The 64,277-nt window shown below is 51.9% G+C and overlaps 16 protein-coding genes; 7 read left to right on the plus strand and 9 right to left on the minus strand.

The window, feature by feature from the left end:
* Nucleotides 1–5,758: 5,758 nt before the first annotated feature.
* Nucleotides 5,759–6,679, minus strand: CHC_T00003349001 (hypothetical protein). Its single transcript, XM_005714407.1, has one exon. It carries the CDS (start codon nt 6,677–6,679, stop codon nt 5,759–5,761), a length of 921 nt encoding a protein of 306 aa, XP_005714464.1.
* Nucleotides 6,680–16,299: 9,620 nt separating this feature from the next.
* On the minus strand, nt 16,300–26,683 carry CHC_T00003350001 (hypothetical protein). XM_005714408.1 is given in 4 exon segments: nt 16,300–16,757; nt 16,758–16,817; nt 17,027–26,486; nt 26,634–26,683. 3 exon segments carry the CDS (start codon nt 26,681–26,683, stop codon nt 16,758–16,760), a joined length of 9,570 nt encoding a protein of 3,189 aa, XP_005714465.1. The 3' UTR covers nt 16,300–16,757.
* A 1,000-nt stretch (nt 26,684–27,683) lies between these two features.
* Nucleotides 27,684–28,232, plus strand: CHC_T00003351001 (hypothetical protein). Its single transcript, XM_005714409.1, has one exon. It carries the CDS (start codon nt 27,684–27,686, stop codon nt 28,230–28,232), a length of 549 nt encoding a protein of 182 aa, XP_005714466.1.
* A 10-nt stretch (nt 28,233–28,242) lies between these two features.
* On the minus strand, nt 28,243–28,935 carry CHC_T00003352001 (hypothetical protein). The gene has a single exon (XM_005714410.1). It carries the CDS (start codon nt 28,933–28,935, stop codon nt 28,243–28,245), a length of 693 nt encoding a protein of 230 aa, XP_005714467.1.
* A 774-nt stretch (nt 28,936–29,709) lies between these two features.
* On the plus strand, nt 29,710–30,726 carry CHC_T00003353001 (hypothetical protein). The gene has a single exon (XM_005714411.1). It carries the CDS (start codon nt 29,710–29,712, stop codon nt 30,724–30,726), a length of 1,017 nt encoding a protein of 338 aa, XP_005714468.1.
* A 26-nt stretch (nt 30,727–30,752) lies between these two features.
* CHC_T00003354001 (hypothetical protein) lies at nt 30,753–31,178 on the minus strand. The gene has a single exon (XM_005714412.1). It carries the CDS (start codon nt 31,176–31,178, stop codon nt 30,753–30,755), a length of 426 nt encoding a protein of 141 aa, XP_005714469.1.
* Nucleotides 31,179–31,218: 40 nt separating this feature from the next.
* CHC_T00003355001 (hypothetical protein) lies at nt 31,219–31,779 on the minus strand. The gene has a single exon (XM_005714413.1). The coding sequence runs from the start codon at nt 31,777–31,779 to the stop codon at nt 31,219–31,221; it is 561 nt and encodes a 186-aa protein (XP_005714470.1).
* Nucleotides 31,780–31,819: 40 nt separating this feature from the next.
* On the minus strand, nt 31,820–32,523 carry CHC_T00003356001 (hypothetical protein). XM_005714414.1 is given in 4 exon segments: nt 31,820–31,831; nt 31,832–31,887; nt 32,000–32,426; nt 32,427–32,523. The coding sequence occupies 2 exon segments, from the start codon at nt 32,424–32,426 to the stop codon at nt 31,832–31,834; spliced, it is 483 nt and encodes a 160-aa protein (XP_005714471.1). The 5' UTR covers nt 32,427–32,523; the 3' UTR covers nt 31,820–31,831.
* Nucleotides 32,524–34,421: 1,898 nt separating this feature from the next.
* On the minus strand, nt 34,422–36,856 carry CHC_T00008305001 (signal recognition particle recognition component SRP54). XM_005714415.1 is given in 2 exon segments: nt 34,422–35,377; nt 35,378–36,856. 1 exon segment carries the CDS (start codon nt 36,854–36,856, stop codon nt 35,378–35,380), a length of 1,479 nt encoding a protein of 492 aa, XP_005714472.1. The 3' UTR covers nt 34,422–35,377.
* Nucleotides 36,857–37,606: 750 nt separating this feature from the next.
* CHC_T00003357001 (hypothetical protein) lies at nt 37,607–39,679 on the plus strand. XM_005714416.1 is given in 2 exon segments: nt 37,607–38,638; nt 38,639–39,679. The coding sequence occupies 1 exon segment, from the start codon at nt 37,607–37,609 to the stop codon at nt 38,636–38,638; it is 1,032 nt and encodes a 343-aa protein (XP_005714473.1). The 3' UTR covers nt 38,639–39,679.
* An 11-nt stretch (nt 39,680–39,690) lies between these two features.
* CHC_T00003358001 (hypothetical protein) lies at nt 39,691–39,825 on the plus strand. The gene has a single exon (XM_005714417.1). The coding sequence runs from the start codon at nt 39,691–39,693 to the stop codon at nt 39,823–39,825; it is 135 nt and encodes a 44-aa protein (XP_005714474.1).
* Nucleotides 39,826–39,906: 81 nt separating this feature from the next.
* CHC_T00003359001 (hypothetical protein) lies at nt 39,907–41,241 on the minus strand. The gene has a single exon (XM_005714418.1). The coding sequence runs from the start codon at nt 41,239–41,241 to the stop codon at nt 39,907–39,909; it is 1,335 nt and encodes a 444-aa protein (XP_005714475.1).
* Nucleotides 41,242–45,391: 4,150 nt separating this feature from the next.
* Nucleotides 45,392–46,348, plus strand: CHC_T00003360001 (hypothetical protein). XM_005714419.1 is given in 2 exon segments: nt 45,392–46,018; nt 46,019–46,348. 1 exon segment carries the CDS (start codon nt 45,392–45,394, stop codon nt 46,016–46,018), a length of 627 nt encoding a protein of 208 aa, XP_005714476.1. The 3' UTR covers nt 46,019–46,348.
* Nucleotides 46,349–47,323: 975 nt separating this feature from the next.
* Nucleotides 47,324–48,532, plus strand: CHC_T00008491001 (delta-aminolevulinic acid dehydratase (porphobilinogen synthase)). Its single transcript, XM_005714420.1, has one exon. The coding sequence runs from the start codon at nt 47,324–47,326 to the stop codon at nt 48,530–48,532; it is 1,209 nt and encodes a 402-aa protein (XP_005714477.1).
* A 3-nt stretch (nt 48,533–48,535) lies between these two features.
* Nucleotides 48,536–49,703, minus strand: CHC_T00003361001 (hypothetical protein). XM_005714421.1 is given in 2 exon segments: nt 48,536–48,965; nt 48,966–49,703. 1 exon segment carries the CDS (start codon nt 49,701–49,703, stop codon nt 48,966–48,968), a length of 738 nt encoding a protein of 245 aa, XP_005714478.1. The 3' UTR covers nt 48,536–48,965.
* A 3,573-nt stretch (nt 49,704–53,276) lies between these two features.
* Nucleotides 53,277–53,514, plus strand: CHC_T00003362001 (hypothetical protein). XM_005714422.1 is given in 2 exon segments: nt 53,277–53,414; nt 53,415–53,514. 1 exon segment carries the CDS (start codon nt 53,277–53,279, stop codon nt 53,412–53,414), a length of 138 nt encoding a protein of 45 aa, XP_005714479.1. The 3' UTR covers nt 53,415–53,514.
* The last annotated feature ends 10,763 nt before the right edge of the window (nt 53,515–64,277 follow it).

Consider the following 64,277-nt stretch of genomic DNA (forward strand, 5'->3'; position numbering starts at 1 on the left):
TCTAGGTGGTAGCTTGAAACAAACCGCTTTCGGGGCCTGGAATGCCATGGTAGTTGAAGCCCGAACCTGATCTGCCGCAGTACCCAAGGGCTCGCACCTATCGCTTCCCACTCCTTGTGGGATGCGCCAACTCGGGCGAAGGGTGGAGTCATTCCTGGGTTGTTTGCCTCCTGGAAAAACTAGCGGTTCCGTTCGGTGGACCACTTCCTCCACTCTTGCCCCCTCCTCGGCCGCCTCCAGGGCGCTATCGAGGCTTCGCCGTACTACGCCCAGTTCCTTCTGCAACCGACTTCCTTCCGGCAAGCTGCGCTGCAGACTTAACTGCTTGTTTCTGTTGCCTCCGGAAAGCTTGTCTCCCGGCCGAGCTATAAGCAGCAGGGGAGTCGATGTAGGCGGACGATAGGTCAGGGTCCGCCGACACCCGAAGCCCCTTGGCGACCACAGAGAACTTCGTATCTGGAAGCTGTGAGTTTGTAGGTTCCGAACGTGGCGACCTGAGCGTCTGATATTTTGAGGAGAGCTTCTGCGACCTGCTCACTGACGTCGTCCGATAAGGACGAGAATATGTCGAGGCCGAAAATGGTTTTGAGAGATTCAACAAGGGTGTTGTTGATTGACGTCGCGTACGCGGCGGTGACGTAGAGATGATTTGCTTCACCCTGTCTTCCGATGGAGGTGTTGCCGGAGCAAAAGGTCTGATAATGTTCAACGGATTCGGCTTTGAAGCCAACGTGGAGGAGGGGGTCAAATCTCGACGGAACTTCGAAGCGGGGAGCGATTGTCTCCCAACGGTTGGCGAGATGCCAATCCTCGGTGAATGCTTCGGCTTCCTTGTCTCCGGCGAGGGCCTCACGTTGGCGCTCGGTGAGGGCTTCACCTTCGGATGATGAAGATATGGACTCAGCGTCACCAGAGTCGGATCCAGCCTGGATTTACTTCTTGTTACCGGCTCGGCTGCCTTTGTCTTGACTTCCGGCCGGCGTGGGATGAAGAGGAGCGCTTATGGGCTCGACGGCGGTGATTTAGGGTGACGCGCCAGAGTCTTCAGCTGGCGATGCGTCTTTTGGTGTAGCGGCGCCTTGTCCGAAGGCATATTTTGCAATAGCGTCCGAAATATTGGTGCTAATGAGCGCCTGTAGTGCTGCGACCTGCTCTTCGGAGAAGGAAACGGGGTTCTCAGCTGGCGCGATGTTGTCAGCCATTCTTGAGGGCGTTACCCGGCAGGAAAAAGTGTCAGCCTCCGTGTGTTCGTCCACGGGGAGTTCGCCTTCGAGACTCAGAAGAGTTACTGAGAAGCGAATGCCTGCCCGTCAACCGTGGTGGCACGCCATAGGATTGCTGTATATGTAACTTTTAGGGTAAACGTCTGTATTTCTGATTTTCTAAAATTTCCTATGCAGAGACCATGCAAGCCCATGCTCACAATTGGAGCGGTTATCATAACTTTTGCATGGGGATTTGCTTAGGCCTGGTCCTATGCAATACCAAACATGTTCCATGGAACCGTCCATGCACCAGTCTATGTCTGCATGGGGCAATGGTGGCCAAACCAATTCAGATATGTTCAATGCGAGCTCATGTAGGCATTGGTGTGCATGGGTGTTCATGGGCTCCGCATGGCGGATTCAATCCAAGTTTTAGTTTTGCCAAACATGTTCCATAGAACCGTCCATGCAACAGTCTATGTCTGCATGGGGTAATGATGGCCAAACCAATTCAGATATGTTCAATGCGAGCTCATGCAGGCATTGGTGTACATGGGTGTTCATGGGCTACGCATGGCGGATTCAATCCAAGTTTTAGTTTTGGCCCGAAAGTGCGATACAATCCGTTTTATCGATATCTGATCTGATGCTGCGCCGCAACCCTCAGTGCAGTCAGTATCTACAACCGCTATCCCAGCACCCTTGCCCTACATGGAGGACTCGTCGGTCCCCCGTTGACAGTTCTTCAGAAGTCCCGTCGAAGAGTCATCATGACATGAAATTACTCAACATGATGTTGAGTAATTTCTGAGGACTACAGTAGTAAATGGTAATTTTGTTTAAACGCAGGCGCGTTTTGAGAGTGTTTGGAGTTCGTGCGGGATGAACCAACCCAGAATTTCCGTTTTGTAGTGAAAAGGGGGTAGTATACAGTACAAAGGAAGTCTCAGCTTGCGCACCGTTTCGAGAAGACTTGGTTGACGCACCTTTCGCAGCCCCATTGTCCGCAGACTTGTAAAATCGATCGTTGGGTCTTGAGCTGCTCCGCTCACTGCCAAGTCCGTTTTCTTGATCCGTGTACTGCCCGAAGAACGTCTCAACGTTCGAATCTTCATGAGATTTAGCAGCGGGACACTGCCAAAAATTAAAATTGTGTAAACCTACAAATTATGTATTAATCTAAACATTATTTAAAATTCAACAAATTATTTATTTATTATCAGTATTCATGCAGAATTGAACTCGCGACCAAAAGAAAAGGGTAGCAGGGGAGTGGTACCGAAGCACACCACCCCTGCTGAAACCCCTTCTCCATCGCCCCGCCTTTGCGTGCGCACGACTACCGACCTTTCTGGCGGTGCCAGAAGTAAATTTCCAACCAATTTATATCCGACGATTTCGTGCTACAGTATCGGCCCCCCTGTGCATCGGCCCCCCCTTGATTAGTGAAAATAAAGACAGAGTATAATGTTAGAGAAATAAATGAACTTTTCTGTATCGGCCCACCGCCCACCCTTGCAATTCAATAAAATTCCTCCCCTGCGCAATTTTACACGTGGCTGCAGTCGAGGCATTGCCCGCCCCAGCATTTAATATCCGACGCTCCTCTGCCAACAGGGGGCGCTGCAACTCCTGCAGCCCAGCCTCCCCCCTCTTCGTAACCTCCTGTTCCGCTTTCCACCACTTCCGGACGTCAGCTCGCGCTGCAGAAGCGTCTCCACCCGCACGGCGACAGCTGCGCCCAAGACTCCGTCGTCCGCGCAGACGTGCCACACGCCCGCGGTGCGCCTGCCCCACACGCGCGCCGCTGCCGTCGCGCCGGCAAAGTTGATCGCGGAGAAGAGGCTGGCTCGTGCACAAAGTGCAGGGGGAGCTGATAGGACAGCCGATCTGCACCGCCAGATCGCGCGCTCATCCCTCACGTCGTCATCGAGACGCACGCCGAGTTGGTGGCGCGCAACGCCGTCGACCTCTTGTCTCCGCCGACCCTTCCGCGCTCCATGAGCCCTTCGTACAGCTGCCTCTCGTCCAGCTCGCCCTCCATCCCGTCCCTGCTCTTCGCCGACACGTTCTCCCTCCGCAAGTACCTCCCGATCCAGCGCATTAGCTCCCCAGCGTCATACAGGTTGATCACCTCGTCGTACCGCCGATAAATCCCCCGCATCCTCTCAGTGTCACTCTGCCCTGTTCCCGTCGTAAAACTGGTGCAGGTTGCACCTGAGCAACTTTCCCACGAACGTCCGATAGCTCTACCGATAATTCACCCCGAAATGCTTCCCCTTCAACATCCGATTGAAAAGAAACATGCTTCCCCACCGCATCGCGTAGCCCACCTCGCCAGTTGCGTAACAGCGATTTTAACATTGCCACCCCCACAATATTATCAACCTTATCCTCGAAAACAGGCATCCGTCAGTAGTGAGACTCAAAATCTTATTCCAGCAGCTCAGTCAAAGTGCTGGTAACCGTAAAAGCAACGGCGTCAACTCTGGGACGCATGAGATTTCGGACATCGGTCTCGTCCAAGTCGAGCACGTCGTGAATAATCTGAGACTCGTATTTCTCCATACCGCCTGAGCCACTAGCGCCGGCAACAACGCAGAGCCACTCCGTTGTTCCGTCTTTTTCAATCGCCATGGTATACAGCCATGCCGCCTGCCCTATGTTACGGCCCACCCCGTCCGCCCCGTGCTGCATCAGCGTGCCAAGATGCATCATACCGTCTTCCTCAATCGCATCCTCAAGCAGCTTCGCAGCCCGCGCAGCGTTCTGCAACCCCATCTCCTCCATCCGTCAGGAGGAGAGCCAGATTCAACTTAGTGTTACCGCTGCGCACGCTCGTACAGCTCCAGAGCGCGGACCTCGTCCATTTCCACTCCTTCCGTGCCGTGGTGTAGCAGCAGACCAAGATTGTCCAATGCATGCACATCGTCCCTCCTGTCAATCGCAAACTCGTACAGCTCTGAGGCGCGAACCCCGTTCTTCACGACCCCCCGCGCCGTCCTGCAGTAGGAGGCCGAGATGCACCATCTCCCATTCGTACAGCGTTAACCGCGTTCGTCTCGACTCCCTCAGTGCCCTTGTGAAGGAAGAGACCGAGATTGACCATCGAAGCGACATCATTACCCTTCTCGATCGCACGCTCGAACTTGTCTATGCCGTGTTTCTCTCGAATCCCTCCACATCATATACCAGCAGCGTGCCGAAATTGAATATAGAATGGACATGATCTTGTTCCTCAATCGCCCTCCTCTATAGTTTGACAGCCCGCGCTCCATCCTTCCCAACTCCGTCGTTCCCATCCCTCATTACGTTGCCAAGCTTGTATATCGCGTCGACACACAGGTCTACTTCGATCGCACGTTCGTACAACTACACGGCGCAAGCCGCGTTCCTATCGACCCCCTCTGCGCTCTTCTACAACAGCAAGCCGAGAGCGACCATCGCGCTGACGTCATTCTTGTCGATCGCGTTTTCGTACAGCTATGCAGCACGGACTGCATTCATGTCGACCCCGTCTGCCCCCTTCTCCAGTGGTGTGCCGAGGCTCACCATCGCGGCGATATGACCGTGATCCCCAATCGCACGTAGGTCCTCAGTTCGATCCCTCTCTCCATCTACTTTTTGATGCGTACTTATCTCTCTGCTTAACCGCAGTGTTGGAACACCTCCCGTCGACTTCCCCAATGAAATTGAACTCAAGAACCTCCTGAAGTTGGCTTGACCATTTTCTTCCGACTGCTGTGAAGTTCGATAAGAAGATCTTCTCTGTAGCTCGTGCCACGTTTGATCATCTTAACGTAGTATTTCATTCGTTCACGGAACTGAACGTTTTCATCGTGCTTCTTCTTTGGTCAACGTAGTCAAGTTCTATGGCTGTACGACGATGAGCTGCCAGAAAAGGCTCGAATCGATCATTCTTGGGAGTACCTTGACACTTGTGTGTGCTGAGTAGCTGTGGCAATGGAAGGCGTGTCGGCATTAGGGAACATCGGAGCGTCGAGCATGGTGATATATGAGCAGTGGCGAGCTCGGGTGTGGGAAACGAAAGAGGTGTCCGACCCCGACTACCTGCCAACCGAAAAGGCCAACCTGTTTTTCGATATATGTTACAAACAATTACGACATGCTGGATTTTTTGAAATCATCCGCCTGCACTGTTGCACAATAGTGACTGTAGCCGCTAGCATTCCCACGCACAGAGAGCGACCTTCAACAATACTTTGAGCTTCGGTGGCGATTTTTTTACGATTCGCGATGTGGGCAAGCTGGGCACCATGCTCATCTGCTTCGTCCAGGTCATGCTGTGCGGCTTCGACGTCATCTAAGGTATGAGAAGACACCGTCACTGCCCCCGTCTGCTGGTCGTTCTTAGAGTGCGGGATGTGGGGCGCGGCGCAATTTACGTTGAACATGCTAGCGCAAGAAATGTTTGGTTGTTCGGGGGAGGCACAGACGGACGGATCGCCGGGAATTCATTGTTGTGTACTATTCGAACCTTTTTGGTATAGCACTAGTATTTACGTTCTATTACAAGCCTCCAGGTTTGAGTACTACCCCTCGCCGTCGAAACTTATCGGATCAAACTGGGAAGACGTGAGCTCGCTAACGCCCACAAAGCCATCGCACACATCTCCGATCCAATCGCAGACATATTTCTTGAATGCTGAAGGTCTGAGAACGATGCGGTCGCAGTCCTTGCCCTCCTTTATCGAATACGGGCAGACGTACGAAAAGGTTATCTCCCTCGTATCGTTTTCATGCTCAAAAGTCTCCCCGCTGGCATCAGAGATCAGAGTCTTCTCCAGCTCTTCTAGAGCAACCCTCTCAACTATTTCGCGCAACGTTTCGTGAATACCCAGCGTTGCTTTCGGTAACAAATGTGAAAGCACGTCAGTGAACATGGCGTGCGAAACTCCACCTTTGCTCAGAACCTTCAGCAACGCAGAGTGTATATCGCTCTCCTCTGCACCATCGTCGGATAATTTTGTCGCAATGCCCAGCGCTGTCCTCGCCAGTGCCACCTGCATTACGCAGCGCGTCGCGATCCAGCCATCGAGGCGGGCGAGCGTCAAAATTGATGCTACACCAGCCCTGAGGCGCTCTTTTCCCAATCGTAGTCCAGCCCACTCCTTGTAAATATCCCGAGCGGTGTCAAAAACGAACAAGATGTCAACGCCACTCTCTCCAATATTATCGCTCTCTGAATGCCCAGGCGGCACCACTGTACGCCAGTGGTCTAGGCTACCAGAGGTAATACAGTCAATACATGCTCGCATAATTTTGTCGATCCCGCCGCTGTCGTCATCTGCAAACGCAATTCCCATCATTTTCACGTCTTCGCCAGCAGCATTGTCCAGAGCATGAATGATGTAGTCGACTGAGGCACTCTTCAGCTTGTTTTGAACCGGAATATAACTGACGTCCCACACCTTGGCCACCCTGGTCCAAACCGTTCGCTTGAGGCTGGACATATATGACGACGCCTTGTCAGCCACCTCCGCAGAGAGCTTAGATGCCCCTTGAATGCCATTGAAGATGCATGCGCCCGAAATCTCCTCCTTGGATGCTGCTCTCAGAGCACTGGTAAGCGATCCGCTTTCGAGAGCCATCTTGTATGCAGTGCGAGCCAGAATGGTAGGAGACAATTGCGGCGGTAGAAGTGCGCCGTTTGTAATGCCTAGCTTCGCCACATCGAGTGGTGGTACCGCCGCTCGAGTGCCGCCTCCCAGCGGTCCGATCCCATCGCCTTCAGCGATCTTCAGAGGCGAGGGAACCCACCGATAGTCTGCAATTCCTGGCGACTGCTCCATCGGAGTAAAGTTGCGCATGCAACGGCACGCAATGTCATCAGAGGCATATTTCATAACCACGACAAGGTCGCGTTGAAGCGGGGTGATTGTGTCAAGGAATGCCTCGTCCTTTTGATGCTTCTTCTTGGTCGCAATGACTGCGCGCTTGGCAGCGGCGGCAGCCTGGCGTCCTCCACGAGATGAACCTGCAACCAGGACCTCCAGCGCAGCCTTGGCATGCGAGAGCTCCATCACCTGCGCATTCAGCCGAGCAACCTCGATCATTAACGAATTGATCTTATCACCTTGTAGCTTTTTCACTTCTTGCATTGTCTGCATATAAATGTGTTGCTCATCAGCCCTCGCTCTCTCACGGTTGAGCAGTGATGCGATCTGCCGCTGCAGTACAGCTGCGTCGACACCCGCGGCCGTGTCGCCAGTCGACGCTCCGGCAACAACAGCGGGGGGCGAAGAACTTCGGTCCGGGGGAAGGACATCTGTAGCGCGACTGAGGTTGGGGACCGTAGAATGCGAGTGTAATGCCACGTTGGTGGCCAGAGGCCCGATTTCACTGTCTAGCCGCGTCGGGATCGCCGCGCTCAAGTCGAGAGCGCTACCATCTCCCTCCCTGCTCTCGGGCTCATGGCTTGAGATTCCGTGGCTTCCGCGGTTGGCTCTTTTCCTTTTACGAGCCACTGAGGGAAGTCCGCAATCAGCCACGGTTCTGGTCTCGGAAGCGAGGCCACGCCGCAATCGCTTGCTTCTCCGGACCGGTGACTCCGGTTCCTCATCCAGCCTCCCCCACCGGTGGCCCACAGTCATCAGGCAGGCCGAAACAGTGGTGCGCCGACGGACCTGAGGTTCAGACCTCAGGAGGATTGGCGAAGCTGCGTACGTACTCGTCCTCGCCAGACTACTCCACCGCAGAAAATTGCGCCTGCCTGAGGCACTAACTCAAGCTTTACGCCGGCAGTAAATTTTTGCTGGAGTAAATTGCTCATGACCGTTACAGAATTATGTAGCGATAGTTTAATTGCGAAACATTATAGTCAAATTTACGCTAGTAAAGTTGAAAGTTTTATTTGAAGCCCTTCTGTAGTCGACGACCATTGCCGCACGCGACGAGCGCGTCGGCACGTCAGAGGAAGGCGAGACAAGCCTACAAAGAGCTGCGCGACGGCGCTGAGTGAATGCGATCCAAGTTCGCCCGGTTCACATGCGGGATAGAGACAACAACTTTTTCAGCCCTTCCAATTTTTCCTGCGAGTCTATCGGGTGGCGTCCAGGCGCGACGTGTGGGTCGAGAAAGACGGGAGAAATACATGCGGCGCTGATGTAGAGGAATTGAGGGCGTGTGTATACTGGTAGCATTTCGCATCTGGCACCAGTGATAGTACTGTACCAAGCAACAGTAGGATGAGTGTGGAACGGGGGGGTTTCGGGGTTTGTCGCTGCGATTGAGGAGACCAGACATGGTGCGTTTCAGGAGGGGGAGAGAGAGGAGGGGTGCGCGGGGGCCATGGTTTGCTGGCGCTGAGTAAGACCAAAGAAGGAGGGAGGCGATGCGGGAATCGGGAATGGTTTGTTGAGGCTTCTGTGGATGTGCCGCGGAGCGATGTTGACCGAGCTTCTACTAGTGGTACAGTTGTTATTGCGTAGAACGTCACAGCGAGAAAGGCAATGCGATAGGGAATGGGATTGTGTGTGCAGCTTGAGGACAGTTGGGCAAATGTTTATGGCTGCTCACGTGTACGCAGGTGCATGTGTGTATGATTTTTGCAACTGCCAGGCATTTTGCTTTCTGAAGAATCTTGCATCCTGATTACATCAGCTCTCTTGAGCGGGGAGGCATGAAAACACTTTATCACGATCGACATTGTGGGACGCTCTTTGTCTCGATTGACTCAGTCAGTGTCTTTTCAAGATTTTGACGAGCGGTCCGTATTCTCAGAGTTGTCCCAGCGGTTCCGATTGCAGTGCTAAGGCTGCGATTAAGTAGAAGAAGCATTACGGGTCGTGAGGTCTGTGATCATGCTGGTCTGCAGTGGAGTACCTCATCTTACGCATTGGCTGCTTAAATCGGTTGATGTAGAATCGATGCGTCTCCCATCCACTGCGGATGAGGGATGGTTGCGACCTCGTGCCTCTCAACTCATCATCGCAACGAACGACGTGAAGCAAGCCGCGGATTGAGCCGACATATTGCACATCAATGTAAGCGAGATTTGTCATTTCCGTAGACGTTTCAGCTTCGCACGCAGGTGCTCCTGGAGAAACAGTTTCATCTTCTCCCCTCACAGCCCAACGAAGTTTCACGCAGTTCAAGGCGCGGTCAACGGCATCGATTTCGTCCCCGTGAACACGATCGTAGTACCGAATGAAACAAATCTCGATGTCATCTCTCTTCACAGATGCCTCAGCCAGGAGGTGACCCCGTCGCGGGATTTTGATAGCGATAAAAGCCAGTACTTTCGCAATGTAGACCTTTCGAGGCACAATTCCGCCAGTGCCTCCCGGCGGATCGTCGCCACTCTCCTCAATCATGACATTATCCTGTCTCGCTACTTTGCTGCTGTAGTAGCTGTGTGACGAGACGGCACGCTGCATGTCTCTGTCTCCATTGTCCATAGTTAAAATCTCAAAGTCGCCAGCGCCGCTCTCAGGCGCCTCACAGCCCTTTAACGTTGGGCACAGGAGGCCAGCAACAGATGCAGTAGCGGGTCTTCGCACAACAGAGCCAGCCAATGGCTTGTGCTGCTCTTGGATTGAATCAATATACCACTGAAAACGTCCGGGACCTCCGACATCTTCGCAAAGTTCTTGCACGGCAATGTTGGGTCCTAGCTCGCCTGAGTGCTGGAGAAGGCTGCCGCATGAACCTGCATGTGCATGAATCTCTGCCCACATCATTATGTCGCCCCCACCAGACAAGCCTGCAGCGTCCTCACGCACCATCTCCTGTTTGATCTTTGTGAGTGATTCCGTCCTTCTGCGCTTACCCATTAGCTTGGCGATGACGTCCTCCCTGAGCGGAAGCATCCGGGTGCTCATCGACCTCGCACTGGCCTCTTGAGCTCCTTGAGCAAGCACCAAGCGCCGCATTGCCTCTTCCTGCCTGGTGTCTTTGCGTTTCGAAGTCTTGTCATATGCTGTCTTAAACAGTTTGTGGCTTGCCTCGTACGAGTCCGCGCTGTAGTTTGATAAGCTCCCACACATCTTAATGTCTGAGACAAGGTGTCGAAGAGCATGGAATTTCGGAAATGCCATACCACTTGCCTGGTACTTGCCAAACACCTCGATTGCTTTGTCCTGGAAATTTGAGATCTGGTCGGCGAGCGCGTCGAGCTCAACTGCGGTGAAGCCAGGCTCCGAGAAGCGGGAGGTAGCTGTAGCCACCAGTTCTTGATAAAGGACGCAAACAGTCGTCAAAGGAGACTTATTAATAGTGCCACAAAGCCTGTCCAACAGAGCAAAGACGAATGGCATGACTTGATCAATGCCGGCGAGGTCTTTGGCCTCAAGCATGGCAACTATCCCTGTTGATGTGAAGAACCCAGAGAGCTCATCGTTTGTCCCGGACTTCGTGAAATCAAACCTAAGCCCCACGCAGGGCGATTCTGCCTGAATACGCTTTAGAAACGCGTTACATCTTTTCAATACGTCGACTATAGCCGACTTGAGCTTTCTTGGACCTCCTTTGGAATTCAGCAGCTCTGTCGTGCTTAGCAATGGATCTTTCAACATTTCGCTCTCACAGACCTTAAGAGTCCGCGATAAACTCAGGAAAAAATTATGCAATGTTTTAAAACGCAGCAGTCTCGGCAGTGCCAGTTCTTCGGTTAGATCCATGAACGGCCACTTCAAAAGGGCAGGGCGAACCGTCGTCACGCCCACCAGTCTCATGTTTTCTTGTAGAGACTTCTTTCTCGCCGTATCACAAGCCTGCTCAGCGACTTCGAATTTATTCAATCGCTGCACAGTGTCCAAGATATTACGTGGAATGCAAGGCTCTTCCGAGGCAAGATCGAGCTTCGCAGTGTACCCCCGAGGGCAGTGCCCGTGCACCGTGCCCCCCACGTCCGATGCTTCGGGCATATCCGCAACACATGAGGCTAGAACAGGGTGGCATTTTCGGACATTTCCCTCTCCATCTGCTACGACTATTCCAGTGCGCGATACATCCCAAAGCGGAAGCAAGGCCTCCTTGATTGATGCCTGAAATAAACGGCTCTTCGATAATCGCCGCTCTTGGACTGAAACTCTTTCTGGCATTACAAAAGTCTGTTCCTCTTCCTCGCGGCACCAATATTCCTCGTCATCGCCGGTAGAGTTGGCAACATTAATTGCAGCCCGCACGAATTCAACTGGAAAGTACGCAACGATAGTGTCGCCGTTGGAGATGAGCTCCTGTCGGATCGTCTGAGTCATGTTCAGAGAGCAGATATGGAAAGGCAGGAAGGAGTGAGATCCGACTTTCAAAGTCTGGCACGATTTGTCTGAGTAAGCTTGAATCGCTCCGACGAAGCTGTAATTATCAATCCAGAATCCACCGCCATCGCCACTGATGATGAAGTCCTTTATCAGAGGAACCACGTTTTCTATAAGAGCGCAGCCCATCGTGTGATTGAAAACTCTTACATTGGCGCGGTTCGTTTCTATGAATGGATCGAAGAAGAGCTGGTGTGACTGAGCTTTTGCAAATTGGCGCTTGAGAGAATCGACTGGCGAGCGGAACCAGCCAACTCCATACACGTTGCAGTTCTTGGGGTCGCAGATGGTCTGCTGCTTGAAGTTCAGATCTGCGAGCCAGCATTTAGCGTCCTCTTCTGCTTTCTGGCGCATTTCCTGAATAGATTCGAAGCCGATCCTGAGTAAGCTTGCATCAAATGACTGATGTTGGAGGAGATTGATGATTGTGTTCGCCTGTCGATCACCACCTTTGTCGCCGATCTCCAGCACCACATTTCGCAGTGCGTGAACCACCTCTTCCTTCGTCGCATCCTCAGCTTGCGACTCCTCTACACCTGACGTATCAGCTGCGGTTGCCTCTGCCTGTTGTTCATCCTGCCCTGTTGCATCCAGTGCGAAATGGGGCGAAAAAGTTTTGCTAAGGCCGGCGGCTGGCAGGATAACATTCGAATCTTGCGCTGCCAGTCGGATCCTATCCTCATACCGCTCTTGCAAGGCACGACCGGTGAGTTGGAAGCTCCCACGCAAACGACGAGACTTCACGGGTGGCGGTGAGTCAGAAGCGTCAGCCTCTTGTGCCTCAGCTTCATCTACTGCTGCCTGCTTGCATTTTTTCTTGTGGGCTCCTAGGTAGGCCTGCCTTGGGAAACTTTCTCTGCAGTACGGGCAACAAACAGAAACGTGGTGCATGGCGCAGGCACAAGCTTCGTGAAGAAGCTGGCCCTGCTGTTGATGCTCTTCCACATGGGCTTGCCGGTGAGTGGCAAAAAAACTGAGCAAGAGCATCATGATCTGCTTGAGGTCCACAACGTGGGAGGGGTGCCTTTTGATTGGCCCAGTAGTCTGCCGAAAATGATTTCATTCAAGGGTATTATTGAAATCGCCCGGCGGCTAGTCGCCATCCCACGCGAGCTTTGCGTTGCACGGCCGACAGCGCTAGTGCCAGCGCGATCGTTTTACGCTTTTGGCTTGTGAGGATGACGCATGGGCCCCTGAAGCGACTTCGCCAAGCATACAGAGACGAACAGGTACTCGGACGTCAGTGTTCGTACGATACGAACAAACCGTCCGTGAGGCACTACCAAGCCCAATAAGGCTGCATGGGATGCAGTCTCTTTCGCGACTCTACGCTACACGCTTAGCTGTGTAATAGACAGCCGTGTACGTGACGTAGAGGCGCACAACAAAACATATCAAGTTAGTATGTATCAGGCTGTGCAATCCTGCGACGCTCCGTCGACTGGCCACTGCAAGTGGAATCAGCTATCCAGCGCCCCCGGACGTTGAGGCATTTGATTATGCTATGGACTTGGAGTTAGAGTATCTACACATGGTTCGAGCTGCTACAATCTAGATGACTCGAAGCGGACTCTCCCGTACTCTCGCAGCATTCATTTCAAAATTGCTTTAGCGATCAAGTGCTTTCATTATGCTGAATACATATGTTTCCTTGCTAACGGTCAATGCTAAAGTGTGAGACTCTCGAAGTTTGGTGTTTCGTTCTCAGAATGCATAGCCAGTTGTTACAACTCACGGTACGTACAAATCGATCTTTCCACTACGAGAGAGTCTTTGTTCAACTTACGGCGTCGGCCCAGGTCCTTGCTGACAGACTGCCAGTGTGTGAACACAATCTCATTTAGTCATGCACTGCTTGCAACCGTCACGGTGAGGAAGACACGATTGTGTGTCTGCTGGACTGCGTACTGGATGAAAGGTAAGTGAGGTCTCCATCTGGCGGACTCTTTGCACGTCTCACAAGTGTACCCTACTCTTTACTGACTCTTTTAGTACGCCTATCGACAACCACAAGGAAGTTCTATGTTCGTCGAAATTTTCGCGATTTGACGTTTGCTTTGCATTTCGCGTAGCCCCCTGCTGCTACAACTGTGCACAGTTGTCGGCCACGAAGACACTCCATGGAGTGTCTTCGTGGCCGACGCAGAGAGTCATGGAAGGCACGAACAAAGTTTCTCCGACTCAATAGTTCAATTCGACTTGACTTGACGCAACAAAGGCTTTGCTGGTGCGCCACTAGCATGTCAGCATTGGAACGATCTTGGGATGCGCCGTGCACCATTATAGTGCATGATGCCGCCCACAGCTGTCCGGCCCCGTTCCGGCCGGCCACTCTTAGCGCTTTGCGAGAGACCGCGAACGGCGCTCCATAGCCAGAAGCACACGACACCGCCTGTCAAAAAAGTGTACTAGCGGAGCGGGCGGCGGGCTCCACTCGCGACCGCCACCATCCCCAGCAGCTGCAAGCGCGAAAAGATTTGCCTCGACGTTCGGGTCTTGTATTGTAGTGTTGTAAACTATGCAAGTCTCCTCCTTTAGTTTATGCTCGTAGCATAAACTAAAGGAGGAAACCTGTACGGCTAGAGCGAAAGAAAACCGCCCAGTAGACCCATGCAAGCCTATGCAAAGGTCAATGCAAGCCCATGCAAATAGCCAAATCAAGTACATGCAGAAAGCCCATGCAAGGCCATGTATATGGCCAATGCAAGCCTATGCAGATGGCCACGCAAACCCGTGCAAAAATCTCTTCCAAGCCCATGCACATTCCCAATGCGATCCCATGCAAAATCCCATGCAAGCCCATACAGGTGTCCAATGCAAGGCCATGGAAAATCCCATGCAAGCCCATGCAGATTCCTAATGCAATCCCATGCACATGGCCAATGCAAACCCATGAAAGCCCATGCAAATTACCAATGCAAGCCCATGAACCAAGCCATGCACGTCCACGCAATCATGGCGCATTTCTCCGCATAGGAAACACTTGGGAAATTTCTGCTCGTGCAAGTATGGGTAAATCGCCATGCATGCATTGGTTTAGCATGGGCTTCGTATGGGAAAGTTTAGACTATCAGAAAAACAGACGAAGTTGCATGGAGCTGTGGGTGGACACAGTGAGCTCCGAGGTGGAAGCGAGGTCACGCCACCCCCAGCTCGGCGTGCCCCGAGTGGGCGCGTCAGGAATTACACCGTGATCCCAGGATACAGTCACGGAATTGCAAGCTATTTTTATGGGTGGCTCTGCGAGGACTCTGGAAGCGCGTTTGTTCACCAGAGAGTGTCAGAATATCTTTCCAAGATCGGCTCTTTAGTGCGTTCTGGACGCAACACTGGGTGGAAGAGGCACCGATAGTGTCGATGTGAGTTCTCGTGGATATTGGTTTGAATTTTTCTCGTTCTCAGCCACGGTTTTGTAGAGAGAATTCGCAAATGCGAAGACCAAAAAGAAACTGTTAAACAATGAAACTTATATTTCAACTTGAACTGCAGGAGTGTGCAGTGTGGCCTTGGCCAAACTGTAGCTTTGTTGTCATAGAGAGTAGTGAGAATTTTCGGTAGTCAAGCGGCGTCGGGGGATAGTGTTGCAATGAGTAGGGCGGAAGACATGCGGTATCTGGATCGCTTGACACAAACGTGCGAGTATGGGACGTGGAGAACGGGATCGCAGTTCATTTCGGGAAGGAGAACTGGCAAGACATGGTAAATCGATTTGTGCGAACAGAAGATATGAGTGCCGTTTCCTGCAACGGACCAAGCTGCATATTATTGCGAGTGGAGGGAAAATTGTGAACGAGGGAGAGAATGGCTCCCAGGCTATCTTGGTTCACTTAGAGGGTGGCAAAGACTCCTTGGGGTTGTACATCGACCACGATCATGGGGGCGTAGCTTCGTCTTCTGGTCGTCTGATGGCTACTATGAATGTGTTTGTCTGAACACGTAAAAGTGAGAGCAGTGCCTTTTAGATCTCGCTAGCTAGATGCGGTGTGCTCGAAAGTTCCATCAACGGGGAGAATGCATGGCTTCTAGAACTCGTTTTCGAGCAAGCTATCGCGCCGTGACCTTAGATAAGATGCTTCGGCAGGGGTATGTTCACGGATGCTGATGTTGACCCCCAAACATGAGAGGTTGGGCGTACCTTTCCGAAAGGCATCGTGTTGGGCGAGCAAAAATCGAAATGGAAGAGTTATAAGGCTGTTGAAACGTTGTAGGACAGTGACCTTCAAAGTGAGAGATGTCAGGCTTTGTTGCAGCATAAGTAGAAGCATATGCTGCTATTGATTCTCCTCTTGGATAGAACGGGTCGTGAGCTGGTTGTCCCAACATCTGCTAGAAAGTCTTGACAGTCTTCAACTACAACGCATACAGAAGGCAAGAAAGCAAACTCTCGAAAAGAGAAGACGAAGTATATGTGCAATTACCTAAGGTAACGGGGTTTTCTTTTGCATCTATTGTAGAGAACTGCTGGATTTGAAACATGGCATTCTCCGGTCACTATTATACCCTTCCATTCGACATTAAGCTGGTCAAGAAAGCATTCCTTCGGGAGGTCAGCAGGTGCGATAAACCGCTAATCAAAACGAGTTTTCTTTCTTTTGAAGCCTTGTTTGAGCACAGGAGGGTAGGTACCAGACCTGTTGGAAAGAGAAACTCAGTTGTTAAGGGGAGACAGTTGCAATGGAATTGACTTTTTGCGTATCTGTTGTTTGTACTACGGACAAAACCGAGTTATGTCACTTCCTGTCGTTGTCAAGTCCCATGAAACGCGACAAAACAGAACAAGACTGACCATCTCATCATGACACCCCTATCGCTTGTGAGGCGCCACCGCTGTGCACCACCGTTGAAGCATTTATTTGCACTGTTCGTGTACAGGTACTTTAATACCGTAGCACTAAACCACATGTTACCTACCTTCACACTAATGCATCTATCCCTGATGGCAAGAAGTACGCACTACTCACACCTGCTTCTCCCCGTTAACTTCAATACTGCACATCCGACAACTAGAATAATCGTGTAGATGGGATAAAGAACGTCTCCGATATCCCGCATGCCCCACACCACGGCATCAAACGCGAAATCCAAATAGTAACAAACGTAAAGGCCGGCAAGCAGCCATGACACCATCCTTGCAACAAATGGCAGTTGCCGTTCGCGCCTCTCCAGAGCCCGTCCAAAAGTTCTTTCACAAGCTATGTAAACACTCCCCACGAGGCCGACCACTGCGAAAGCAAGTCTCACTGTATCCGAGTATGCCGCCAACACCGCCCACTCACTCCTGTTTCGAGACATCTGTTCGAACATCTTCCCCCCGTCGTGCACGAGGACCCAGCTGATGACAAAAAAGTGATGGAGAAATGCACAAGTAAGCATTACGGAACACACGAGTGAGCCTCGTCTCGCTTTGTCGCAAAGAAGAAACGCTACGAAAGGGAATATAGCCAACCCGCCGGTGTGGCGAGCAGCAGCTGTCCCCATATTATGCTGGGTGCCTCTTTCAAAAGCCTCGCTCATTGGTACTGACAAGTGCAGCAAACTAACCTTGAGAACTTGGAAGAATATCATGCCGAAAAAGGAGGTCACAGTCGCCATCCACCGTCTCCACAATGCATTTCTTGGACGATCCGTTTTAAAGCCCTCACTCGGACGTGGGGTGGCCGCTGTCTCCACATCTGCCTGTCCATCTACATTGGCTACCTCAACTTCGTCTCCCCGTACAGCAGTGGACACATCGCGTGGTGAGTCTATGGCCGTCGCATCTTCTGTGTCGCGCAACGGACATTCTCCTGCATTTGCGCCGACAGCCTTGCTGCCCTCCACTTCTTCAGCTCTGGTCCTGCCCTCTATTGTGATTTCTTCAACTGCGGTTCGCTCATACACCTTTTCGTTCTCAGAACCACTTGTTCTTCCCATTCCAGAATCGGGGGCGGCGTCCCTCACGTACAACGCAGACACGCTATCCACAGGTACTTCTGCGGTTTCATCCGCTCCCACCATCGCATGTGGTGCATCCCCTTTTGCAGTCACCAATGCGGTGCCAAGGGTCTCGGCACCATGATAGTTACTCTCCTGGATCATGCCTAGGCTAACAACGTGATCCGTTGCATCCAGAGCCGACCCATCAGCCGCATCTCCATCACTCGCCTCCTCATCTCCGTCAATGCGGACATCGTCAGAGGTAGACACATGGTAGATATTCTCTAACGAAGAGGTTCCTTCTCTACTACTCTCTGCGTCGACTTTCCCCGTTGGGGGCAATGGGATCTCGGCTGTGGCTTCCTTGTTTTGCCCCGCGACATTCTCGCCATCTGGCGGAAGCTCGCCAATTTCTCCTCTTTCAACCAGTTCTGCTTGTTCTTCTGAAAGAGGAGGCTGTGCCTCCCTTCGTGCGCTTTGGTCAATACACGAAACGCTTTCTTCACTTCTCTGCTCGAAAGCACCGGTCTTTGCCGCTTGAAGGCTCGCTTCCGCCGCCTCCCCAGACAAAGGTGAAGTCAATTCGTTCATTTCCTCAGCCACATGCGATGCAGTGAATTCACCGGTCCCTTCACCCGCATCGTTCTCTGCAACATGAGTTGTATCCACGTCCTGCGCTTCAGCTGTAGAAAAGGCTTGCTCACCATGTGGTTCCTCCACACGCGACATAACCACCTCATCAGTACATTGCAGACTACTCTCACCAGCATCAAGGGTTGTGGGCGTGCCTTCGCCTACGGCATTCTCGCCATGCAATGAATCACCTTCTTGAAGAGGTATTGCCTCGGTTTCTGTCCACACCTCATTGCTCTCTGAACGACAAGCCACATGCACAGATGCAGAGCCTCCGCCCACAGCTCCTTCAATACGTGTTGCAATTTCCTCTTCATGTGGTTCAACAACTGCATCGCACTCGTTAGAAGGAACGTCGCGCGCAATGAGAATCTCATTCCTCATACTTCCTGCGTCTCGAACGACGACATCTTTAGCATGTTCTTCCCTTGGAAGCGCAGGCAAATCCGGGGACTCCTCAGCTATACTTGTTCCATCAAAAATAGCAGCGTCCCTCTCGTGCGCCTCAAGTTCAAGGTTTGCGGTGCATGCGACGTCAGTAGTCTCCAAAGCTCGAGTAGTTGGCCAGGCGTTGATATCGTCATTCACATCTTCTGTGTATGCGGACTCAGCATTCTCGTCGTTGACCCCAGGATCAGTTTCCTCTTCGACTTCAGGCCCCTCTACAATCGGTGCCGCAGGCACAGAGATAGCTGCATCAGTCACAGCTTCGTCTTCCTGAGACACAGCTTCCTTCTCACTCGGATGAACCTCAGTGTCCTCTGCTACTGCAATGCTTTCGAGAGTCTGCGGTGGTATCGTAGGCGGTGTCCCCTCGAACAAAGGTGCTCCAACCCTGGTTGAAAAGTTTTCTTCTGTCCCTTCAAACTTAATTTCCTGTGTCGCTTGAACAAACTCCTCTGCTGGTACTTGAGGCAGAGCACGCACTTCTTCGCTCATCGCTTCACCAGAACGTATCTCAGTATTCGCATCACTAAAATTTGTGCTCTTTGCCAATTGATTGTTCTCAATAGCATCTGCAGGGTTACAATCTGAACTGTGTCCTTCTGATTTGATGTTCTTCGCGTCGGTGTTTCTATCTTCCTGGACATCTTCATCTTCGTTTGACGCCACATTGCTGGTCTGTACGTCAAAAGGCAGCCCTTCATTTGTTGCTTCGTGCAACAGTCGGGGCTGGAGCCTCTCCACAGGCACGACAATTTCTTCTTGATCTTCAATCTTTTCCCGTAGTGCTTCCGTATCTTGGGCAGCAGAAGTTTGCATAACGTAGCTACCCTCGACAGTTGGCGCAGTTGGCGCAGGAGCATTCTCATTGATTTCGGCCCCAGGTGCCTCTTCCGTCGTCTCAGCTTCCGCTTCTGCAGGGGAAGCATTTTCCCTTGCAGTGCTATCAGTTGCTGTAGTTGTTTCCTCCGCCCCAACACCGGGTTCATGAACCACAGTCAACAAGGGCATTGCAGATGTATCGTTTTTGGAAATCATCTCATCTGCAGTAGACAAGTATGGCTCGTCTACAGCGGCCTCCGCGATGACCTCTCCTGGACTTCCCCGTTCTTCGTAGACTTCTACGGCTTGTGCCTCAGCTAGGACGTTGGCCTCTCCTGGTTGAGGTCTATTCACGATTTTGTCCGCATCGCTCAGGGCGTCCTCTTCCGGCGTCTCACTTTCGAGAGCAATGTGGCCCGGGCTTACTTCAAAAATCTCTCGTTGCGACTCTGCGATTTCATCGTGCTTGCCCGCAGCCGTGTCGGCAATGGTCTCATCCTCATTCGCGGGGAGGGCGTCTTCCTCCTCATTTTCTTCGGCTGAGTCACCAGTCAGTGCATCTGCGTGACGCCGCCCGAACATATGACCGGGGTCTCCTCCAGCTGCAGGGACAGCACTTTCGTTCTCGCCTTTCCCGGCACGACCCCTTTGCGTTGCTTCAAAATTGCCTATTCCTTCTGAAGATATTGCACCCGTCCACTCCTCTTCCTTAACGGAGTCAACACTCGGCTGGTATCCAGATTCCATTATAGGCTGTTGGCTGACTCTCTCTTCGGTCGTTGCTGCAGAGGCCGCCTTACTCACTTGTTCGGAAACAGGCGCAAAATGACTTTCTCCAGCGTCGTTTTCGACGACGAGTGCCTTTTCCCGGGTCAATACCCCACTCTCTGCTTCATCTGTAGGAACAGTCTCTTGGCCTGTGAAGCGTCTTTTCACATTTGAAGTCGATATATTGCTAATAGGAGACACCGCAAGTGCAACACGATCTGCAGACTCAGCACGCATAGCGAGACCAACATGACGTACTTCGAAATCTTCGATCTTGTCAACAAGCGCAAAAGTGCTCTCTGTTTTGATGCTCGTGTTTCGCTCGCTCAACGAATTCACAGCGCCTGAAGCTGTTTTCACGGAGTGACTCATCTCACTGTCCCCCGTAATTGTAGTCGAACCCCCTTTCGCAGCAGCACCGACGGCAAACGTTCTTTCCCAATTTTTCTCATCCAATGTCATCTCGGTCTTGCGTCTCTCCGCAGATGTAGGAACAGAAGCATTGGGCTTATCCGAAACAAGCAACGGGGCTTCTCCCGCAAAAATAGCATGCTGACCTGTTTCAACTTCGAAGCTTTCTTCAGGGTTTGGGGCTAAAGTCGAATGTACGACTTCATCTCGGCCGACTTTCGAAGCATTCCTTGGAGCGTCAATTTCGTTCTCACGTATGCATGTGGCATCACCTTCTTCTCTTAGCGAGCTGTTGCTTGCATACGGAATTGTTAAAGTCTCATCGCGTTCAACCCCTCCACTACTCTCAGCCATTCTTCCTGATTCTTCTCCTATTGCCGGAATGGGCTCCACAGAGGCCCCCGGGGTATCATGGGTCTCAGCATCCTGATGGTTATCCTCCAAGATATCGACCTGGTTGGCAACTCCACCGATAGCCATGCTTCCAGCCTGCTCAATTGCTCCTATGTCATCACCGATTGTTACGCCTTGCGCACCAGTCTCACTGATATTGATGGGTACGTTGTCTCGAATCATGCCGCTTCCATCCCCTTCACTCGTCACCATTCTTACATCAGCTGCGCTGTCTACATGTTCTGAAACGTTACTGCCTTGTTCAGATTCCTTCGCTGCCACTTCGTCATCCATTACGCTTTCAGTTTCCGCACCCGCGGCTTCGTGGGATCCCACCAGCTCGTCGCCATGAGGCATGTGTGCCTCAGCCTTATTTTCTAGGGAGCTTACCACAGTGGCGGAATCAACATTGTTGCTGAGGTCGGCCTCTGTTGTATGCAGAACTGACTCGGCAGCCGCATCGCCATCACTCGCCTCCTCGTCTCCGTCAATGCGGACATCGTCAGAGGTAGACACATGGTAGCTATTCTCTAGCGAAGAGGTTCCTTCTCTGCCACTCTCTGCGTCGACTTTTCCCGTTGGGGGCAATGGGATCTCGGCTGTGGCTTCCTTGTTTTGCCCCGCGACATTCTCGCCATCTGGCGGAAGCTCGTCAATTTCTCCTCTTTCAACCAGTTCTGCTTGTTCTTCTGAAAGAGGAGGCTGTGCCTCCCTTCGTGCGCTATGGTCAATACACGAAACGCTTTCTTCACTTCTCTGCTCGGGCGCACCGTTCTCCTCAAGCGGTTGTGACTCTACCCATGCAACTAATTTATGGCTTTCCGCAAAAGCGGCTGAAGGCGTGGCTGAGGCCTCTTCGCTCGTATCTCCTTCACCCAGCGAGTCAGGGTTCTCGTTATGGGCTTCAGTTTTTAGTGCCCCTACCACTTGACCGCGTTCTTTACCAGAATCTGCAGGCGTTCCAGAAGCCTCCGGAATTGCAAATTCTGCATCATGTAGTGCAGCAGTCCTCTCAAGTAGTTCCGCTCCGGTTTCTGTTGTTGCTATAGCTTTTTCCTCGGCTAGAACTGCAGGCGTGTCTGGAGCTTCTTCAATCATAGCTTCGTCAGCAGAAGATGCATTGTTGCCCTCAAGTGGCTTGGTCCGTGTTTCTTCTCCGTCTTGACCGGTTTGCGTATCTGCACGTGCAGCTCGAGTCCAAGCCTGCTTTCTCAAGTCTTCGTCATCACGTGATGCAACATCCCTTGCAAGCAGTGCGGTTCCTTCCACTATTTGGTAGTTCTCTGTAGATGAGACCGTCGCTGCACTGGGAGTCTCCACCCCCACATCTTCCTCATTAACTGAAGAAAGATGCCCCACTTGCGGATCGGTCACAGCTTCCGCTACTACCTCATCACCCTTCGTGGGTGCATGTGTACCTGTAGCTAGTACATCCCCGCACACACTTTCTTCTCCACGCAACGTATCTTCCTTATGTCGCATTTCTGGTTCCGTTTCCGCTTCAACTTTCAAGTTCTCTTCTTGCGGATCTGGACACGTGGCCGGAGCCTCCTCACGTGCAGTCCTCTCAGCGTTCTCCTCATCTAGTGCTGTGGTCGCACTTTCTTCTGCTACTTCACCGACCTCCGTCGGTAGAAAAATAGGAGAAGCCGGCCCTTCCTCAGTTTGTAATTCTTCAAGTGGAGATGCGCTCTCCGCTTCTTGTGACTCGTTCTCGGTCTTCTGTGGAACATCATGATTCTTGGTACCAGGAATCAAAGAATTGCCCCAAGCCCCCTCGGCCAGACCCTTTTCGACGTGTGACACACCACTTTCCTCGAAAGATTCCGTCTCGGTTTCTTTTGCGGCTTCCACCTGGGGCTCCACAATTGCTATTGGATATGCAGCCGAAGCCTCCTGACTCCTTCCTTCTTCACCATGGGATGCAGATTCTTCGCTATACACCTCAGGCTGTGTTTTCGTTGCTTCTATATCGCTCTGCGTAGTTAGAACTGTTGGTGAAGTGGTGGCCGAAGCAACAAAGCGGTCTTCACTATGTGACGTTAAGGTCTCCTCAAGTGGTGCAGTCACAACGTCTTCCGTCACTTCATCGGCCTGTAATCCTGAAACTGAAGGGAAAGTTCGAGCCTCCTCTATTGTGCTTGCTGCACCGCAGGGCGACATATTTCTCATATCATGGTTTTGCGGTTCACCTGCCAGTGTCGTTTCATCACACGGCATATTTGGCACCGCTTGCGTCGCGAGAAACTCCTCACCCACGCTCCCTTCGCCGCGCAACAAAGTGCTGCCATCATGTACATCCTTTTCTGCTCGCTCCACCCATTTAGCGCCACATGCAAGAGAAGCGTTGTCGGGCAGAAAATCTCCAACACGCAACGCAATATTCTCGTGGGTTGTTTCGGTTCTACTTCGATTCGTCAAGTCCTCGTTTTCTGAAGCTGGAACTGCAGGTGTGGCCATATCGTCCATGGCCGTAGCTACCCCTGCTAACAATGCGAGACTGCCGTCATTGTCTCTAGACGCCGAGTCCTCTGCTTCATCAATGACCTCCGTGGGTTGAGCCACAGAACTAATATGTGCCTCTTCAATCGATTTTATCTCATGTCCCAATGCGATTTTCTCAAGACCAGTTCCAAAAGTAGTTGTACATGCCGCTTTCGCTCTCTCCATAGCTGGTGTTGGATGTATGGGCGCGGGCACAACTTCAATAGTTTGCAGCTCAGCGATTACATGACTAGGTTTAGGTCCTGTATCGTCTGCTAAACCATCGCTTTCCATGGTTAGGAGTGTTGGTGCCGACAAGGGGTCCGCAATCATATCTTCTTTGGCAAGGGACACATCATGCTCTTGACTTGCTTGCGGTGTTGGTTCCTGTCTCGCAATAGCACTCTCCGTAGAAGATAAAGTCGGCGTTGTTGCGATCCCTGTAGTCAAAGCTCCTTCACCTTGTAACACAATATTCTCGTCATTCGCTTCTGGTCCTGTGTTTTCTGACATCGCAAGAATCTGCGAAGCTGACAAAGCTGTTACAGACGAGCTGTTCTCAATCAGATATTCTTTCAGTTGCGACGCAATGCTTGTGGGAGGTACTTCAGGCATGGCGTCCTGTTTTATCTCAACAGCCTCTATAGTTGCTTCTGCATTTGCAGCATGTAGGCCTTCGCTGACAGACTCCAGAACCCGTAAAGCAACATCTTCACTGTTCGGTTGGACATTCTCTATGACCTGGTCATGCTCTGCAGCAGCGGCTCCGTCATGAATCACATCACTTCCTTCTAAGGCTGCAATCTCCCCTTCTGTGTTCAGATTACCCGGGACTAACTCATCGTCATGCAAGACCAGTTCCCTTTGCGATTCGGAAATAATGCTATGAACAGGCATTACACTGCCTTCGCCTCTCAAAGTTTCGGTCTCCCGGCTCATCGCGTCCATCAGGGCTTCTCGATCTAAATCTCCTACAACCTGAGAAGCCCTCTCTGCATCTGCTTCCGGATCGAGTGAATCTGCGTTTTCGTTGGCCTCGCTGGTGTTCGCAGGTACGTCTGTCATGGAATTTTCATGCACATCTATGACAGATATGTGCTCTTCTGCGTTCTCTGTGACAGAAGGGTCATCAACATTTGCCTCCACATCCTTATCGTCATTCACAGCTCTCATTACGATACGGATGTTGCCCGGTCCATTTTCGACTTCGGCTTCATCCGTTTCAACGTTCACGTCGGTTACTGCTGCTTCGAGTTCCTTATGTACCTCAGAGGGGTCTAAAACAGTAACAACTTGAGACTCAAGAGCCATCTCGACACGTTCACCAATCGTTTCGATCTGCTTGTCAATCTCAAGATCGACGAAGTCATCGCCCACATCGACAATGGCGAGGTTTTTTGGTCCAGATACTGTCGATGCTTCCGCGATGACCGAACTGTCGGCAATCTCCTTGTCTTCTACAGCATCTGCATCCCCAGCCTTTTGAACCGTTCCTTGACTCTCCATAACATTCGTGGCTTCTACAGCTTGCCCCGCAGTCCCGCAATCATACTTTTGCAAGGTATTTACTTGTCCACCTTCCGCATCCTTTTCAACTTGCAGTTCACACAAAAGAGGACTGTGAGAACCTTCCTGAACTTCTGTGGGGATTGAAGTTGTGCTTGCTTGCGTGGAATGTTCCTGTAGACGAATTTTGCGTTCTTCTACGGAGAAAGGGCCTTCGTCTAAGGCTTGACGGCCAATTGCGCCGTCCATTTCTTCCTCTGCAATACTGTTCTCCGTAATCACGCGATGGACTGACCTTGCATCGCCTCCCGATTGGTCTTCAGTCTCAGCACCATCCATGGTATCTACTGACGAATCCAGTGACAACTCCCCTTCGCCAGCGGATGCAGGATTGTTAGCTGTATGGGCATCGGCGTGTGGTTGGAGAATAGCTTTGAGCCTGTCGAATTCTTCGCTCATTTCACCCTGATTTCCGGCTATGACATCTTCATTCTCTTCCAGGGGCTGGGGAATGGCATTCAACACCGGTACCATCGAGGTCTCTATCGGGGGAGACCGTGATGCAAGGTCGCCAACGGCGATATCGTCGCAACTGGTTTCACTTTCTACGTAGGGAAATCCTTCTGCTAAACCGTCTAGTGTCATCGTCGCTCCAGTATCTGTGTTTAATACTGAATCATCCGCTTTGGTGAGAGCCTCAACGAGCTCTGTTTCGACTTGATCTAGCACAGGTGCATCCAGATTCTGACCCGACATTTCGTCGTCTTCAGTTGCTCCGAGAACGCGGACGCTTCCCGCAAAAGCATTTTCTTCGTTTGCAGCAACCCCTGGATTCGTTATCGGCTCCTGATCGTCAACAGAGCCACTGACCAATGCAGAATCTTCTTGACCCTCAGAATGCCGTCCTGCGAGTGTCGTGGCTGTCGTTGATTCCGTGGCACCGATCAAACTTGCTGCATTGACGCGTCCTTCAGCCACATTCCCGGCGTATGAGGATTCAAGAGGGACTTCGCTGCTAGCAGAGATGTGTGAATGGCCACGAACTACTCTGCACGTTTCCCCGTCTTCAAGACCTTCTTCGCTTTGCAGCAATTCACGCGGATCTGAAAAATGAGTGCAAACTTCTTTCATTTGGGCCACGCCGACGTCGGCTTCGATATTGCCATCTGAGGAATCAGTCAAGTCCAGCACGGGACTGCGTTCAATCTCCATTTTTGCATCTCGGTCGATTTCTGCACCCTGACTAGCTGCCCCATCGATAGATATGTGTTGAATCTTGGCTTCAAGCTTGTCCGCGTCACCAGCATCGGAATCCATTGCTACAGGTACAATCGTGGACGGGCGTGGATCAGGAACTACGTAAGGCGAATTAGCGACTTTGATTTCCGAGGAACCCAGCTGCTGGTGCTCAGAATTTCCTACGGCGATAATGTCGGCGGACTCTGGTTCTTCTTGTTCGAGAGTGACAGAAGCCTTGTGCAAGACGTCTTCATTCGGGACGACTACAAGGCCATGCTGCATATCGCCCACGCTTTCAACGAGATCATCCGGCTCAATCGACACTGACTGATCCCCGGGAACAGGAACTTCACTTGGTTCGGGCTCCATGTCGTGAAGGATTGGACTTCGCTAACCTCGACCACTGCCGGCAGTTCACTCGGTTTCGGGATAGCCGCTCTGCTCTAGCACAAGAAAACCGATCAAAGATACTGCAGAGTCCGTTGCTACACATGCCGGAACATGCTGCTGGAGGGTGCAGGGTATTCGTCACATAGCGTGGCGCATTCCAATGGCACTGGTGCTTTGTTTCAAACGCGGCATGGAATTCTGGGTCAGCTGTTTACGGGCTACCACAACTTTCTATCTGAAATGAAACATAACACGAGAAGAGCTGTCGTGTATCCGTGTCCCATGGTGGAAATATCCAGCGAGGCTGGCAATGGATATAGCTAGAGCTTAAAGCTGGTAGGGGCAGACGAGAACAAGCAAGTGGGGTACGTACGGTACTGGTTTGTCCGATTTTCGAGCGCAAAAAGGGGCTTACGGAAACACATGGGATCAAGCGTGGCCGCATCCAATGATGAATTATTGGAAATAGCTTTCGACAGAACGTTGTTGCCTCCACGAAGTGTGTTCATCGGTGCCGCACCTCACTCATTTCGGAAGGACTCCGCCTCGTGGCCTCCCGCGCGCCACTTACCGTGCAGGTTCCATCCAAACACCTCTTCCAGCAATATCTGCCTTCGACATCGACCGACCCTCCATACCACCACGTGCCTTTCGAAGCATTAGCTCGAGAATTCACTGCCATCACTGCGACCTGCTTCTCAGAATGAGCCAGTTTGACTTCTTATCCGCCATACAGACAATATCGGTGGCATCCACACGGATCCTCCCTCCATTGCTGTCATCGCCGTCATTAGCTGACATCGCAGATACAGCCATCGCGCTCAACCCGATCGTAACATCATTCTGGCTTACCCATATCCTCATCTTTTTGCAAATTGTCCTTTCCATCTTGTCGAGATCCTACGCCTGGAATGACCGCTTCTGGCCCTTTATACCACCAATTCTCTCCCTCGTCTTCACTCTCCACGCTCCGATTAGCTCTGATCGACGCACAGATTCACATGTTGATCCACGCCTATCCCTAATGAGCGGCCTTCTCATTATCTGGGGCAGCCGACTCACGGCAAATGCCATGCGTAGGGGCTACTACTCACCTGGCTTTTTAGATTATCGCTATACTTGGCTACAGGCTAATGTTCTCCGAATCAAGTTCCTCTTCAACATCGCCTACTGCGTCACCATTTGTGGCTACATGACAATCATTCTAGCAATGGTCTCCTCGCCCCTATATTTCGCATGGGTCTCGCGCGGACCGACAACACCGCTCTCATGGCTTGATGCATTTGCCGCGGCTGGCATGATGAGCTGCATCGTCCTGGCCACAGCAGCAGATAATCAACAATGGACCTTTCAGTGTCGAAAAGCAAAGTGGCTTTCTCTGTCCTCTGAGGACCGCAGAAAGAAAGGCATGCCGGCTAGCTTTCCCGAGGCACAGGATGGTTTTCGGCAGACGGGACTCTTCGCATGGTCACGTCACCCCAACTACTTTGGTGAAATTACCGGCTGGTGGTTCTTCTATCTTTTCTCGGTGGCCGCCAGCAAACGCATTCTCAACTGGACGATCATGGGGCCTGTGGTGTATACTATCCTTTTCCAAATCACGACCCCACTCGCGGAGTACATCTCGTCTGAAAAATATCCCTCATACCGTGATTACCAAAACCGTGTTTCCAGGCTCATTCCGTCCCCGTTCTCGCGACCAATATCGAGAGCCATTTCCCAAGAGAAGAAAGAGAAGTAATCTGCGGGGATTATTGGTTCGAAAGGCGCTCACAAAACGTATGCACGGCCCTTGCTGCCGGTCTGCCGAACCGCTGCAAAAGAAGGTGCGGGCCATCAGGCACGCGCTCCCAAAGGATATCCGGCCGCGCCTCACGCATTCGCTCCGCTGCTTCGTTTGCGACAATTGCGTCAGCTTCACCGCGAAGGTACAAGGTGCTTTCTCCTGGCAGAAGGTCAGGGCAGCGCCATGTGGACCACGAGTCATGGGCCAAACAGATGTCCAGACGCTGTCTCATAACACGCGGCTCCACTTTGGCGCCAGCGGCTTGCACAATATGCATGCCTGAACCGCCAGCACCCAGGAACATTCGGCTGACCATCCACGGCGGGGGTTGTCGCTCGAAAAAGTTAGCAGGCACTTGCAGTCGCCCGTTGTGTATCCAGGATGGACCGGGTGGCGACGCAAACGCGTTAACAAAGACCTGACCGATCATTTGGCCAGGGGTGTGATGATGCGCAAGATTCATGCCAACGTGACCGGAGAAGCTTTGACTGACGACGACATAGCCGCGTGAGTCATTCCTGAGAAGGGAAAGGTATTGCGTGGAGACAAAGTCGGCAAGCTCAGGTACAGATAATTCCTCGTCCTCTGGGTACTGGACCCCAATCACCCGTTTTATGTCGTTGTCGCTGCAGATAGCATTTCGAAAGCTGTTTAACATCAACTCACTTCCATCCATGCCTGTTCGATATTAAAGGGTTGGCGTAGTTAGTTCACAAAGCATGCAGAATTGCATTTGCGTTGCATGCAGGAGTTGAGGTAACAGTTGGCTACATACCTGGCAATACGACAACGCGAGGTTTTGAGGAAGTATCGAGCAGGGCTGATTTTGTTCCGCATCGGTTTCTTTGTTGCGACAACTTTCGTCTAGTTCTTACAAGACTTAACGGCGGTACAAAATTACTTACAGGCCGCATCGACATCAGATAAGATAAAAATGCGAGCCAAGCCGAAGCAACTGCAGAAGTGCTGCACGAGATATCCCTCGACTGTAGAGGGGGAAAGCGTGGCCCGACTCTCTCCTGGTTTTTCTTCGTGGCTATTCCATCTCCGAGGACGTACGCAATCTCTTAAATGGGACGCTCAACGAATAAAGAGGGCAGTTGGCTTCCAAGCGAAAGCCTCTGCTATGGTGAACCTACTCGAGGGTTTAGGGATTGTCGGAATTGCGGGAGGTTGGAGCTCAAACCGCCGGCGTGACACATTTATACACGTGTAGATGGAGACTGAGCGATCCTGAACAATTGTTTTAATATTTTTGACATTTCTCACCCGTTCAACCCCGATCCCAACGACATTGGATGATCCAAGGGGCACCACGTCATCGGCTCATGAGGACGGAACAGTCAACCACAACTCGGCGAGACCTCTCTTCTTGCTCCCCAAGACAAACCTCAAGCCTGTCTACAGCCAATCCCACCGCAAGCCATTCCAGATGCCGATCGCAAATTCCGTTGTGGCCTTCAGCCTTGCTCCCGCTCTAGCCTCACCGACTCAGCGCTTCAACCCGCGACTCGCAACCTCTTCCTTTACTTCCCCCCAGTTACAGCGCAGTCCCGATCGCGCCCGGTCCACGCAAAGAAGAGCAGTGCTGGTAACAATCCAGATGGCGGTTGATCTCGCCGTAATGGTGAATGGCGTGCCAGGTAACATGGCCGCTGCTACTGCGGAGGAAGTCGTACGTCGCGGCTTGGTTTTGGCGGACGAAGCGTTAACGGGTCCCGGCGTTGCAAACTCGCATTTCGAGGCTGGCGGTTCAAAGGTATCATTATCGACTCCCGAAGATCATACTGCGTGTCTCAAGAGGATGAAAGACAAATATCCTCGCCTTATTGTGGTGGATTACACCCATCCCTCCGCCGCTAATCCAAACGTAGAAAACTACGCAAAGGCGGGCTTGAGTTTTGTTATCGGTACTACAGGTGGCAATGTAGACGATATGAAGAAAGCTGTGGACAAGTCTAGCGACGTTTACGCTGTGATTGCACCCAATATGGGGAAACAGATAGTCGCCTTCCAGGCCATGATGGATATGATGGCCAACGAGTTCCCAGGTGCCTTCAAAGGTTACAAGATAACGGTTAAAGAATCTCACCAAGCAACAAAGGCCGATACCTCTGGCACTGCAAAAGCTGTCGTTAATTCATTCTCCCGCTTGGGGTTGGATTTCGATGTAGAAGATATTGAAAAAGTACGGGAGGCGTCCCGATCCATGCGCGAGATGCAGGTTCCTGAGGAGTATATCACAGCTGGCCATGCATTTCACACCTACCACTTGACCAGCCCAGATGGTTCCGTCAATTTCGAATTTCAGCATAACGTTTGCGGACGGGGAGTGTACGCGGCCGGAACTGTAGATGCCGTTCAGTTCTTGGACAAGCAAAAAGAGAAGGGAGATTCAACCCGTCTCTTCAACATGATTGATATTCTCAGGATTGGCGGAATGTCGTAATTGCCCTACTTTCCTTCTACCTGTCCTCAGTCGTTATCGAAGAAAATGTCCATGATTGAACCGATTAAGCCACGCCCCCCCTCTCCGTCACCATCAGCTATGCCACCTAAGTCGCTGCTGAATCCCTCGTCATCGCCTGACCAAGCGCTGTCATCTGCAAAAGGTTCCTGGAAGCCGTGATCAGGCTCCTCGAACGTCGCCCACTCCGAGCCTTCCCCTGATGGTCCATCGTCGTTGGTTGGTTGTGAGAATCCGCTATCACCCTGCGGCGGAAAAGATTCTTCCTCGTTCAGTGGCACGGCGTATGGATCGGGATCCGCACTGCCTTCATCTGCCTCTCCCCTTTGTGATAGAACGTCAGCCCCGACGGCAGCCCCTGCCCCACCAGCGCCAGGGGCCCCTGGTGCTGGACTGGCTCCACCGCCTGGGACAGCCATAAGACCTGGGTGCATGGGGCCCCGACTGTGCAAGCTGAAGTAATCTGTTAATACGTCAGGAAAGCGCAACCATTCGCGCACATGCGGAAAAGAAAAATAAACATGGCGGTAACAAACAGTTAGTATCGATGAGTCTTACTTCGACAATGAGAGACAAAGCCGCTTGAACGTCAAGCCATCCACTTGATTTTTTTGAAAGAAACATACCAAAGTCAATAGCAAGCGCCGCAGCCAGAACAACAGCCCGTTCACGCTGCCCCATTTTGGTATCACTGTACTCTTCTTGACCGAGGTTAATCGTGTTCGCATCATTCACAAGATTAGCGTCATGGCTCAGCCCATATGAAGGATCCATTCGCAAGACATACTGCCTCGCATCTGTGAAGAGCTCCCTCGCAAACCCAGTGAAATCTTTGTTAACAGAGGCCATCTTTTTCCCATCCATATCTCGCATGTCAAAGTCAACAGCAAGAAATCCTGAATTGACCTCCGCGAACTGCTCTTTCTGGACGTAAAGAGAATATCGACGTCTCCACATATGCCAGTTCATGTTCACCTCCCCAATGCGTTCGCCCTCTGGTGTTTCTACATGGACTGAAGAAGAAACCAGGAACATTGGCCTCCGAACGATAAATATTTCCTGCTGGTTCTTGTCGAAAACTGTCGCTTTAAATGGGCGACGAGTCTTGAGAATATTTCTGGTTATTGCACGCCCAACAGATTGCTTTTGTTGAAGATGGAAACAAAAAGTTGCAAGTTAGGATTGACTTTTTGTGACAATCCACATGCACATCACAAAGGCATGGGCCGCACAGGTTGGTACAAGAAAATGATACTTACCTCAGCGAGGTACCCGACCACTTGCCCCCCAGGGGCTGCTCGGATTGTGTATTTATTTGCTTGCTCGAAGCCAACGAGAATATTTGCCCATTCATATTCTCGTGTTACTACTAGAGCCGGCGGAGAAAGCACGAGATCGCGTCCAGAGAGCTCTTCAATAGCAGATGGTTTTGACACTTCAGATGCAGTCGCAGTGCCTGTTTGTCGCTTTTGGCCAATCGCCGTCTCCTGTCGCCACCTCCGTCGTTCGCAAGTCAAGAAAGATATGCGATCATGAGAGAGAGAAGTGAGTCCGCGGGAGCGACATGTCGTAAGAAATTGAAATACAGAGGGCTGCCATGTCCTGGAAACTGAAGAATGCCGTGTCGCCAGTAGACGTGGGACTAGACGCTTCACCCCCCGTGCGACCCGCCGTGTGACCATGTAGACCACCAGTACGATTCCACCTGAGTATGGTTTCAGGTCAGTCTTTCAGATGAGGTGACAAGGCAAGACGCATTGAGTTGACGCCTGCTCTTCCTGCGGGTTCTTAGAATGCAACGCCTAGGTGCGTGGGGTTTGCATGCTCTACAAGTATGTTGGTTGAGCAGATTGCACAGGCCCGTAGGGCGTATTACTGTACATCAGACATGGGGCACACATCTTGCGAAAGATAGACTGTTTACGTGTACACCTGGACATGGGGCAACATGAAATTTATTTTCGCATTTTTTTGGGCAGGTCTTTACAAAATGGCGTAAAGCTTCGTGCGTACGATACGCGCGATGGTGCTGTCGATGACAGGGAGTAGTGTGTTTGGCAAGCAGATATTGTCCAAATGCTTAATGGTACCTAACTTTGACAACAACTAGGAGTCTCCCTACTGTACATGCTCGCAAGACCAAATTGAAAAAGGTCTGCAATGTAAGTGAGTACATACAGTCGAAAGTTTTATCAATACGTTTTTTTTTTTTGTCATCACTTCAAGAGGAGACAGCAGTGTTTAGAGTCTTCAAAATGCTCTAAGCCCAACTTTGCGTCCACGCGAGACCAGAGGACGTCATAGTTTATGCACGATTCCATTCCAGTCTGCATCATTTGCAATTGCAATACATTCTGCACCGTATCTCGAGATAACACACTCCTTCCCCCCACACTTCCGCAGGTATAGGTATAAAACACTCGCCAAATTTGGCGGGGAAAAGAAAAGTCTCTGCTGAAGCAGGACATCATGGCTATTTTATGACATAGCAAAAGACAACTTCTTTTTTGCAGCGCAGCGCACCAACTTCAGAGGTCCGACAGATGCAGTTTTGGTCCCACTATTCTTGTGTCGGACAAGAGTATGGACAACCGATAATGGTGGTGATTTCTTCTTCATGTAATCGACAAAAGCGTTTCCTGTCATAACTTGATGCTGCAGAAAAAGAATAGAATCTGGAGCACAAAATATGGTCATCTTGTGGACGTGCGTCTCGTATCATCTCTCGAAGTCAGTTCATGTGCAATACTGTATACTCACTGGTATCGTTTAAACTTCAGCTGACTGAGCGCCAGACGTTAGGAACATGACTCACCCTCACCGCGGCGGTTGAGTTTATTGAAATATTGTGGTTTTATTTGTTTTGAGTTGATCATTTGCCGTGGCGCCTTTCAAAGAAAATGATTCGATGGAAGCGACACGAGCGGAACAACGATACGCGAGAGATATTTAATTATCCGCTATTATAACTCCTGTGGTAGAAACCGTCAGAAGCATTTTATAGAAACAACTTCTTCATTGATCGGTACCGTGTCTGGGTAATTGATGCAGTAAAAAAGGCACTGAAAGTTCACCCATCCACAATAAAGAATTTCGGAAGTACAGGAAAAAGTCCCTGGGTTCAAGGATGCCTGTGAAGTCCAGGAGGGATCGAGGAATATAGCGAAAATGTTCGACTTGCGTACGTAATACAACATCGCCCAGCCAATAAATAGGAGAAAATCCAAAAGATCGAGGACGTACAGTACGTGTAATGTACGTGTACAGTACGTGATCGATCGCACTCTTGAAGATTTCTCCGGCACTAAAAATAAACTGCAAAACGGTACGGCAAATGTGTAACTCTTATTTACCTTTGATGAACTAATAAGTAGAGACATAAATTTGCAGCGTCTTTTCGCGTGAGGAGCGATGCCTGTTGCTGATACGGGTCATTTTGTGTGGATCTGTATTCCTCACGTGACCTGAATCTGGATGACCACAGGCCTGTACGCAGGCTTGTACAGTACTGTTCAGTACAGCACATTCAAACATTAACACGTACACGGTTTCGCTTTAAAAGGACGTCCTCCTTCTTTTGTCAGTACTGTACAGTGAGTGATATCTTCGCCATCACGAAGTCGGTAGAAGCATATCCAAGCTAGACTAGGGCCGGTTTGTAAGGTCGGCTCAGGCTGTCGCAAACGTTTTTGTCTCTTTACCGGCTACAACACGTTTTTTCCCATGGAATTGCGACGCTTGTTAACTGCGGAAAGTCACACCAGGAGTACTGATTTGTTTGTATTGGCAGGACTATTGCGTTATATAGATCGCTCAGGATCAAAAAATTTAGCGTTTGACCTCCTACCTGTGTCCAAACGATTGACATCAACTTGACCTCAACGACAATTTTCAGAAGATTGGAACATCTGCGGTATTCTAGAAACAAGGAGTATCCCTAAATTTCGCGCATTTCCTTCCTGTATATACACACACGGGAAGGATATGAGTCCCACACGAAAAACCTCAGGCGGAAGACGTTCTGAGCAAAGCAATTCAAGTCGCGGTACCGCTTCATCAGCCGGTGCGGGATTGACAAGACCAGCTGGCAAAGATCCACAGAAGCATAGGGATTTTGAAAACGTTGGTCAAGACTGTGGCGCCATCTCGATTTCCGAAAAATCCAAACTGCTTCGCGCCGAACGTAACCGTGAAGCTGCACACCGATCACGGACGAAGAACAAGATCCGGCAAAATAGATTAGAAGATGACACGAGGATGCAGTTAAAACTGAACGAAGAGCTCACGAACTTAATGGATGCTCTATTGGTAGGGACAGTTCCCTCCCAAGCTTCTGGGTATGCATCGAGAGGGGGAAAGGGGAGAGATCGAGGATAGCGATAAGGCTGAAAGAGAATAACCCCGAACGACGCTAATCACAATGCTTTTTGTGCCCCTTCCAACGCATCGCGATACTCTCAAAGGAATGTGCGGAAACAGGGTACATCCCCAATGGGGCGTTCACCACGCCCGTAACTCCGACAAACAGTGTTCGAACATTCAGATAAAAATCAAACTCCTTGTATGTCCATCTCAAAACTCCAAATATGTTATTTCTTCACAATCATGGGACATCACAGCTGCACGACACATGTTATCTTCCACCAAACCCAAGTGCGCCCAAACCCTTTCCGTCCATAGACTTGGACAACTCCTTCATCATTTTCTGCATACCCCCAGCCCCTCCAAATTGTGCCATCATCCTTGGATCCATAAATTGTTGGAACGTTTGAGACGTATTTCGCGAGAGCTGGTCAATGTTCATATTCTTTTTGGACATCTTGCCCACCTTCCCTACAACCTTCGAGAATCTCTTGTATTCCATGAGTAGCTCCTCAACTTCTTGCGGATGTCGACCACATCCCCGGGCAATGCGCTCTTTCCGGCTCTGAGTGAAGTTCATTTTGGGGTTCTCCATCTCGTCTACTGTCATGGAATCCATGATGTGTTGGAATCGCTTAATTCGGACTGAACCGTCAACGCCCTTCGCGTTCTGCATCATTTCAGACATGCCCGGAAGCATTCCCATAACTTTGTTCAGTGGCCCCAGTTTGGCAAGGGAATCGAATTGATCGTACATGTCGCGTAAGGTGAAAATGCCCTCCGTAATGCGCTTCACCATTTCGACATTCTCATGCAAGCCAGCTTCTTTGATAGTATTCACCAAGCCTGACACATCACCCATACCCAGAAGTCTGCCAACGAAGTTTTGGGTATTAAATGGTTCAAATTCATCAATATGTTCGCCAGTCCCGATAAACGTAATCGGTGATTCCGTCGCTGACACGGCCGAAAGTGCACCACCACCTTTGGCATGACCATCAAGCTTGGTGATAATGACAGACCCAACTTTCACCTTGCTCTTAAAGGCTTGAGCCTGGTCATGGGCGGCTTGCCCAATAGCCGAATCCATGACGAAAATTATATCGTTCGGGTCCACGGCCTGTGCCATTTGTTCCATCTCCGCAAAAAGTGAATCCTCTTGCTTGTGCCTTCCCGATGTATCGACAATGATCAAGTCATATCCTTCGTTCCGGAAGCGATCAACGCCGTCAGCCGCAATCTTGACTGGGTCGGTCTCTGTGTACGAACCGTAAAACGGTACCTTTGCTTTCGTGGCACTCTGCTTGAGTTGATCAAAGGCACCTGCTCGGAAGGTATCTGCACATACTAGGCACGCCTTCCACCCCTTCCGTTGATGGTAATACGCATATTTGACGCAGGACGTAGTCTTTCCATTCCCCTGCAAGCCCACAAACATGACAACGTTCGGCTTCCCTCTCTTCATTTGCACTGGTTTAGTGCCTGGGTCAAGCATAGAGCATAGCTCATCGAAAACAGCCTTTTGAATCAGCTTTCGCTTGTTGACACCTGCAGCGAGCTCTTCGAGGTTGACGCGGTTAGTAACGTTCTTGCGCAGCTCTACGACGCTCTTAATGTTGACATCCGCCTCGAGCAGAGCGTGAGCGATTTCCTTAAGCATCTCCTTTAGGGCTTCCTCGTCGATGACAGTAGAGTTTGTCATTTTGCGCAGCGCGCCGGTGATCCGGCCGCCGAGACTTTCTAACACCATAGTGGTTTGGTGAGGCGCACGTGGCGCGAAAGCTTGGGTAGAGGGTCAGTGGCAAGGGGTTTAGGTGCAGCTGAAAGTTTGTGGAAATGCCACAATTGGGGGGAGAAGGATCGGACACCGAGTGAGCTCTGTTCTGCGAGGAACTGAATGGTGTGCACCGTCGAAAATGTCGGCTGAAACAGGTTTCTTGCAATCGCAGCCCGAGACAGGGACGTGAGCAAATGCGATAGAGACGTGTTTGAAGAAGTTGAGATGTGGCAGATAAGGACAGGGTGTGTAAGGTCAGTGGATGGTCACATGGACATGGTCGCAGGGGAACTGCAGGAGTGTCATTGTCTGTTTGCGAAAAAGCTCCTGCCGGACACGGGCAGCAGCGGTCAAATTGAACGGCAAAGATGATTGACCACCTTAATTCCATAAAAATTTCATGCATGGAGCTGAAAACGTGTTCATGTTGAACATATGTACTGTATGTACATACTGTATTAAGTCGCCAAGTTGTCCTCGTCGAGCTCCTGTTTGAGCCTGTGATCCTTTCCTCTTCCTCCTGCTTTGTGCGCACCGGTTATGTATATTACCTTCCTCTGTGACAGAATGTCCTTGAGGCTATATCTATGCTTGCAATTCATCCAGTCCCCATCACTATGAATTGAATCAGCGATCTGAGCCATTATAGCGGCTGATATCCAAGCCTTGCTAAGTCGCTCGCACACCTTTGCAACCCTTTGACATCAACCACTGACCTTCACGATGCAGGCTATAACTATAATCCCCAACCCTTCCGGCGCCCGTTCCCTCTCCCTAACTTCTACTTACCCAATCCCTCAACCCGCCCCCCACGAAGCCCTAATCCGGATCCAGCTGGCGGGTATTTGCGGCACGGACCTGGAGATGCTCTCCGGTTACAAGCCTCTACACGCCCCTCAAGTCCTGGGCCACGAGTTCGTGGGGGTTATTGAATCATATGGGGCCGCAGTCGATCGCTTGCTCCAGCTCCCTCGCGGCACGCGCGTCGTCGCGGAGATCAACTGCGTGGCGCACGAGTCGCCCTCGCGCCTGGCTTCCGAGCGGGCGCACGACCCTGACCGGACGGCGCTCGGCATCTTCGGGCGGCCCGGAGCGTTTGCCGAGCTCGTGACGGTACCGGCAATCAATGTGCACAAGGTACCGGACGAAGTACCAGACGAGATGGCGGTGTTTGCAGAGCCGCTCGCGGCGGCGTGCCAGGTCCTGCACCAGACGAATCCAGCAAGGGACGAGCCGGTCGCAGTGTTAGGGGCGGGGAGGCTGGGGTGGCTCGTGGCTGGGATGCTGGCGGTGTGCGGGTATCAGCCGGTTATGATGGCACGGAAGCAGACGGATGATGTACGGATGGCGAAGACGGAAAAGCTGAGCAAGGAATTCGGAGTGAGGTTGGAATTGGTCGGGGAGGGACTGGGGGACGGGGAGGCGAAGTTTCCAGTGGTGGTGGATTGCACCGGCGCGTCTAGTGGGCTGGCGCTGGCTTTGCAGATGGTGAAGCCGCGCGGTACTATCGTGCTGAAAAGCACGACGGCAGCGGGGAGTGAGGAGACGGTGGATCTCACGCCGTTGGTGGTCAATGAGGTTACGTTGCTAGGGAGTAGGTGCGGGCCGTTTCCAGTCGCGCTGAATTTGATGGAGAGCGGGAGCTTTGATCCGAGGCTGCTGATCGAGGAAGTGTACAGTATGAGCGACGCGGACAAGGCGTTCCGACGGGCGGGCGAGAGGGGAGTGCTGAAGGTGCTTTTCCGAATGTCGTGATGTGCGGCAGGGAAGAGCATCCACTTCACAGGCGCCAAGGACTGCGCCGCGAATTTGCTCTGATTGCCTTGATACCTTGCACGTCTTGCTTAAACTCTCTATGCATTTTGTGGTTTTATTGTCAACTTAATACCAAATACGGTACAGCACTGGATTTACTGCGTCGTATGCTCAAGCCACTGACGTTGCCGGTGCCTCTCCGAACAAGCTGTGCGCAAATGTGACCGCAGGGAATTAATGGGAGGGGTCTGCTCTGGTCATGCATGTGGTATCATAGTATCCCGCCAGGAAGAAGACCTTCGACAAATAGTGCCAGGTGTCACGATCTGATTCGATAACGATGCTGAGCTGCTAGTTCGGAGCTCGTGAGCAGCTCCCTACATATGCCTGCGGATACAGATTTGGAAAACCCTTCTCGCCTCGCATCCCTGCCGCAATCACTCGTGCCAAGCGCTGCCACACCTTCCGTTTCCCACTCTGCCAGCACGCCACCAGCGCTCCGGCAACCTCTCACTTCCGTACGACGTTCAGAGACAAACTGCAAGCGAAAATGTTCGGACTAGCAGCAGTAGCGTCCGGTGCCTGCGCGGCTCCGGTGCTCTTGAAAGCGGCCGGCGAGGCGCACCGCGCCTTGGTATTGCGGAGCAACATCCTCGCTCGCCAGGGCGTGTCTGTACCCGAGGACGCCGGCAATGGGGCCAAACTCGCCCGCCAGCGTGCCGCGGGCGTTTCAGGGGGTGTGAAAAGTAAGGAGCCCGCCTACATGGGCAAGGTGCCCTCACGAAAGGTGTCGGGCGACCTGCGCAAAGACTATGAAGCCGGCGGCCTTGGAAACGCCACGTCCTCGCAGGGAAACCTCACCGATATCCTTTCGAAGGTGCCGAGAAAGACCCACGGTGATACCGAGTACAAGAGGATCAATCGCCCAGTGCCCACCAAGGCTCCCGGTTTCGGGAATCAGGCCTTTACGCCATAGTGGAGGTTGGGATAAGCGTTGCTGTAGCATTTCGTTTCGTCATAAAGCCTAGTCAGTCATACTTTCTACACAGTTTATGGTTTGGGTGAAATATGTGACCTTGGTGAGATGCGTATTAGCCGGTGATGGCAACAGCTTGTCGTTTGTGCAGTTGTCTCGGCGTATCGTTGTTCTTTTAAAGCTGAGCACATCAGCAGCAAAACTGTGCTAACGTTTCAGTGCAATACATAGATGCTCCATCGTTGCGCATGCCGCAAGACTGCGCCTTCTCTCCTCAAACTTGACGAGTACATCAATATCTCCTCGGCGTGCTCCCCCGGGATCCTGGTGTCCTCGACGCGCTACCTGGGTTGGCGTACTGTAAAGGGCTTGGCCCACCTGAGGGGAACCCTGGCGATGTCCGCGACGCTGAAGTGGGCGTAAATCCATACTTCTCTGCGGTTTGCGTCGCATTCGAAGAACCACGCTGTGAGGACAGGAGGAAAACAGCAACCGCGCCAGTGCATACCGAAATTAAACAGAGAGTTACCACACCCAGCATACTCGTCCCACTGTCGGTCTGAACCACAATTCTCTCTCGTTCCGACTTTCCAGTCCCACCCATGATCCCGCCTGCTGATGAAATCTTTTTCTGCAGGGCCTCGATAGATCGGCGAAGAACCGTCCTTTCGTCAGAGAGCGTGTCTCTTCCCTTCAACGCTTGTGAAAGCCGGTTTTCGAGGTCAATAGTGTGTCGACGCAACCCCTCGACAGCGGCGCTCTGGTACCCGCCCGAAAAATCACGCTCCGCGTCACGCACAACTGTGGACAAACTGCTGATTTCTTTCCGCCATTCCGAAAAGCCATTGTGCGCGTCACCTACCATCGTCAAAATGCGGTTGAGAAGATTCGTGCGCTCTGTGACGACAACGAGTAATCTCTGAAGCCTTTCTGCTACAAGCTCGTATTTCTCCGTCTCATTCGAAACAGCTGAAGCCCAGTGTAGTTTATCGCGAAGATCGCGAGCTTCTGTTTCCAGGACCTCCCTTCGCGATCGCTCTGCCTTGATTTCAGTTTGAAGCGAGTTGACAGAATCGCCGTCCTTTGCGAGCTGAAGCTTGAGATTTTCAATCGACTTCAAATGCTCACGGATTTCTTCCTCTTGTTCTGTGGCCTTGTTTTCCGCCTTCTTCTGTGCAACGCGGACTTTGTCAACCACCTCTCCGCATCGGTCCTTACCGAGAAGATCTACAACCTGCCACACCTCCATGAGGGTAGTATGGATCTCGTTTTTAGCGCGCGAAGCGTCATCGGATACGGAGTCCAAGCGGGAAATTAGATCCGTGACACGGCCCTCCGCTGTGGCCAATTTGTTCTTGATGGTTAAGGTCTCTTTCGATGTCTCTGCAGTTCGCAAAACTCTGTGCTTTTCAGCCGCAGCGCAGCAATACGCCAGGCTTAGGACAGCGATAAAGAGACACCCCTGCGTGGCGGCCCGCTGCATCGCACCCACGTGATTTCTGGAATTGTCAGACTCAAAATGTCTATCGCGGGTAAAGAAGATCTGCTCCGCTGAAAGCCCTGTACCTGCTCGGTAGACAGTGCCAGCCTGGGCCCCGTCTCGCAACTGACTGGAACCGACGTCCATGAAGTCAAGCACATTTTTTGGCGGGTGGGCTGAATTTATAAGGAAAACCTTTAAATCTGCGAAATCTGAATGACATCACAGCTATTGAGAAAACAAGAAACGTAATTGTTTTTACTCAATACAAGAAAGCTGCACTTTACAGTACATGCATTTTCGCGTAATCATACTTCCAAGTCTTCAGGGTTTCCATCTCTTCCCTTCTTGCAGGGGTCCCTTGCAGACGTTTCAAGTGTATGATAAGTCTGAGATACACTTTTGTAGAATTCTGAGAACCGCAATTCTTCTTTACATGTCACGCTACATAGATTCCCAGCTCCACAGACGCCAAGAGATAGAACCACTTCTTGCAGACATCGCCGCTAGAAAACTTATGAAAACCCGTTTGAAAGCCTAGTTTTCTAGGGCAGTGAAACAAAACTGCAGAGTGTAGCAGAATGAAGGCAAACCATCTATCGGACTCACATCAAGCCTCTTTACGCGGTATTAGCGAATTTCCAGCTACTGAGATAAGATTACCAGTTATATAATTGGAGCCTAAATATGGTTTTCGCAAGTTCGCCGCCATGGCTCGGCACTTCTCTGCCCCTCCTCTCGAATGTTCAGCGTAACACTTTGTGATCAAGATTTTCCGCCTGAGAGCTCCTCTACTGTGCTTCTTATATTGGTTCCTCTATCTGTAAAGAATAACTCTGAAGAGATACTCAAGTGTACATTATTTCCCACCATGCTTTCCTTCAAGCCCATTCTTAAAGATTTAGCCAGAAACGCAGAAGCAATAATACAAGACGAAAAGAGTAGAGTAGAGGGAAATTTCAGATCGAATAGTCAACATACTGATCCGGGTGGGCTATCCATTTTGTTGTTCTCCAAAGAATCCAACACCAGTTGTGAATCTGCCTCCTTTCCAAAACATCGAAAGCATATTTCTGGGCCCTCAAAACCGTTTTAGATTTTGTCATCTTGAACAGTTTGTAACAGATGGGATGGGCATGATCTATACATATAGTATATATATAATTTGTCTGATATAGTATGTCGTATTGAAAGACTGCCAAGGTGAACTTTTTTTTCATTGACGTGGCAATATCATTTAAACATGAGCATGTCCTCAACAAAGACGAGGCTCCACTACACGGTGCGTATGAGTTCAAGTAGGGGTCCACATAGTTGGCACCCTTGTGAGGAAGGAAAGAGGAAGGCCTAATCCAGATCCAGTGCGTAAAAATCGACCCCTACTTCAACGCGGCAATTCGTCGATATCCACGTCGTCGACAAAAGATTCAGCTTGGTCCGGGATAGAAACTACAAATCGAGAGAGATTGTTACTTGTATAGGAAGGCATCTTACACTTATCTGACATATTAGGATGGTTTGACATCTAAAATTGTATGTAGTACAACAAGTGTTCTTCTTACTACTACGGCGCGAGGAGCCATTCTCAACGAGACATGACAACTCTATCCAATGCAGAATTCCGCCAATGATCCTCCTTAGATGACATTCTCACTAAGGCTCCATCCCCACTTCTCATTTGGGGCAGCACTTTCTTCGCAAGGGGCATGACTCATCCTATGGTTTCCATAATTCCAGATACAATGGCTGGTATCGATGGAATCATGATGCAGTGATGCAGATACAATAAAACGGCTATTTTACTGCCATCTCATAGTGAACCAAATGCTCCAATAGTATCCTTGTACGGAGTCGCCTCCCAGCGAGTGCGATTTGTTTGGCCTGGATCATCTGCCATAGGCCATGTGTGCAGGCGGCTATTCTCATTCTCGCAGCAGTGCTTTTGAGATCGAGTTTTGATGGTTGATTAATTCTTGCAAATTCATTGAAGATGTACACGTATAAACATCAATAGCTCCTACTCTCAATTACAGCACAATCCCTGCTGCCCTAAACATGGACAAAGAGCAAACGTATTGAGGTGGAATATTTCATACGCCGTCTAATCCTGAACTGCTGTCCTTGAGGCCTGGACCGTAGAAGAAAGACGAAAATGGCTTTCTGGTCTGCTCCTCGAAGTGGCGTCATTCGGTGTGTAGCCACTTCAGCGCTAAGGTTGTATGAAGGAGAAGTTGTTCTAATGTAGTAATATGGGGTATCCACAATCTTTTCTGTCGGCAGACTTTATGCAAACTCCGGATTCTTCGTGAGTGTGCAGTGCTTAGGCTCCGGAGCGAGGCGGATAGCATGGGTGCCACAACAATGAGGATAACTATTTGTTTCAACTATATAAAACAATACGCAGAGTCTCCGCAGAAAAGCTTTACCGAGATCTGCAACAGATTGTACAGCACTTAGGACCCCACCGCGCCTTGCCCAAAATCGCAAAAAGCAGACAGTTGTCCTCCGGTAATTGGATCTACTATCTTTTAATCAAGCCGCGCTTTGGGGGAGGTGGTGATTCAGAGATGAACCCCACCGTGCCTGTAACACGATACATCTATCATATTCAGGGTCACCCCAATTAGGCTACAAGTATGTCGTAGAAATACATTTGGCGCAAAGACGCAAGCTACTGCACGCGTCTGTTCCACAATTGGCGGCAACTTTTGCTCGCCACTTGCCCGCTCTCCATAATATGTAGGCTCCTGTTTGGGAATTATCAACTCGGCAAGTACACCACGCTTTCAATTCGCGGCGTTCTCAGACACTGCGCTCTCAGCAACGCACAGGACAAGATTCTCCTCGTCTGACCACCCCAGTCCCTTATCCTTTTTCCTCACTCTTACTGCCGAGTCATCAGTCCTAGTAACCACCTCAGCCATTGCCTGCACTTCTCAGAAGACGAGAAGGAGGGAGAAGATGGGAAATGTCCACGAGCGAAGGCTGCACAACACTCCTTTTTGCGTCCCACACTATTGATGGGACTTCAGTCAAAACAGCCCCAAAGCCATTTGGAAGAGCTTTGGTAGAGTTGTAAGCACATGAAATTCAGATGTTTTCTGTACCGTTACTATAGAACGAAGCTCGCCCAAACGGCGCTTTGGACAAAAATCTCGACCAAATAATTTTGGTTTGGAAAAGAATCCTTCCCAAATTCTAAACTTTAGGACAAATGCTGGCGCGGTGGGGTTCAAAATCTCTTCCATCGGTCCAAACTTTAATCCATCGGTCCAAACTTTAGTAGTTGGAATTTTAGGACTGAAATTTTGTTGGCGGTGGGGTCACCCTTAGTGCGTGAAAAGGTCGAACTGTTGTGTGATGACTCCTGCTGTCGATGACGTGGATGCAGTCCACAACTATTATTACAGTAGTATTAAGTGGCAGCAGCAGTTTTGATGACATGGGGGCGATCACATTGGCTTTTTCGCGCAGAGGGTTTAGGGACTGTGTGTATGTACAGTAAACAGTCTTATTTTTGATTATTATTTTGTAGCAGGAACCGTCCCCCTTGGATGTGGAATAGGATCGACCTCTAGTGACGTCACACTAAGCGCCGCAAGAAAGTTGTGCCTTCGGGAGGCATACTGTACACTGTTTTTTTGTTTTTTTTAACAAAAGGGCTCCAGCAAGGATGCGGCTTTTGCCACCGCAAGACATGTCCCCTGTCCCGGTGCTACACTGAATTGGACGATTTTCATTGGTCTATTTTCATTGGTTGATTTTCATTGGTCGATTTCCATTGGTCGCTGTGATTAACGAGTAGAACCAGCAATGTTTGGTGCCACCACAGTACAACGAGGGAATACTTCTGAAGGATTGTTGCTGGCAACAATCTACTGGTGCCAGTATCTACTGGTGCCAGCACCAGTAGATGTGCAGCAAAAAAATCTCTCTGAGGTGTGCGTTTGGGCAGCAAAAATTTCTCACTTGGCATACAGACCGAACGACTCCACAACCCACTATCTCCTACAGAGGCCATTCCCTACAAGCCTTGGCACGTCCCTGTAAACATATACAGTATTTCCATATATAATGCCTTCGTTGTCTGCAGCGCCTTAAGACTGTTCCCCCACTTGAACTCGAACTTCCATTCAAACTTGGATACCGCATTGTCTCCGCTACTTCCGTTTCGCTTTCCCCTTAACTGCTTCACTCGAATCGCCGCCGTCTTTGCCCCACACTCACATACACCACGATGGCCATCCACGAGAAGAACCGCTTCGTACGCATATTCCATGCTGTTGTCGCCGTCCTGATGCTCGTCGCAGGCGGCGTGCTAGTCGGCACTGGAATATGGCTCCAAGTGACTGACAACGCTGGCCCGCATGACCTCGTGTACAACGACGACACCTTCTGGAAGTTTGTTCTCAACTTTGGTGTCGCGGGCATGATCGTCGGTGTCTTCCTCATTGTCGCCGCCATCTCTAGTCTCATCGCCCTCTCGCGCAAATGTGTCGGGTCGTGTTTCAAGGTCGTCTACGTTGTCATGGCCCTCCTTATTCTAGTTGTCCTCGTCTTTATCACCGCGCTCTCCGCTGTTATCCGCGCCAGAGGAAATACGGAAGTCACGAGAGACTTTCTCGAAGATGCATGGCAGAGCACAGTCACTGCGGACCCCGATCAGATCTGCAGACTCGAGGAGTTTTATAAATGCCGTGGCTTCAATGACAGTGAATGCAAAGAGTGTAGTGTCCCCGGCGATGTCACAGATTGTTCTCCAACCGCTAATTGTGCGCGGTGTGGGGTGGACACGTTTGCTGGTGTTGGGTGCTATGATGAAATTGTAGCAAGTGTTTCAAACTTTTTCTTGCCCGTCGCTATTATTGGGGGAATTCTTTCAGTTGTCATCATCATTGATATCTTTATGACTTGCGCGCTCTAGGGCCTGACATGCCTAGAAAAACACTAAGGCAAAACACCAAAGCTATTTCCGTCAGCCTGTGCTTGTCATTTATCGTGCTACTTTCCGCTGTTCGTCATTCAATCTATCACCGCTGCCTGTTCCGGTATCTAACATAGAGGCACAACTTCAAAGTCATGAATCTATTGCATCTAGGAGATCAAGCATGGACATCGTAAACCCGCGGTATAGACTCGTTGAAGATTGAAGGAATGATTGGAGCTCATGTTTCAATGAAAGGGGAACCACAACACACACTTTTCGAAAAGTCAGGTACATGTGGTATTAACATAAATTAGCAACCAATCGTGATTTGAGTCACCCTCAGCTCCCAAGCCAACTTTCTGCGAGCCTACATCAGAACGTTGTCGTGTTGCAGCAGTGGCGAATTAAAGTTCCATGTTTTGAAGATTTAGTTTGTATCGGAAGCTGTGAGAGTAGGAAATAGATATGATACTGAACTTGATCTTTTGCCATTAAAATAGACGTGTCGAGAGACGGACTAATCTGCTCTTGACACAGTACCTTCAAGGTACTGTGTCAAGAGCAGATTAGTCCGTCAATTGTGTCGATGGGGAAGGTAGTACTTTACGGAAGCAGAAGCAACTGATTTATTATGACCTTGGGCTTGGAGGAGTACAGTAGCAAAAAGATGGTTTCTGACAAAGATGAGACTGTTAAACGAAAGGTCGTGAGAGTTGTCGCTCAGTATAGTTCGAAGTGCAGCCAATATCAGCCGTCGAAGACGCAACTCTGGGTCATGATCCACGCACGTGAGGTTTCGTGCCAAGAACCTGAGACAGGGAAGGACCGAACGTACAGTGCTGTGCATTTCTTTCGCCCCCGTTCAGACTCTCGCTGTGCGGATAAAACAAGACTAAAGCTTACGTGAATTGGTACAGTACCATGAAACCCCGTTGTAAGGATACAGTTCGTTTATGGAGCAATCTTCATATCGGGGTTATCCTTCATGCTTGGGTGCATGATACCAAGCCTATAGATTTCAGACCCGGTGACATCTCTCGTCCGGCATTGCAGAAGGGAAGCCACTTTTACGTATGAAAGCAAGGGAGTGTCGTAAAAATTGACAGAAACACACGTGTACAGTAGTTACTGTGTGGTCCATGATATGCACCTCGAAAATGATAAAATCTCGCGGCATCTTAACCCTTGAGGTTTGCAGTGCAAACTTTGCACACCGCTCCGGAACGAAGCGTCGCTACTTACCCAACGCTTGCCAGATTCCACTTGTGCTTCCCCTTCACTTTATAGAACGCAGAGATCATCATGCAAGCTTTTGTGACGGGACCGTTTGCCAAGCAGAGTCCGTTCCTCGGTGGCAATGTTACGTCTTCGACCGGAAAATCATCACGCAGACCGGATCGCGCCCTGACCACGCTGCGTGCGACCGTCACGGGCAATCGTTTGGCTGAGGGGCCAGTTCCAGGTTTGCGGGTGAATGATGAGGGCAAGATATGGGTCCCCCAACGTGCGCGCCCCCGTCGCAATAGAAAGACGGAGGGTCTCCGTTCCATGGTTCGTGAGAATTCTGTCTCGCCGTCCAACTTCATCTATCCGCTCTTCATTCACACCAAGGATTACAATGAAGAGATCTCAGCGATGCCAGGATGTGAGCGTCATTCTTTAGAATCCGTTCTGAAGGAAGTCGGCGAAGCAGAAGCACTCGGCGTTAAGTCTGTGATCCTTTTCCCAAAAATTCCCGAGGATGTCAAGACAAACGCCGCCGAGGAATGCTATAACCCCAATGGCCTCATCCCAAAGGCGATCTCCGCAATCAAGAGTCGCTACCCGAATGTCGCCGTCTGGACCGATGTCGCGCTCGATCCCTATTCCGATCAGGGACATGATGGCATGGTCTCGGCCGACAATCGCGGAGACGGTGGAATGGGGCGCATTCTCAACGACGAGACAGTTGAGCAGCTCTGCAGACAGGCTGTTTGCCAGGCACGCGCAGGTGCGGACGTGGTGGCACCATCTGATATGATGGACGGCCGTGTTGGGGCCATTCGGGATGCCCTCGATTCATATGGTTTCACAGATGTATCGCTCGTTTCGTACACTGCAAAATATGCGTCCGCGTTCTATGGGCCGTTCAGGGATGCGTTGGATTCTGCACCGAGGGAGTCTTCAAATGCGCCGCCGAACAAGAAGACCTATCAGATGGACCCGGCTAACTCACGCGAAGCCCTTATCGAAGCCGCGTTGGACGTCGCTGAGGGTGCGGACATGCTAATGGTCAAGCCAGGCATGCCGTACTTGGACATCATTCATCGCCTCAAGGCTGCTACCAACCTACCAATTTCAGCATATCACGTGTCCGGAGAATATGCCATGATGAAAGCCGCGGCGCAGCGAGGCTGGTTAGACGAGAGGGAATCAGTTCTGGAGTCACTCCTGTGCTTTAGGCGTGCTGGTGCAGACGCCATCTTGACGTACTACGCCAAACAGGCAGCCCAGTGGATGCACGAATCATAATTGACGCAGGCAGATGCATTTTACTAAACACTCATGCGTTCTGAGAGCAGCCAGGTCTCTTGTTGTACGTCGCCTCGCAGAGGGCTACTGCCGTGCTGGTGCAGACACACTACTTCAGGAGTATGTAGGTGGACACTGCGAAAGGGATTGTGCGGAGAGAGTGGCACGATCGCTTTGATTAATGGCAAAGGCCGCAATTTGACTCATAGATTTCTCGCCGAGTTGCTCTAGCATCAGTAAATTCCTTCCCGACAGACGCATGGTCTCCGAATGTCAGGTACACACTAGATGCATTTGGTTTCTAAAGTCAGGCCATACGTCTGCTTTGATGAGTGCAGATGGAGAAGGAATGGAAGGCGAAGGTAAGGAAAGGGGTGGCAGGCACGTGTAACATATCATTTGTTCTTGGTGTTAGTTTGTCAGCAATAAAAAGTCATGCATAAGCTTCCACAAGTCTCTCAACGAACAGCCGCAACTTTTTCTCGTCCTTCTTGCAGCGATCTTCTCCGGCGACACCACTGGCGACGTCTACTCCATTGGGACGTAAGGCTGTAATGGCTTGTGTAATATTGCCAGGATCGAGACCTCCGGCGAGCAACCATCGCTCCTGTGGGCGATTGAAGCCGCTCCAGTTGAATGGCTTTCCAGTTCCTCCTCCTTTTGCGTCATATAATCTCCAGAAAGCGCCCTCAATATCTTCTTCTTCCAAAGCTCTCCCATCCGATGCGATATCCTTCACGTCAATGAACTTGAGCCCTTCCTCGAGAGTGGCGCCAGCACTTCGTACAGATGCCCGGCAAGGACCCCCGTGCAGCTGTGAAATTTGAAACCCGCACGTCTTGCAGACATGGCGCATCTCTTCTATGGACTCATCGACAAAGACGGCGACAGGGGTCGCTCCTGCTGCGCGTGCCACATCCGCGATCTTAGCAGCTGTGGCGTGTGAAACTGATCGCTTCGATCCCGGCCACAGAATTGATCCGATCAGGAGATCTACATTGGGGGGAAGAAGCGATCGTGTCACCGCGGTCACAAGAGATGCATCCTCAGGAGATACTACCCCGCACACCTTCAGAGTTTGTAGAGTGTTAGCAGACGGACTCTGACCAAGGGCCATTGATGGATGTACAAAAAAAGGGGCGCAGCGAGGCCGCTTCGCTAGCGCGCCCATAGTTGAATACCAAGATCAATTGTTGCCGGCAATGGCTGGACGATTCACGTAGAAGATGGGACGCCCTGGCCTTGACCGAAATGATGGCGAAAGTTTCTCCAGGGACCTTGGGACAATGTGTGTGACCTGCCTTGGGGCGGTATGGAAGGAGCGAACGCCTTTATAGAGAAAAAAATAGGGAAAGAAATACAGAATTTCGAGCTACAGTTTTTTCTCGGATCATGGCACATTAGCTCTCGGCAGTAACGAGAGTGCTTGCCATCTCTGATTCGTTTTCGTGATTAGATCATCTCTTGCAGTGCATTTTTCTTCTTTTTATTACTGTAGTTACTGTATTCGGTATTGATACTGTACATGATGTCGTTTACAGTGAACCCTCTGGATATGGATACGCTCGGTGGACGTAATCCGTATCCATTTTAGGGTTTACGCAAAAGGATTTCTGTAACGGATATGACTAAAATTTCACAAACCAAAATTACAGCGAGGGGGGTTGGTCATGAGTACAATCGAGCATATACGCAAAGTAGAACGTGAGCAACTGCATAGGAGTACTAGCATCGATAGCATTCACCCGCCAAGTGATGGCAAGAGGACGTCAGCGCGACCATTCCGTGACCCTTGCCACAGCAAGGGCAATGAAATGGAGGGCAGCCTTGCGTGTATTGGTGGCACGACGTCATCTACCTTCATCTTCTTCAACAAGTGTTGTTTTGATGCACTGTGTCAAACGCTGTATGTCCGAGCAAAGTGAGCTCTTCCGCTTCTCTGAACGTTCTAACCGCATCTCTCTTTCTTCCTTTTCGTTTAACTTCAATGCTTTAACAGATGTATGTTGCCTCTCTCTTTTCAGATTCCGCAAGCAAGATGTAATCCGAATGGTGACGGAAATTGCATGGGAAAGGGACATTACTACCAGGAATCGCTACGTATGCTCCCCGATTCTCGTAAAATGTGTCTTACTTCGACGTCTGACCACACCAGCACGCTGACGCGACATGGAGATACTGTTCGGGAAGCATGGAGGGCAACTGTCAGAGATATTTTGGGAGGGAATGGAAAGTTTCTTGGAAGCTCGTCAACATTTAATACTCTCAGACATAGATTCTACCTTCTTTAGTGAAAGGGCCGAGCTATACGCATGTGCCATCAAAAATAAATGTGAAGCATTGGACAACTGCACAGGCTTCATTGATGGTACAGTTATTGCTATTGCTCGGCCGACTACAGGGGAGGTGCAGAACGTAGCGTACAATGGTCACAAGCGCAAGCATGCATTAAAATACCAAGCCATCACATCACCGGATGGCTTGGTTCTACATGCTGCTGGACCTATTGAGGGAAGGAGGCATGACTGGACGCTCGACTGCCGGAGTGGAGTAGATGAGTCCTTACCGCAAGTTATGTTCGTAGGAGGGAAGCAGTACTGCATGTATGGGGACTCCGGATACAACCCGCGCCCATTTCTAGAAGTACCGTATCAAGGCTCCAACCTAAGCGCTCACCAACGCGCATTCAACGGTGCTATGTCTAAGGGAAGAGTGACGGTGGAGTGGTATTTCAAGGAAGTGAAGCTGTACTGGTCGACTATGGACTACAAGAGAAAGATGAAGACGGGAGAGTCGCCTGTTGGAGCTCTATATATCGCCGATATGCTGCTTACGAACCTCAAAAATTGCGTGTATCCGACCTCCATCTCCCAATACTTCCTCTGCGCACCTCCCACCCTGGAAGACTACCTCGACCACAAACAACAATAATGTGTCTACTCTTCCGAGTCCTCAACATGTCCTCACTTCTCGTTCGCCTGCGCTTCGCGCAAAGTCCGCGTGCCGCAGGCCGCGAAGCGAGCGGACTTCGTCCGCAGCCCCGCAGGGAGCCCTGCGCGAGCAGCGCCAGCGCGTTTGGAGGCTCAAAAACGGCACTTTTAGTAGTAAAGGAGGCGCAAAAGGGCTGAATTTATTGTTTTTGTGACAAGTACTGTAGAGCTACTTCTTAGTCTGCATGAAGGCACTCATCATCATCTTGAACTTTTCAAGTTCGAGTTCGTGTTGCGCGATGCGTTCTTCTTTTCTTAGCTGGCGCTCCTTCTCGCGGTCCATTCGTTCCATCTCGACGCGCTCGCGTTCCAGCACTAGACGCTCTTTATCAATTGCAAGGCGAGCCATGTCAGCATCGCGCAATGCCATACCAAAGCTTTCCAGATCCGCCTGGAACGCGCCTCCGGCGCGTTCTACTGACTGTCGACGCTTCTTTCGAGAGCCCAGTTGGGCTTCTTCTTCTCCGTTAGCCTCTCGGTCTTCTTCTTCGGTTCCTTCCTCGCTGTCGGAGCGCTTACGCGTCAGCGAACGAGCCACGAGGTCCTTTCCAATTCTTACCTTCCTGGCCTCTCTCTCTTCTTGAGCAGCCGCCGCCGCCTTCTTCTCCTTTTCCATGTCGTTTCGCGCTTCTCCCATCATCCCCAGCAGCTCGTCGAGATCTCTGATTTCGCCGCCAACCCCCGGCAGTCTTCTATCCGCAGCGTCCCGTCGCTCAAAGGCGTCTTAGATTTTCTTGTAGCGGTCCTGGACGCTCTTGGCAGTGACCGTCTGTGACAGTTTCCCGTTCAGGTTTGCCCGCGTCGCCGCCTCGCCGAGTCTCTTCTGGATTTCCTCATACCCGGCAACGTGTGCCTTAGCGGCAGATACTTCACGTGCGAGTATGAGGTCGTCCTCCGGCGTAAACTTTGGTCGCCGGCCTCCTTTTTTGTGGGGGGAGGGATCAAGCGCGCAATTGACATCGCTGCGCTCAGGGGTGGGGGTGTGGGGGATTGTGAGGTCGAGGGTAGGGGAGAGAGATGGTGAAGAGGGGATAACGTTGGCCATGATGTGAGTAAAGGTGGTTACAACGTCACTCTAGAGCTCAGGTCTACATAAAAGGTGATGAAGGTACCCGCCAAATTTATACCACGTCTAACACGTGTGTTCGAAACGGTTACAGAAACGATTTCACTATGCACTCACATTTCACTAATTTTTGTCACATCCGTTTGTGAAATCTGACTAACTGTAATGTTTTTTAGTCATATGTTAGGCATATGTTGCAGAAATGCGCTTGCGTAAACCCTCTATTTGCGGAGGTTATTCACATCCGGAGACCGTATCATAACGGTGTCACGGTGACCTGCATCTCTCAGAATGTCTGTGCTTTACTTAAAAATTTATTTATCGTCGTCTGGACTGTGCAATTCCACTTCTTGGTACGCAGAGATATCGGGACGAAAACCATACTTGCCGTTGATGATGCGGGACATGACAGCTTGAGCAGGAGGTTTGGAAAGGGAAAACTGCACTGAGGCCCACTTCGCAAGGGCGCTTTGTAACGTCTGCTCCTTGCTCTTTTTGCGCCGTTGGAACTCTGCACATATTTGTTGCTTTTGGGCGAGGTTAAGCTCAGAGCGCTTCATCGACGATTGTCGCTTGACGGGGGCAGATGGCTACGGTGCTGACAACACGCAATGTTTGCGATCAGAGGAGATTTATTGGGGGAGGACCAACAGGAGTACATGCTAGAAAGATGTTTTTGTCGAGAACGATGATAATTGCGAAGCCTCACAGACGGGGATTGGAATTTATTGAGCAGACTGTGAAGGGATCGATCAAGAATGAACGGTTATGGGGTAATTTGTGCCTTGGCCGCTCAAAAGTAACCATAAAATACGTTTTTAAGTAGGAGGGGTCTGTATGATATGCTTATTTCACATTGAACCCGATATCCAATTGAGGAATATTCCACAGACATTGTTTTTTGGTAAAAATTTGTAAGCTACGGAGTAAGTCGCTCAACTTTTTATCCGTTTACGAAGGATACCCATATGGAGAATGATCCTTATCGGGAGGGTTCACTGTATTAAGAAGAGAATTTTTGTTACGTACCACTTTCTTCACCTCACTCCCGAACGACTTTCCGGTAGAGGTACAGTACCCCAGATTTGGGGCTTCGCATGTCGTAGCGTAGTGCCCAACTTGACCACAAGCAGAGCAACGCAACTTTCGTTGAAGCGCTGCGACCCCCTGTTTCCGTGTTTCTTCGGTCGACCTGCCTGACTCGGAACTCTCCACGCGGTCATCTGTCCGGCAATAGGGAGAATCTGCAAATCCACGTTAACGTTTACTTGAGAGGCAAGGGCAGCAGCAGCAACATACTGGGGTTGAAGTGTTGCATGATGAAAAACAGTCGATGCCCACTTTGTGTCCAGATGATTCCAATGTGCAGCCTCTGGGACGTTCGCATGCCGCTCGCATAGATTATCAAACACTAGCACACGGCTAGGGGCTTGCGCTTTCGTTTCCCCTTTATTGCGTCGTCGCAGGAGTGAGTGAGATTGAGTTTTCCCACTTTCCACAACCCGTTGTTTGCCCTGTGGTCTGGTTGGGCGTTGACAGTGTATGAGCACTCCTGGGAGGGGCACTGTATACGCAGGCGCCCCGAGTCGAGTTTTTTACCCTGTGAGATCGGCCCACGGTGGCGCACAGGGCTAAGGATGCCATCAAGATGCTGTGCTTGTCAGGGAACGTGCTCCCTTTGATCAAGCTCATTCCGACGAAGCTCTCTTCACCTCTTCATCACTCTACACCCGAATACCGCAAATAGTTTGGGTGGGCTAATAGTGTGGATACACATATTAGTATAGGCTACAGTAACTTCTGTGAGGTGTTCTTTATTGAAAATACTTTTACTGTAGACTACACTAATAATTACTTCACGTATATTAGTGGAGACGCGCCAAACAAACAAGAAACGAAACCGAAACGGTCTCTCAGACACAGACGTTGGCGGAAAGCTCTTTGTATCCGAGTTCATACCTTTCTAAGCACATCAAAGGGGTAAAAAAGCTCTAAAAAGCCTCATTATCTCGACACCTCCAAACAACAATCGCAAAAACTATTACCGAAGCCTACGTCCTGAACATGGACTGCTCAGTATCGCCTATTATTCGGGCTCTTAACCGAGCTACTACCAACACATCTATAGCCGCAATCGCCTGTCTCACCCCTGCAAATGCCTCACATGTCCCCATGACACCCCTCCATTACCACCACAACCCCTCTCTCCTCACGGCTCCAATCCCGAACTCATCCCTTACCCCTCCTGCCAACGACACTCAATCCGCCCGGGCATCTATGAATGCTACACCCTTGGCCCCTGTACCGACCCAAGCACTACAAAATGTACTAACCCATGCTGAGCGTATCCGTATTGTCACATGGATGGTTGACGCCGCAAGCACAGATGGCGCGAAACACATTGCATCCCGTGCCATTCGTCGCTTCCCCATGCTGTTCAGAGGTAATGCAAAGGCGAACAGCGGGAAGGCGAGCAGGCTCTGGGCGGCGCGAGAAGAATTTTTGTCCTATTCGAGAAGTGTGGACAACCGTGGTATACCTTTTTCGATAACCCGGGTCACAAGAGTGGGATTCAAACGAGTGTATATCAAGGCTCGGACGGGAAGAGGGCGCAAACGTGCCGTCTGGGTTGAAGCTCTGCATATTGCGCTTCTGGAAGATTTTGATAGGTTGAAGACAGGATTGAAATTCAGTGCTAAGTTGCTACGTCATCTCGCATTGCATCTCGTGAAGGAGTCCAGCAATGTAGATTATCTTACAAATATGATAGACGAAAAATCACAAAAATCAATTGTCGATATGATAACTTCACGTTGGGTACAGGGGTTCATGAACCGATATCATATTGTCAGCAGAGCGCAAACTGGGAAACGTATGGTGTCAGCAGCGAAGCAGGCACAGACTGAGCGAGATGTTGCGTTCCACCTCGGAGTCGTTGCTAGGGATTTTCGCTCGTGTGCTATTGACGAGAATGATACCTGTAACGCAGATGAAATGCACTTCCTTATCAACCTCGATAACCATAGGACATTGGGGAGGTGTGGCGACTCAGAGGTTAAATATTCTGATGTTGTCTCTGGCTCTGAGGGAATGTCTATGATGGTAAGGATTTCAGGCTGTAGGGACGCAATTATTGAAGCTCCGTTTATGATTTTCCAAAACGCGAATAGAAGTTATCCTATACAACGGGTTCCTGACAATGTCCGCGCGGTTTCGTACCGTTCTGGGCCTAAAGGTTGGATGGATGGAACCGTCTTCCCCCAGTAGCTCTCCGAGAAAAAGGTCATCCGGCCTCTTCCTCATGGCCGCAAGCGTATTTTGTTTGTAGACAACTGCAGTGGACATGGAGCATCTACAAATTTAGCGACGCCATTGAATTCTATCAACACTGAAGTGCGATTTTTCCCACCCAATGCGACAGATTTGATCCAGCCAGTGGACTCATTTGTTATTCAAAAATTAAAGGATGCATGGAGGTCGCGTTGGGATAAGTACAAGATGGAGGTGATCATGAAGGACGGGTTTGCGCCGGGTTCAGGGAAAATTCCTAACCCAGGCAAATACTTTTATCTTCGTCTTGCTGCCGCTGCAGTTCGCGAGGTCAATGCTATGCGCGACAGAGACGGCATTCGTTTCGCACGAAAGGTGATGATACGGACTGGTCTTGCTTTAAATATCAATGGGCAGTGGGAGGAACGACAGCTTTTCCCGAAGCTGCAGGAGATTGTTAACAAATACCGAACACACTTTGAGGGAGCACCAGTTGTTGATGACCTATAAAGAGAATAACTGTCGACGAGGTATGTTGCTCGTGATTTGATTGGCCCATTCAGTAAACGAGGTAATAGTGTAGCCTGCACTATTGTAATATATTTAAATAATTAGTCTATGCTAATTGCGTTTGTCCTATATAGTGTCGTTGCACATATTAGCATAGGCTGCAGTAAAATCAGTGAGGGTCTGTTTTGACGTTGAATTTTGAATAGTATAGCCTAGACTATTTGCGATATTCGGGTGTAGCGTTCCTAAGAAAAGGTGCTCATAAAAAGTGGTACGCAACAAAACTTCCAAAATAAGATTGGTACGTAACAAAACTTCTCTTATTAGAGCAAGTCTAGCAGTTGGGTAAAATATACACCACGTATTCGAAAATATAGACCACGATTTAGAAACTGTCATTAGTATCCCCAGCACTTTCGGTGGAACCAGCTACTGTATCAGTATCTCGAACTCCGGGTACAGTACTTGGAGAGTGTCCAGAATCCAGGAGTGGGGCAATTGGGCCGAAAGTAGAGCTGTGAATACACCTGACACACTCATTGGCTGAATCAATCTAGTTTTAAAATAACATTGGGCACTTATTGGTGTATTTCAAGGTGTATTTGTGTCGGTGGATAACAGAAATTATACACCAAAACGTGTGGTTATCATCGGACACCCCATTCTCAAACCATTACTGCATTCCTAACCGGATTAGTTATTAAACTTTTGCATAAAGTTATCATGCCGGGCATGACGAGCACTCGTGAGCGAATATCTCAAACACCAATAGATGCCGCATAAATCTGATTGCATATTCGAATTCCCCGCCCTCTCTTTGTCCACACCAGATTCCCGCGCCCAAATCGACAACACTTGAGCCATCAGCATCCATGAATTTCCCCATGAAGCACCCTCCTCAGCCCCGAAGTAGCCCGTCTGCTACTCTCACACGCAACCACCCCCGATCCCGATAGTCCACTCTACCCCTTTCCGACGCCTCCCAAAGTCTGACAAAGACCTTCGGTTGGACAACACCCGTCGATACGTCATCAACAAAAAGGACTCTCCGAGCGCCGCGGCTCGCCTGTTTGACATGCCTTGGTCATTCAGGGTATACTGCAATGCGCTAGAACGGATCCCAAAAATCGCCGGGCATCCCACCACGTCGCGTCGGGAAGAAGCAGTCCTTATCACGGACTCTGCCATAGCGTCCGCGCGCAATGGCACACATTTATCTCAGGAAGGACTCAAGGACCTCTTGCGGCACTTTTGAGAACGCTTGCCAGAGGAGCGATGTTAACCTCCGTCCGGGGATAATCGGGGTTCTTCAGGCGAAACCCCACGCTCTCGCTCAAACGCCGCTGCAATCTCGAAAAAACCAGGGCCATTGCGATGTGCCCCGAGAACATTGCCCAACATTACGCAGGCTTGTAGCAGGCCTACGACGAGTACGGAATCAAGAGTGGAGAGCAGATATTTAACCTTGACGAGACGGGCTTCTCGACCAGAACAGCTTACCGTGCGCGTGAAAAAGGTGTCATGGAGTGTAGCATAAACACCCCCAGCGGAGAGGGGTGTATGCACAGCTCGACGTAGACCCCGTCCGAACGAGAAGACGGGGGTGAAGCGGGACACCAGGTAACGGCACCGGGCAGCGGGCCCGGGTAGCGTGGTAGAGCGGGAACGGGGAGGACGCCGGTACGCGCGAGCGATTCGACGCCTCGACGCCCGGGCGCGGTACTGGGTAACGATCCAGTACCGACGGGGGGAGGCGGAGCCGACTCGTGGGCGTACCGCGCGCGTCCTCAACCGGTGCCGCTCTAAGGTAGTTAGGGAGCGCGACCTTAGAATAAGCGGGAAGTCGGACCTTGACGGTCGGTGGGTGACAAGTCCGTGCTTGTCCTCCTCCACCGCCGCCGGTCCGCTCCATATTTAATGTACATAATAACCTATCATAATAGTACAGTACCGATGTACTGTAGCGACGTACTGTAGCGGTCGGTCGAAACTGTAAAACTGTCAGCCATCGGGGCTGACAGTACACGTGTGTGCGCTCTTCGGTTCCGCGCGTACACGTGTACACGTGCGCCCCCTGTACTTGGGGGTACACGTGGTGGTACTGTAGAGCATCGAGCCCTACAGTAACTGATCCGATTCTGAGTTGATCGAATCTAAAATAAAGCCCCAGGGGGGGTTATACCACACGGCCCCCCCCCTTAAGGGTGACCGTCCGCGGTCGCGTGTCGTGGTAGCTTTAGTTGCAGCAATCCCCCTTGGCGAGGGGTGTCGCGTGCTGTCTTCCCGATAATCCCTCCTTTCCACTTCGTGACTCCTCTGCTTCCACTCGCGCACGCCCTCTTGCTCGTCACGTGCGCCGGCTGCTCCTCGTGTTATGACACCTCCGCTTCCTGCCTCGTCGGGGAACGCTACCGGTCCGTCCACCGCGGCGGCCGATGCCGCGGGTGTCTGTACTCCCCCCTCCGTGGGTCCCGTGGCTCCTACGGGGGCGCCTGTCATCGCGTTCCAGAAGTCGCGGCCCGCTCGTACGCCCTTGGTGTTCGCGCCGGCAGGGGCGGCGCCGTTGCCAGCGTCGGGGGCCGACGAGCCGCGTCGGCCAGAGTTGGACCCCGGCGTCGCGACGCCGGTCACTCCTCGGTCACTCCTCCCGCTGGCCTCTCTGAGGCCCTCCGTCCTCGCAGTGCGGGTCCTTTATCGCAGGGACCCGGCATCTCGTTCCCGGGATCCCCGGGTTCGCGCGTCGCACCCGTTGGCGACCGCGGCCCCGATACGGTCGGCGAGGGGGTCCGTGTCGACGGATCACGCGAGGCAGGCCTCGTGTCGTCAACCACCAGATGGTTCGGGTCACCTCTAGAGCGCTCTGCTCCTCTCCCTCTCGAGCAGCTACCGTACGGCTGGCTTCGTTACAGCCGTACCGGTATCACCCTCGGCGAATTACTCACACGCCCTCAGCTTCGCCCTGATTAGCGGCGTATCCGGCAGATACACGACGTAGGCCTTTTGGAGGCGGCCTCGGCCGCCCTTGGGCGGTTGGTGTCGGGCGGCAACGGCATTGTGTATCAGATCCCCGAGGAGATCCCCGGGGATCACACATTCGCCGACAGTGTCGACGAGGTGCTCTACATCGACAAGATGGCGTTATTCCTGTATAGTCGGAGCGCAGTCGACGCTCATCGTTTCATCCTTCCCGAGATCCCCGGTCTGTACGTGACTCCGCGCCCCTACGGCTACACGAAGCCTCGGGTCGCGCTGCAAACATCAGCTTGCTCATTGATGCGCTTGTATGCCATCGGGATCGCGCAGTACGACTGGTCCGTCTACCGTCACTCCGCCGAGGAGGACGGGCGCGTCTACTCCTCGGCGGCTTTCGAACGCGGCTTATCCATCGAGGATTTCCCCGCGTTGCCCTTCTCGGTCCGGGCGTCTTTTCCGTCGCTAGGGGTCCATCCCCTCCTCCCGCCGGCCCTCAAGCACTTTGGTTTTGCGGGTCTCGATCCGCAGCACCCTTCCCACTCCCGGTTGGTCTATAACTTCGAGCGGGAGTGGGCCTTGTCTCTGTGATGTGCCTTTATGGCCGAGGTTGGTGCGCACGGACGCGTGTTTCTCCAGTCGCCCGACACGATAGCGTTTCTTGAGCGAGTGACGCCGGGCCTTCCGGACGCTCCTATACACCCTCTCGAGCGCGTGTCCGTTCACGTACGTTGGTCATTCCGCGCAGTGGTCGTCCTCATGACGAGAGCAGCGGAGGTGAGCGAGCGCAACCACCGGTACTGGACCGACTACACGACCGGAGGCCAGAGCGCATAGCTCTCTTACGACTTGACCTCCGACTCCTTCGTCGCGCGCCCGACGGCCGGCTCGACTTCGGTCGAGCTGCCGGCAAGCGCGGCGGAGTGGGGTCTGAATCGGGGCGAACTCGACGCAAGCGATACCGCGATTTGGACGCGGTAACTGCAGCTCCGGTCCTCTCGAGTCTTCAACCTCCTTGCTTCTCGCCTTCCGTTCCTCTCGGCACTCGTGCCGGGTCGCAAGTCGCGACGAGGACCCAAACGACGGCTCCGATGCCGCCTCTTCATCCTCCGGGGGTTCCCGGTTCCCTGGGGGTGGCGGTTCGAGACCTCGGCCTCTCGAGGAGGGACATCGAGGGTATTCCCGCGCTCGCCGAGGTGCTGAGTGCGTCCCGCGAGCGGTCGTGGACCGTGGGGGCTCTCCTCTCCACACTGGTAGAGTGGTTCCTTGCCCGAAGCGCGGAGACGCGTCGTATCACCGGGGAACGTGACGCGCTCTCCTTGGCGTGGCAGCAGCCACAGCGCGAGGCCCACTCCTTGCGGGAGGAGGCTCGGGTACAGGCCAGCGCCTACGAGCGCGCGGCGGCCGATCGCGATCGGTACCGCCAAGAGCGCGACCAGCTGCGAGCTGCCCCTCCGGCGGGAGTGCGCGGGACCAACGCGAGCGCGCCGGTACTGCGCGGTCTTTATGCCCCCTCGGGGGGTGTCATCTGCGACCCATACGACTCAGACGGCGCCGGGGCCAACCCGAGTGCCGCCGGTGCGCCGTCTGCGGCAGCCATGCCGACTTTTGCAGACCTCGATACCGCCATTCGTCGATACCCTAGTTACTGTCCGCCGGGGTCCATGGCTCCGGCCTCGGCTGGGCGAGACCGGGAGGACGTTCCCTAACCGCCTTGAGCAGCGTCTAGCGCCGCCCCTTCTCTCCTGTGTCGTAAAGGCTTTCTTCGCCCGCTCTCTAGTGTACGCTCGGTCGCTGTTTGCTCCTCTGGCTCTTCCCCTTCCTCGGAGGGTTGGCGACCGGCGGCGTCGTTCTGTCTTCGGTCGTTCCGGGCGAGCGGGCGCACTAGAGGCGGGAAGCCACGGTGGCGGGCGCGGGCCTCCATATCTCCCGTAGGGCCGCAGCCAACCTACCTGCCCAGTGCGAAATGGCGGCGGAGTGGTAGCGGATCGGGCCCCTCACTCTCCCCCCCGACCTCGCCACGCGTGGCGGTTCGTCCAGTCTCGTACTCGTACAACAAGAGGACGCGAACTCCTCGTCCCCTTCTTCCGTTTCGACGGTGCAGCGCGATGTGCTCTGATTCGTGAGGGCACATGCTGCCACGCGCGGATGGGTGGCCCCGGAGTCGCACGAACTCGCCCCGCCATCTCGTGTTGCGGCGTTCTCCACGGCCGCCGCTGCGTTTTTCCTCCCGTCGCCTCCCTCTGCCGGCGACCTCCTCGTCTGGTCTAAGGTGGACGGCGCATCTGGGGAGGAACGCGGTGAGGGGTTAAGGCGCGAGCTCGGACGGGATGGTTGTCCGGATCGACCGGAATTCGACGAGCTTCGATTGGCCAAATGGTCCTTACGGGGCTGAGGGGTACGCACGGGCAATTCCCGACATACCCGAATTAACGAGCTCCCATTGGCCAGAGGGCCCCCCGACTCTCTTTCCCGGCTTGAGGAGCCTGTGGAGCGGCTTCTCTCGCTCGTCGGTCCCCTACGGGCGCGCGACTAGCGACGGGTTTACGTCCCCGGCGGGCGTCGTTCCCGTCTTCCCTCCCCCTCTAGGGAGGTGTGAGGCAAGCTTCGTTCATTCCTTGTCTACCGAAGGGACGTACTGTACGACGCACAGTCGCATACCTTCATGTTCGCGGCGGTGTCGGTGGTCTCGTGCCGAGCGAGCTTGTCCCCCTCCCTCACCAGGTCGGCCCTACTAAGTGACGGTCCGGAGGGGGACTAATTCCGGTCGTCCTTTTCCGTAAGCCCCTCTATCGTCGCGCGAGCGGGCGACTTCCATTCTCTTCTCCTTCCGTCACGATGCCCCCCTTCGGTGCCTTCTCCGAGTGGGGGGGCGAATAGGGGGAACCGCGTTTTCCCCGCCGTCTCGTCAGCGTCCCTCGCGGCTGCTCTTCTTGTCCCGTGAAAGGTGAGGGGCGAGGTTCGCATCCTTTTCCCCATTTCCACCGCCGTCACGCACCGTGCGATCCACAGTTCCCGCGCGTCCGTATGTACGAAGTCAATGGGGTGCGTGTAAGAGCTTCCGTTCGGGGTTGGTGCAGAGAGCAGACGTGCCCGCTGTAGTGGAGAGGGAGAGAGAGGCCCCCCCCGCTCCCTTGGGGAAGCGGGGGGGAGCGTCTACAATGAGGTGTAATTGCGGGGGACGGGTGTTGCGTTCCTCGTGAGATGAGCGTCCTTGAGCGCCGACGCCGACTGCGCGAGCCCCGCGAGTCTCTCTCCCGGGGAGGGAGTGTGTCGAATGGTCTGGTGTGTGGGTACAGTAACCCCCCTTAAAAAGAGGGGAGGATTCCGCTCGACCCAGGGGTACGTGTCCTCAAGAACAGGCGAGGACAGCGCGAGTCGGGCGCATCGCTCCCCACCGTAGAGGCGTGTCGTACCTAGGGGTCCGGTGGCCGATAGTGTAACTCCGTTTTGCGACAACGATGCCGTTGAATAATTCCCGCTGGCCCTGCTCCGGCGCACTGATCGATGAGAACGAGCGTCGGGGCTCTTCGTGAGGCGGCGTGTCTTTTCCGCCGTCGGTCAGGTCTCTGCTTGGTGGAGTGAGAGGCGTGTTTACGCCCTCCTCGCAGACGGTGCCGCGCAGACGGCGTTTGAAGACGTGCTTCTGCTCCGCAGCGCGCCCCCACTCCCTGCCTCGAATCTCTTTCCGCCGTCCCTCAATTCACCAGCTTAGCGACATCCCTCCTCGTCCTTCTGTTCCGCCGTCTGCCGGTGCAGTCGGTGGCGAGATAGCCTCAGCGTCGTCTTGGTTGGCGTGGCGTGCCTGCGCTGTGCGCCATTTTCTTGGTGTTCGTCGCTCGCCGCTCGCGTGCGACCTTGTACTCTGCGTCCAGAGCGAGGGCCTTCCTGTACGCCGTTTGTTTCCCTCACGTGCGCATAGCGCGTGTGAGTAAGGCACGTGCCCTCCATCATCCAATGTAATTGTCCATTGTTCACTAATTTTTCACAACTTAGGGTCGGATGGCGGCGGTTCGGTGTGAGAAATCAAGCTTGCCTCGACTTTCCAGCAATGCACATGTCCACCGGTACATTGTAGCCGCCCCTCCCCCCTTTTTTGCCTAAATTTTTCGGAAGGCGGCGGTGGTGACTTGGTGATGGCATGAGCGGCGAGCGGCGGGTCTTATTATGTAAGTACATGCCTGTCGTACAGTATATGGGCTGCATGCGCGCGCACCGTGCAGCTTGGATTGCATGACTGTAGGGCCACCTTTTCTCCTCCATATTTTTCTTGCATTTTTAGAAGGCGACTGTGGCGAATTTTCCGACGGTGGGGCACTGCACTGGCCGACGGCGGTCATGCCACCTATTTTAGTGGCAAAGTTTTGCCATTTTCCCAATTTTCGCAGTTTTAGAGTGCGGGGGTTAGGAAAGGAGCCCGCGCCGAGGTAACAGTTGCGCATCAGAGTTCGTCTGCCTCGTCCCCACTTGGTCCCTACATTGAGCATGGGTACGCGTTCCCTTGCTTCTCGTGCATTATTTTCTGCGATCCGCGCGTTCGCGTACGCACTGGCCCTGAGCCTTGGAGGCGACCCTCCCTGTATTATCGAACGCACCACGCTCGCTCGCTTCGACCACGATCTCCCAACTCTTCTCCTCCGCGCCGCGTTTTGTGCGTGTTCACAGACGGCGGGGCGGTACGGAGGTGGCGGGAACGACCCCGTCGACCTGGGGATCGGAGGTAGCGTCTTCGACCGGTGTGCACCATCTCGGCTGCCCGCACGTACATCTGCTGACCCATTTTTTTGTCCTACGGCCCCGCGGCGTCGGGGTTCAGAGGATGCCAAATCTTCCGTGTATCCATTACCGAAATGAGGAGATGGCTTCCCCGGCGATCGACTACGTGGTCTCGTCAGGGTCTCTCCTCATCATCCAAAAGGGCTTGTTTTCGTCTTGTTTT

This window comes from Chondrus crispus, genomic scaffold (genome assembly GCF_000350225.1).
Source record: "Chondrus crispus Stackhouse genomic scaffold, scaffold_186, whole genome shotgun sequence".
In the NCBI taxonomy this organism is placed as follows: domain Eukaryota; phylum Rhodophyta; class Florideophyceae; order Gigartinales; family Gigartinaceae; genus Chondrus; species Chondrus crispus.

What these genes read in the sequence shown, in the direction of transcription:
- CHC_T00003349001 (XM_005714407.1), bottom strand. Translation starts at nt 6,679, where the DNA reads ATGTCCAGCCTCAAGCGAACGGTTTGGACCAGGGTGGCCAAGGTGTGG.
- CHC_T00003350001 (XM_005714408.1), bottom strand. Translation starts at nt 26,683, where the DNA reads ATGCCGCGTTTGAAACAAAGCACCAGTGCCATTGGAATGCGCCACGCT. An exon ending in ATTGGAATGCGCCACGCTAT is followed by an intron (nt 26,487 to 26,633) that starts GTGACGAATACC and finishes AGGTTAGCGAAG; the next exon opens with TCCAATCCTTCACGACATGG. An exon ending in TATTCTTCCAAGTTCTCAAG is followed by an intron (nt 16,818 to 17,026) that starts GTTAGTTTGCTG and finishes TTTTGTCATCAG; the next exon opens with CTGGGTCCTCGTGCACGACG.
- CHC_T00003351001 (XM_005714409.1), top strand. Translation starts at nt 27,684, where the DNA reads ATGACAATCATTCTAGCAATGGTCTCCTCGCCCCTATATTTCGCATGG.
- CHC_T00003352001 (XM_005714410.1), bottom strand. Translation starts at nt 28,935, where the DNA reads ATGTTAAACAGCTTTCGAAATGCTATCTGCAGCGACAACGACATAAAA.
- CHC_T00003353001 (XM_005714411.1), top strand. Translation starts at nt 29,710, where the DNA reads ATGCCGATCGCAAATTCCGTTGTGGCCTTCAGCCTTGCTCCCGCTCTA.
- CHC_T00003354001 (XM_005714412.1), bottom strand. Translation starts at nt 31,178, where the DNA reads ATGCACCCAGGTCTTATGGCTGTCCCAGGCGGTGGAGCCAGTCCAGCA.
- CHC_T00003355001 (XM_005714413.1), bottom strand. Translation starts at nt 31,779, where the DNA reads ATGTTCCTGGTTTCTTCTTCAGTCCATGTAGAAACACCAGAGGGCGAA.
- CHC_T00003356001 (XM_005714414.1), bottom strand. Translation starts at nt 32,426, where the DNA reads ATGGTCACACGGCGGGTCGCACGGGGGGTGAAGCGTCTAGTCCCACGT. An exon ending in CGGGTACCTCGCTGAGGTAA is followed by an intron (nt 31,888 to 31,999) that starts GTATCATTTTCT and finishes CTTCAACAAAAG; the next exon opens with CAATCTGTTGGGCGTGCAAT.
- CHC_T00008305001 (XM_005714415.1), bottom strand. Translation starts at nt 36,856, where the DNA reads ATGGTGTTAGAAAGTCTCGGCGGCCGGATCACCGGCGCGCTGCGCAAA.
- CHC_T00003357001 (XM_005714416.1), top strand. Translation starts at nt 37,607, where the DNA reads ATGCAGGCTATAACTATAATCCCCAACCCTTCCGGCGCCCGTTCCCTC.
- CHC_T00003358001 (XM_005714417.1), top strand. Translation starts at nt 39,691, where the DNA reads ATGGTTTGGGTGAAATATGTGACCTTGGTGAGATGCGTATTAGCCGGT.
- CHC_T00003359001 (XM_005714418.1), bottom strand. Translation starts at nt 41,241, where the DNA reads ATGGACGTCGGTTCCAGTCAGTTGCGAGACGGGGCCCAGGCTGGCACT.
- CHC_T00003360001 (XM_005714419.1), top strand. Translation starts at nt 45,392, where the DNA reads ATGCTCGTCGCAGGCGGCGTGCTAGTCGGCACTGGAATATGGCTCCAA.
- CHC_T00008491001 (XM_005714420.1), top strand. Translation starts at nt 47,324, where the DNA reads ATGCAAGCTTTTGTGACGGGACCGTTTGCCAAGCAGAGTCCGTTCCTC.
- CHC_T00003361001 (XM_005714421.1), bottom strand. Translation starts at nt 49,703, where the DNA reads ATGGGCGCGCTAGCGAAGCGGCCTCGCTGCGCCCCTTTTTTTGTACAT.
- CHC_T00003362001 (XM_005714422.1), top strand. Translation starts at nt 53,277, where the DNA reads ATGATAATTGCGAAGCCTCACAGACGGGGATTGGAATTTATTGAGCAG.